Below are 72,089 nucleotides of genomic sequence, written 5' to 3'. Positions count from 1 at the left end.
TGAGGCCACACATTTCCTTCCCCCCCTCCCTTTTTTTAAACACCTCTGAATGCTGCTTACTTTAACTGGAAAGTTCTTTATACCGCTACATACACAGAAGAGTGAAAATTCTAGCAACCAGCTGCAGAAGGTTCCAAAGAAAATGACAGTTAACTTTACGTGGGCAGTTCTGTGACTCCCCCTTACTTTCCCTTTCCTCAAATTCAAACACTGTAATTAGAGAAAAATTCTAACCGCCCTTCCCCATGGAACGCTGTTGAGGGGAACCGCAGTCAGTAGAGAATACGTGATGTTCTGTGGTTCCTGTAGGAAAAGAACAGCCCAGGATAACAGAAAATGAGAAAAAAAACAGAGATCTACAAATGCCCCCTGCCACCTGGTGCACAGGGCGTTCTGATGTCACTGGGTCTCCTTTGCAGAAACACCCGGTCATTTGGTCTTAGGCTTCAAGTGGCCACATCCCTTCTGGTCAGTAGGATCTGAAGCTGCATGTCGGGGAGGGAGCTGGGGAAGGGAGGAAGGTTTACAGATTCCACGTTAATAAGGGTTCAGATGAGCAAGAGCATCCTCCTGTGTCAGACGTTCTCATCCCCGCCCCCGCCCCCCACCCCCGCCCTTGCCGCCCCTGACCCAGTCACCATGGAAAACACGAATCAGAAGCCGGCTGCTGGCTGGGCTGCGGGGTCATGAGTCACAGGCCTGGCTGTGTGGGAGCTGCTGCTCCAAGCCAGGTCCAGGGGATAATCCTTCACTGGACGTTCAGTTTCTTTGGTCCACTGGTCTCCTGGACGTCGCCCAGGTGTGTGCTCTCTGGCTGAAAGGACGGGTCTCCAGGCTCCAGTGATGAGCACGTCTTCAGAGACCAGCCTGCCTGCCTGTGGATTAACCCTGGAGTCCTCAGAGCAGCTCAGGAGGAGGCTGCCCCTCTACACATTTCACAGACCAGGGAAGCAAGGTTGAGGCTCATCAGCCTCAGGCTCAGACCCATTTCCGGGGCTTTTTCACTGGAGTCCATGCTCTTCATCCGTGTCATTCATTGCACCCCAAACGAACTGAGCACAACCTGGAAAGCACTTCTGACGTGACCCTGTGCTTCTCTGTGGCAATGGCCACAGAGATGTGCATGGGGGTCCCCCCTGCCCCCCACCCCGGGTGCACAGAGGAGCCCACTGCCCACCCAGCCTGGGGCTGCAGACAAAGGGTTCAACCTCGCACAGTCTCTCAGCTTCTCTGGACTCAGCCGCTTCTGCAGGGAGAAGAGGGTGCTGGTTCCCCTCTCCTCCTCGCCTGCCCTGCTCGGCCACTCAGCAGGTGGGAAAGGGAGCAGTGGAAGACCTGCCCCCCAGGCTGCAGTGAGGTGCCTGCGAGGTCCTGAGCCCCCCGCTCAGGACTTTATACACTTTGTCGCCGTTGGTTCAACAACAGCCCTCAACGCTGGGTGCTCACTGCCCCCATTTTACAGGCCAGGAAACTGAGGACCAGAGAGCTTCAGGGAGTTGTCTGTGGTCCCTCAGCCGTTAGGCAACAGGGCCAGGATTTGAACCATGCACTGCTGGCTTCAGAGTCTATAGTCTAATTTATTCTGACTTTACCTCCCTCCTCCAACCCTCCGTGGCTGGCTGTATGTGTGGCAGAGACCACTGAACAGTTTGCATATGGAATGAATAAAAGTGCTTCTATACTGCTGCTCTGCTATTTTGTGAGGTCCTTCTTGCTTGACTTGTCATACTATCCAGCAAGCTCCTCTGCCTCGAGGAGAAGTTGGTTGTGCTTCAGCAGAGTCTGGATTTTGATACTGCTCTTATCCAGGGACAGACAGACAGCGTGTCTCGACTACAGACAGAGCCAGTGGTCTATCTACTATGGCCAGTTCAGACAGGCTCTTACGTGCTGTGTTAAAACTCAGGAATTTCGTGAGGGGGTTGTTAAAACACAGCCATTGTTACAAATGAAATTGTACACGTTTACAATTAAATAAGTTATTATCAGCAAAGGTAATCAATTTCCCCAATTTACCACTTTTTCTTATTGTATTACAGTTCACTGTTACCTACTGTTTATTTAACTAAATCCGAACGCTCAAGTACTATATAGTGGTGTGATACTGTGTATCTCTTCCCAGCTCTGTGTTCAGTTACTTCATGTGGATAGCTTAAAATTGGCCACGGTGGAAGTATCCACACCCTGGAAACTGGCAAACACTACAAATCAGGAGGTTTTGGTTTTGGGTTTTCCTGGAGATTCGGTTATTAAACATCTATCTGCACCCCACTGGAGACAGCATATCTGCAGCATCTTTCGTATTCAAAGCAACATTTATTTACAATAGTTTTCATCTAAGTAAACGTGGATAGAAAGACAAAGCCTTTTGAAAGTCTAATGAAATATTACAGGATTCTCACTGAAGCCCGGGGAGACCATCCACACAGCATTGCTACAGTTAACGTGGAGAAGAGAGCTGCACACTCCATGGCCTTGGATGAGGCTCGGATCAGATGAGGCTACATCTCAGTGTTCTCGCAAAGGCCTGCCCTTACTCAGCACAGATGAATCAGACCAGTCCTTACATCGTGTTCCCCATGGAGACAGTGGACCTGGCTCCGGGGTTTTCTTTTTTAATTACTCCAAAGGAAATAACAAATTATTTCTCTGTGGGACTACCCAGAAAGGCTTCCTGCCCCACTCTGGACATCAGTAGGCCCTCATCATAAGACTTGGCCCGTTCGTGCAAACAGGGCATGTGGATGTACATGGCAGACGAAAATGCAGTGAGGATACTTTGTCTCTAATAGAAGAACAGAGTAATAAATGTGGATGGAGGGGCTTTGCAGCTGGGAGAGAGAACGGTGGGCCAGGCCTCCTGGGGCTTGTTAAACTGAGTACAAGAGGAATTTTTTAAAGGAAATGCTAGAAAATAGTATTAGAGTTCTCTTAGGAGGCCCTTCTTTAAAGTTTTGTTGTTTTGAGAAAAAGCCTAAATATAACACAGCCTCGTTTTGTATACCCAGTTAGTTTTTGTTTTTGTTTTTGTTTTTGTTTTGTGGTACGCGGGCCTCTCACTGTTGTGGCCTCTCCCGTTGCGGAGCACAGGCTCCGGACGCGCAGGCTCAGTGGCCACGGCTCACGGGCCCAGCCGCTCCGCGGCATGTGGGATCCTCCCAGACCGGGGCATGAACCCGTGTCCCCTGCATCGTCAAGCGGACTCTCAGCCACTGCGCCACCAGGGAAGCCCCCCAGTTAGTTTTTGATGACCTGTTTAAGAAGGTGACAGAGGAGAGTCCTTAGGGGTCTTCAGAGAGGAGTGAGGTGCACAGGAGGGGGGTGCCGAGGAGTGTGTTGGGGTCAGGCATAGATGCCTTCAACCGGAAGCTGATGTAAGTGGCCAGTCCTGGCCGCCCCGGACTTCCCGTGGGGTGCCTTTGGAGAGGCCAGACAGCTCCTTCGAGGTGAGAGAGAGTCCAGGTGTTTGAGCTCAATCCTGACTCTCAGCAGCAAGGGATGCGCTGGGGGCACAGCCCTCAGAGATCCTCCAAACCACTTCTATGGGGGGTCATCACAGTTCCCTAAATACATGGGCTGGAAGGAGATGGACAGACAAGGTTTCCGTAGAGGGAGACAAATGAAGAGCTTCCATGATGACCGGGGAATGGCCATCTTGATCGCTAAGCACATCAGGAGGCCCTGGGTCAAGCACTGGCCAGAACGAAAGGGAGGTATGGTGTCCTGACGGTGCCATGGGGCCAAGGCCAGCAGAGAAGCCCAGAGGCTGAGCCTGCAGCTATGATGAGGGGCTGAGGTTGCAGAGGACCCTGAAAAAATGGGGAGATGTTTTCTTACCCACAGCTGGTGGGATGGATCCCGGGCTGCCTGTCCTCAAAGGCACCGTGACTGTGTTTTTCAAAAGACATAAACACATATATCACCTTTGACCTTGTGAGTCCATCTCTAGGACTGATGATAAAATATGCTTTGTGGCATTATTTGTAACAGTAAAAAGTAGGAAACTGATGTCTCCAGTAGTCGAGGGTGTCCAAAGTACTAGTGTGCTAGCCAGTGTGAAAAATCAAATTTCTGAAAGTATTTGATGACATGGGACAATTTGAATAATATGACGGTCGTGAAAAAAGTGATCACAGAAGTTCATGTGTGACACACTCTTGTGAAAGGCATAGAAAAAGAGAACTGCTTCAGAACTCATCAAATGTTTGCCTTTGATTGTTTTGCATTAGGAGTGAGTCCTAGTTCCTTCTTTATATATTTTCTTCTATAAAACTGTTTTATTAACTATAAAAATGAGGATTGAGCAGAGTCATGTGTCAGGTGAAGAGAGAAGTTTGGAAGGAAGGACTTGGGTTCCCCAGGGAGGCTCCTGATCGAGACACTAATCAAAGCCACTTCTTTTCTAGATCTTCCCACACCCCCTTGGTGGGCCACCCCTACATTCCAAAAACTGGAAAAAGTCATATCCTAGAGCTACACCTTTGTAATTCAGAACCGTCCTATATAGCTTAGTATAGAAACTTGGATCAGGTAAAGAATAACTATTCAGTCAGCCTCACATGGAGGATCAGGAAATGCAGACTCTAAGTTCCACCCAAAGATTTAACCACAAGGTTTCCCATCATTTCCCTCTGGAACCTCTTTAGCCTGTCTGAGTGATGAAATGTATCTCCCCAAAGACTCAAAGCTAAAGGAGAGGCATCATGTGTCCAGGGTGAAGGGGACATTTAGCAGAACAAGAGCAGCCAAGTAGATCTTTAGACTAAAAAGCTGAACGAGTTTCCTTCCTCTGCCGGGGGGCTGGCTCTGGGAAGGGAACCCTGGGCGGGAGCTCCCTGGAGGTTCTTACTAAGCTGTGAAGGACTGGCTGGGGAGGCTGGTGAAGTTCTGTGATGTCTGTGACAATCTCCAGAGGAAGAGTGGTCAGGCCACGTCTCAGGGACAGCCCTTGGCTCAGGAGGCTTTCTCAAAGGGTCACCTGCCCTCCAAATGTCTCCTTAACTGGATTGCCCCAGGGTCCGAAATACCCACTGTTATTGAAGTCACTAGAGGCCCATCGACAGGTGACCATGCGACCTAGAAGGTCACCCATCACCATCTGGAGAGAGAGAATAGGCCTAGAGCTTCAGTGAGGACCGAGGGCAAGGGAGACAAGTGTATTAAGTGGGGCTGGGGGAGACCCGGGGCTGCCTGTTCAATGATGTCAGCCCAGTTAACCCCCAGCGCCAAAGACAGTATTTGTGGGTCTAACCATGTTTGAAAACTAGCTGCAAAATTTTACAAAATTACTTTCGCTTGATAGTTTCATTTTGTAGTACCTTCTCTTAATATTTGGGCATTTGAAAAGTTGAGAAGCAAGTATCTCACCTTGTTTTAATCAACATTAATTTGGATTTCCATTAATTACTAGTGAGATTGAATGTCTTTTCAAAAGTTTATTAGGCATTTGGGTATATTCTACTATCAGTTGACTACTTATGTCTTTTGTTCATTTTTCTGTCAGAGTGTTTATCTTCCAGTCCATGTGTTTGTTTGTTAGGTTTAAAGGATTTCTTTATCTAATCCCAATACTAATCTTTCATCAGATTATATAAATTGCATGTTGCTTCTCATAATCAGAGACTGCCTTAACTTTGGCATGTCTTTTGTTGCACAGAAGTTTTTAATTTCTAATTCATTAAATTTATCTTTTTCTTTCTTTCTTTCTTTCTTTCTTTTTTTTTTTTTTTTTGGTGTGTGTGTTTTCTTTAAGAAATGTTCCTTTACCCCAAAGTTATAATGATGTTTTCTTACAGTCTCTTCTAAAAGTTTCCAAGTTGTACTTGTCACATTTGTCTTTGATCCAATTGAATAGCCAATTGTCACTGCTCCATTTTTTAGATGGCCTGTTTCTTCTCCATTGATCTGCAAATACCATCATGGTTGTAGCGCAAGTTCCCAATATGTGTGTGGGTATCTTTCTTGGATCTTGGTTCTGTTCCACTTGTGTATTTGTATTTTCCTGAGCCAGTAACTCACTGTTGTAAATACTATAACAATATAATAGGTCTCTATATTTGGTTGTGTGAGTCCTTCCTTATTCTTATTTAAATAGTTTGGCAGTTTGGGGACAGTTAATCCTTCACACAAATTCTAGAATCAGTTTGTCACATTCATTAAAAACCATGTTAAGAGTTTTTTTGAACTGGCATTAAATTTACACATTAATTTGGGGAAAATTTGAGTCTTCCCATATGTAAATATAATCTTTCCCCCATCTTTTGTTTTTTTTCTTTCCATTTATTTAAGGCATATTTGATATTCTTCAAATAGAATTTTCTTATTTTCTCTCCAAATAGCCTGTTTTTAATTATTCCTATATGCTTCATAACTTTGTTACCATGAATGAGATCAGTATTTAATTTTATTAATTTTGTAATTTGTTTTTACTAGTATGTTGTAATGCTGTTGCTTTTAGTATATTGATTTTATATCCGAGAATCTTGCTGAATTCATTTTTAAAGAATGATAGTATGTAGATTCTTTCAATTTCACATGTCAAGAATCATATCCTCTGCTAATAATGACGATTTGGTTTCTGCTTTTCCAATTTTTTACCTCATTTAATTTTTCTTTTGCTATTTCAGTGTCTGGGACTTTCAGTAAAATGACAAATAGAAACTGTGACAGCTGGATAGTTTTTTTGGTCTGATGTTTAGGAGCATTCAAGAGAATATCCCCATGGTTTTAGCATTTAATGTGCGATTTACTGTGGTTTTGTGGTAAATACCCCCAATCAAATTAAGGAAGCTCTCTTCGTTTCCTGGTAATAAGTTTTACCAAATGTGTTTTCTACATTTATGTATATTGAGTTGACCATGTGATTCTCTCTTTTAATCTGATAATATAATGAATTATATTAACACTCTTCTAATGTTTAGCTCTTCTTATATTATTGGTCCAAATCTCACTTCATCGTACTTAAAAATAAATCTTTTAAATGCATTGCTGGACTCAGTTTGCTAATATTACATTTAGGATTTTTGTATTTATGTTCCTTTGATAATTTTTTGTATCATATTATCCTTGTCTCATTTCAGTGGCTTAACTTATAAAATGAGTTGGAAAATATTCCAGCTTTTTCTAGTCTCTGGAACAGTTTGGAACACCAGGATAAACTGTTCTCTTCAAGTCCGGTAAAACTTCCCTATAAAACTGCTAAAAGTGAGACTGGCCTATATATTTCTTTTCTCCTGCTGTATTTTAATGTTAAAAATCATTATGAGGTATGAGTCTCTTTTAAACGTGAATTTGATCCATTTTTAGGGATAATGCTCACATTTAATTCTATGATATTATTTTGTGTTTTTTATTGACTGTCATTTTGTTTACCCCTTTCCTACTCTAGTATTGATTGAGGTTTTTCTTTCCCTTTTCTCCATTGTCATACCCCTTTCCTCCTTCTCTGTCTGTCTGTCTCTTTCTGTGATAACTCTCTCTCCAGTCTTTATTTCTCTTAAATTTTTATACTTCTGTAACCTCCTTCTCATCATCTCTCTTGCTGAATTCCGATGTTCCTCGTCTTTCAGTTTGCTAATATTTTTTGTCACCTGTGTCTACTCTACTGCTGAATCTTCCCATTGAGTTTTCCCTTTAAATGACTATATTTTTGTCTCTAGTAGGCCTATTTGGTTCTTTTTGTAAACTACCAGCTTTTCCTTTATAGTTTCCATGTTTTTTTTTTATCTCTGTAATCATTTTAAAGATGCTTTTTTTTGAGTCATCTTTAACAGATTGTCCTATTTTTTTAAATTTCTTGGAGTAAAAATCATACCATTCACTGCACGTGCTGTCCTTTCTCATGGTGGCTACTTTCCCTATGTAGTTTGTAGCTTTTATAGTGAGTTCACTGTCAGTGGACATGGTTTCATGGTTAAGAAACTGTACCTCAGCTGGAAACTGTACCTCTGATACTGGTTGTGATTTGGTTTGGGGTCTTAGAGGATGCTCTGTACCCCAGACACATTCTGTTCATTTCTAGGCTCCAGATTCTCATAGTGCACAGGCCACTCCACTTCTTATCTGTTGCACGTGAGCTCCTGACTTGAGATTATTTCTCATAGGAATAGCTCTTCTCCAACCAAAGAAAAGCCTTCCTTGTCATGTTTCAGGTGAATGGCGAATTTTAGTCCCCTCCTCACACAAAGAACTTTATGCAGGCATCTCAGTTCTATCTCCCTAACTCAAATGTATCCAAAGTCCTCTCTCCTGCCTGATATGAACATGAAAACTCAAACACAGGGTCCCAGGCTGCCCTGGCACTGGTGGGAGAGTGCCATCTTAGCTTTGAGTTCTTTCTGTGTTTGGGGCATCTGATGATTCCCCTCCTTGCTTTGAGTGTGTCTATGCATTTACTAGGAGCATGTTCTTCTCCTGGTCCAAATTACTTGTGTGCGTTTGTAGGGTGGGAGGTGGGGGGAAAGGCATCAGCCTGGTCTACCTTGGTTCCAGAAGCCTTCCCTACTCACTCTTCAGTACCTGGAACCCTTGTGTACCACTCTACCCAGACACACCGATGACCCCCCTCCCACCGGATTCAGACTTCTGTCAACCCTCACGGCGGTCGAACTTTAACACAACTCCACGTGGTGGTTCCCACACTGTGGAGGATATTTTTCTCATGGCTTCCATGGCGTGGCTTCTGGTTTTCCTCCAGTCCTGCTGGTCAGTCTTCCTTTATTTCCTCCAAGAGCTCATTTGTTTCCACCAGTTCTCCAATACCTTACCTCTTGATGGTATCAGAGTCAGATATTTCCTTTTTCCTTCTGAATGGTGCAAAAATAATCCAAGAGCTACCTCAACAATTGGAAGCTACACTTCCAATAAGTGTAAGAAATATTTTATCTCTAGATCATCTGCAGACACATAATTAAACTCTGCAAGGGGATATGGGACGAGAATTACATCCTAACACAAATATAAGATGAAAGAAAGCAAAAAGATTAGGCTGTGTATGTGAGTCAAGGATTTTTCTTTTTTTTTTTTTTTCTTGCTAACAACTTTGTAAACCCACGTATTCAGAGAGTTGGATTTAATAGAGTGGAAACCAAGTACAATTTTACTCTTCATTCTGAGACCCCTGGAAGCCTGGTCTCTTGAATCTTTCTTTCCATCTCTGTATTAAATTCTGGGCAAAATTTCATTGCTTTTCAAAATCATTGAAGATAATGACAAAAGGATAGTCTCTTTTTTCCTGGCTTTGAAAAGTTAAGTGTAATGTCAAACCTCCAAACTCTTGTATGATTTAAAGTATCTTTCTCCCAGACCAGCCTAGGGTTTGGACGCCTGAAGAAGGAGGATTAGATTGTACTGATTTATTTTTTGTTTCTCCTCTTTGCATTTCAATTCATTCTCCCAGAGTCACAGTGTGCTTTTCTAGGTAAGAAGTCTCCCCTCTAGGGAGAACCCTAGGGTTCAGAAGAAAAGGCATCCATCCTTGGCCTCCCAACCCCCAAATGCCCCTGTATATAGTTAAGGCTGATTCTTAGCTCTGCCACCAGGCGAACCAGTGTGGTCACAGCCTTCCGATTTTCCTGCTTAAATCACAAAACATCAGTCTCAGCATCCCTCACACTTGAAGGTCTCTCATTTGACTTCAGGTGAAGGAGGATGAAGATGAAACATTCTTCCCACGGGGGAGGGTGGAAGGTCACAATTCCAGACAACGATCTCCAAAAAGCTTCTTTGGTGTATTTATCACCCTTTCCAACTATCTAATAAATTCTTAGCCTTCCTTTATGTAGCTGCAAAAGGATAATAGGCTAATGCTGGCAGAAGTGGCTTTGGACACTCTTGCTTCTGGTAGGTGGTTTAGCACCTTGGTCAGGTTAGAGGGTGCTTGGCAACTCTTGCATTACTCTCAGCCTTTGGTGCCTCTGAAGAAATGGAAAGATTAACATTCTGTTGCAAATGATTGATAGAAAGACTTCGCTTGGTACATTCCTTCCGCAAACGTGTTACTAATAACACGCCATTCCCAATTTTAAAAGTAAAAGCACACTTGAAAATTGAGCATTTTTATTTAGCAATTTTTCAGCATTTGAATAACATACTAAAATTCAACTTAGAAAAATTCCATGTCAGGGACTTCCGGGTAAGATGGCGGAAGAATAAGACGCGGAGATCACCTTCCTCCCCACGGATACAACAGAAATACAGCTACACGTGGAACAACTCCTACAGAACACCTACTGAACGCTGGCAGAAGACCCCAGACCTCCCAAAAGGCAAGAAACTCCCCACATACCTGGGTAGGGCAAAGCGGAGAGATCCGCACACAGAGGATCGGTGCCGAGCGGCACTCACTAGCCCGAGAGGCTTGTCTGCTTGCCCGCCGGGGCGCGCAGCGCTGGAAGCTGAGGCTCGGGCTTCGGTCAGAGCGCAGGGAGAGGACTGGGGCTGGCGGCGAGAACTCAGCCTGAAGGGGGCTAATGTGCCACAGCTAGCCGGCAGGGAGTCCGGGAAAACTCTGGAGCTGCCGAAGAGGCAAGAGAGTTTTTCTTCCCTCTTGGTTTCCTGGTGCGCGAGGAGAGGGGATTAAGAGCGCTGCTTAAAGGGGCTCCACAGACGGGCGCGAGTCACGACTGAAAGCGCGGAGCCCAGTGACGGGCGTGGGACGCTGGGGCTGCTGCTGCCGCCGCCAAGAAGCCTGTGTGCAAGCACAGGTCACTGTCCACACCGCCCTTCCGGGAGCCTGTGCAGCCCGCCACTGCCGGGGTCCCGGGATCCAGGGGCGGCTTCCCTGGGAGAACGCACGGCGCGCCTCGGGCTGGTGCAACGTCACGCCGACCTCTGCCACTGCAGGCTCGCCCCGCACTCCGTGCCCCTCCCTCCCGCCCGGCCTGAGTGAGCCAGAGTCCCCGAAGAGGCTGCTCCTTTAACCCTGTCCTGTCTGAGCGAAGAACAGACGCCCTCCGGTGACCTACACGCAGAGGCGGGGCCAAATCCAAAGCTGAGACCCAGGAGCTGTGAGAACAAAGAAGAGAAAGGGAAACCTCTCCCAGCAGCCTCAGAAGCAGCGGATTAAAGCTCCACAATCAACTTGATGTACCCTGCATCTGTGGAATACATGAATAGACAACAAATCATCCCAAATTGAGGAGCCAGGAGTCAGTGCTGTGCCTCTGAGGTGGGAGAGCCAACTTCAGGACACTGGTCCACAAGAGACCTCCCAGCTCCACATAATATCAAACGGCGAAAATCTTCCAGAGATCTCCATCTCAACACCAGCACCCAGCTTCACTCAACGACCAGCAAGCTACAGTGCTGGACACCCTATGCCAAACAACTAGCAAGACAGGAACACAACGCCACCCATTAGCAGAGAGGTGGCCTAAAATCATAAAAAGTCCTCAGACACCCCAAAACACACCACCAGACGTGGACCTGCCCACCAGAAAGACAAGATCCAGCCTCATCCACCAGAACACAGGCACTAGTCCCCTCCACCAGGAAGCCTACACAACCCACTGAACCAACCTTAGCCACTGCGGACAGACACCAAAAACAACGGGAACTACGAACCTGCAGCCTGCAAAAAGGAGACCCCAAACACAGTAACATAAGCAAAATGAGAAGACAGAAAAACACACAACAGGAGAAGGAGCAAGATAAAAACCCACCAGACCTAACAAATGAAGAGGTAATAGGCAGTCTACCTGAAAAAGAATTCAGAATAATGATGGTAAAGATGATCCAAGATTCTATTTCCCAGATCCAAAATCTTGGAAAGAGAATAGACAAAATGCAAGAAACAGTTAACAAGGACCTAGAAGAACTAAAGATGAATCAAGCATCGATTAAAAACACAATACATGAAATAAAAAATACTCTAGACGGGATCAATAGCAGAATAACTGAGGCAGAAGAACGGATAAGTGAGGTGGAAGATAAAATAGTGGAAATAACTGCTGCAGAACAAAATAAAGAAAAAAGAATGAAAAGAACAGAGGACAGTCTCAGAGACCTCTGGGACAACATTAAACGCACCAACATTCGAATTATAGGGGTTCCAGAAGAAGAAGAGAAAAAGAAAGGGACTGAGAAAATATTTGAAGAGATTCTAGTTGAAAACTTCCCTAATATGGGAAAGGAAATAGTTAATCAAGTCCAGGAGGCACAGAGAGTCCCATACAGAATAAATCCAAGGAGAAATACGCCAAGACACATATTAATCAAACTGTCAAAAATTAAACACAAAGAAATCCTATTAAAAGCAGCAAGGCAAAAACAACAAATAACACACAAGGGAATCCCCATCAGGATAACAGCTGATCTCTCAGCAGAAACTCTACAAGCCAGAAGGGAGTGGCAGGACATAATTAAAGTGATGAAAGAGAAAAACCTGCAACCAAGATTACTCTACCCAGCAAGGATCTCATTCAGATTTGATGGAGAAATTAAAACGTTTACAGAGAAGCAAAAGCTGAGAGAGTTCAGCACCACCAAACCAGCTTTACAACAAATGCTAAAGGAACTTCTCTAGGCAAGAAACACAACAGAAGGAAAAGACCTACAATAACGAACCCAAAACAATTAAGAAAATGGGAATAGGAACATACATATCGATAATTACCTTAAATGTAAATGGACTAAATGCTCCCACCAAAAGACACAGATTGGCTGAATGGATACAAAAACAAGACCCATATATATGCTGTCTACAAGAGACCCACTTCAGACCTAGAGACACATACAGACTGAAAGTAAGGGGATGGAAAAAGATATTCCATGCAAATGGAAACCAAAAGAAAGCTGGAGTAGCAATTCTCATATCAGACAAAATAGACTTTAAAATAAAGACTACTGGAAGAGACAAAGAAGGACACTACATAATGATCGGGGGATTGATCCAAGAAGAAGATATAACAATTGTAAATATTTATGCACCCAACATAGGAGCACCTCAATACATAAGGCAAATACTAACAGCCATAAAAGGAGAAATTGACAGTAACACAATCATAGTAGGGGACTTTAACACCCCACTTTCACCAATGGACAGATCATCCAAAATGAAAATAAATAAGGAAACACAAGCTTTAAATGATTCATTAAACACAATGGACTTAATTGATATTTATAGGACATTTCATCCAAAAACAACAGAATACACATTTTTCTCAAGTGCTCATGGAACATTCTCCAGGATAGATCATATCTTGGGTCACAAATCAAGCCTTGGTAAATTTAAGAAAATTGAAATTGTATCAAGTATCTTTTCCGACCACAATGCTATGAGACTAGATATCAATTACAGGAAAAGAGCTGTAAAAAATACAAACACATGGAGGCTAAACAATACACTACTTAATAACGAAGTGATCACTGAAGAAATCAAAGAGGAAATTAAAAAATACCTAGAAACAAATGACAATGGAGACACAACGACCCAAAACCTATGGGATGCAGCAAAAGCAGTTCTAAGAGGGAAGTTTATAGCAATACAATCCCACCTTAAGAAACAGGAAACATCTCGAATAAACAACCTAACCTTGCACCTAAAGCAATTAGAGAAAGAAGAACAAAAACATCCCAAAGTTAGCAGAAGGAAAGAAATCACAAAAATCAGGTCAGAAATAAATGAAAAAGAAATGAAGGAAACGACAGCAAAGATCAATAAAACTAAAAGCTGGTTCTTTGAGAAGATAAACAAAATTGATAAACCATTAGCCAGACTCATCAAGAAAAAAAGGGAGAAGACTCAAATCAATAGAATTAGAAATGAAAAAGGAGAAGTAACAACTGACACTGCAGAAATACAAAAGATCATGAGAGATTACTACAAGCAACTCTATGCCAATAAAATGGACAACCTGGAAGAAATGAACAAATTCTTAGAAATGCACAACCTGCCAAGACTGAATCAGGAAGAAATAGAAAATATGAACAGACCAATCACAAGCACTGAAATTGAAACTGTGATAAAAAATCTTCCAACAAACAAAAGCCCAGGACCAGATGGCTTCACAGGTGAATTCTATCAAGCATTTAGAGAAGAGCTAACACCTATCCTTCTCAAACTCTTCCAAAATATAGCAGAGGGGGGAACACTCCCAAACTCATTCTACGAGACCACCATCACCTTGATACCAAAACCAGACAAGGATGTCACAAAGAAAGAAAACTACAGGCCAATATCACTGATGAACATAGATGCAAAAATCCTCAACAAAATACTAGCAAACAGAATCCAACAGCACATTAAAAGGATCATACACCATGATCAAGTGGGGTTTATTCCAGGAATGCAAGGATTCTTCAACATACGCAAATCAATCAACGTGATACACCATATTAACAAACTGAAGGAGAAAAACCATATGATCATCTCAATAGAGGCAGAGAAAGCTTTTGACAAAATTCAACACCCATTTATGATAAAAACCCTGCAGAAAGTAGGCATAGAGGGAACTTTCCTCAGCATAATAAAGGCCATATATGACAAACCCACAGCCAGCATCGTCCTCAATGGTGAAAAACTGAAACCATTTCCACTAAGATCAGGAACAAGACAACGTTGCCCACTCTCACCAGTCTTATTCAACATAGTTTTGGAAGTTTTAGCCACAGCAATCAGAGAAGAAAAGGAAATAAAAGGAATCCAAATTGGAAAAGAAGAAGTAAAGCTGTCACTGTTTGCAGATGACATGATACTATACATAGAGAATCCTAAAGATGCTACCAGAAAACTAATAGAGCTAATCAATGAATTTGGTAAAGTTGCCGGATACAAAATTAATGCACAGAAATCTCTGGCATTCCTATATACTGATGATGAAAAATCTGAAAGTGAAATCATGGAAACACTCCCATTTATCATTGCAACAAAAAGAATAAAATATCTAGGAATAAACCTACCTAAGGAGACAAAAGACCTGTATGCAGAAAATTATAAGACACTGATGAAAGAAATTAAAGATGATACAAATAGATGGAGAGATGTACCATGTTCTTGGATTGGAAGAATCAACATTGTGAAAATGACTCTACTACCCAAAGCAATCTACAGATTCAATGCAATCCCTATCAAACTGCCACTGGCATTTTTCACAGAACTAGAGCAAAAAATTTCAGAATTTGTATGGAAACACAAAAGACCCCGAATAGCCAAAGCAATCTTGAGAACGAAAAATGGAGCTGGAGGAATCAGGCTCCCTGACTTCAGACTATACTACAAAGCTACAGTAATCAAGACAGTATGGTACTGGCACAAAAACAGAAAGATAGATCAATGGAACAGGATAGAAAGCCCAGAGATAAACCCACGGACATATGGTCACCTTATCTTTGATAAAGGAGGCAGGAATGTACAGTGGAGAAAGGACAGTCTCTTCAATAAGTGGTGCTGGGAAAACTGGATAGGGACATGTAAAAGTATGAGATTAGATCACTCCCTAACACCATACACAAAAATAAGCTCAAAATGGATTAAAGACCTAAATGTAAGGCCAGAAACTATCAAACTCTTAGAGGAAAACATAGGCAGAACACTCTATGACATAAATCACAGCAAGATCCTTTTTGACCCACCTCCTAGAGAAATGGAAATAAAAACAAAAATAAACACATGGGACCTAATGAAACTTAAAAGCTTTTGCACAGCAAAGGAAACCATGAACAAGACCAAAAGACAACACTCAGAAGGGGAGAAAATATTTGCAAATGAAGCAACTGACAAAGGATTAATCTCCAAAATTTATAAGCAGCTCAGGCAGCTCAATAACAGAAAAACAAACAACCCAATCCAAAAATGGGCAGAAGACCTAAATAGACATTTCTCCACAGAAGATATACAGACTGCCAACAAACACATGAAAGGATGCTCAACATCTTTACTCATTAGAGAAATGCAAATCAAAACTACAATGAGATATCATCTCACACCAGTCAGAATGGCCATCATCAAGAAATCTAGAAACAATAAATGCTGGAGAGGGTGTGGAAAAAAGGGAACACTCTTGCACTGCTGGTGGGAATGTGAATTGGTACAGCCACTATGGAGAACGGTATGGAGGTTCCTTAAAAAACTACAAATAGAACTACCATATGACCCAGCAATCCCACTACTGGGCATATACCCTGAGAAAACCATAATTCAAAAAGAGACATGTACCAAAATGTTCATAGCAGCCCTATTTACAATAGCCCGGAGATGGAAACAACCTAAGTGTCCATCATCGGATGAATGGGTAAAGAAGATGTGGCACATATATACAAAGGAATATTACTCAGCCATAAAAAGAAATGAAATTGAGCTATTTGTAATGAGGTGGATGGACCTAGAGTCTGTCATACAGAGTGAAGTAAGTCAGAAAGAGAAAGACAAATATTGTATGCTGACACATATATATGGAATTTAAGAAAAAAAAATGTCATGAAGAACCTAGGGGTAAGACAGGAATCAAGACACAGACCTACTAGAGAATGGACTTGAGGATATGGGGAGGGGGAAGGGTAAGCTGTGACAAAGTGAAAGAGCGGCATGGACATATATACACTACCAAACGTAAGGTAGATAGCTAGTGGGAAGCAGCCGCATAGCACAGGGAGATCAGCTCGGTGCTTTGTGACCGCCTGGAGGGGTGGGATAGGGAGGGTGGGAGGGAGACGCAAAAGAGAGGGGATATGGGAACATATGTATATGTATAACTGATTTAATTTGTTATAAAGCAAAAATAAAATAAAAAAAAAGAAAAAAGAAAAAAGAAAAATTCCGTGTCATGAAAAAGAACTAAGATGTAATCCAATTTGAGCAAAGTCTTGAGCTGGACAGGAGCACACTGAGGAGGATGACAAGGAAGCCACGTCTCCCTTTATCTGAAAGTAATTTTGACAGATAAAATTCCCTTTTCATCAAAGGGCATGAGCTTGACTCACTTCTGTAATGCTACTTACAGTTTTTGTTAAAAAACAAAACCAAAAAAGCAAGCCACCCCAAATAACCTTAAGTTTCAACTCAGCCTTAAAATCAAGACATTTCTGAATTGCAATGACAGCCACCTTCTAAAGTGCTACAAGAGGCACTGTGTCCCCTACACTGTGTTGTTTTTCTTCACAGCGATCCTATGACACAGGATGGTTCTCTCTTTCCGTGCAAAGGAAAATGGTGCTCAGAAGGGTTCATGCATTTGCTGCAGGTCACACAAGTTTACAATTGAAATTATACTGAACATAAAGCTTAATGATTGAATTTTATATTTTGCTGAACTCCCCAAAACATCACAAAAATGTTGCTAATAAAGCAAAACTACGATTATTGGGGCTTACTGCAGAAAGGGGGAACACACTTGGCCAGTGTCTCAGCAGTGATTGCGGGGAGTGAGAGCAGGACACCCACGGGCCAGTAGGGTCTGGGTGAGGCAGACTTTTTGAGGCAGGAAACTGACTGGGTCTAGACAAAGTCTGTGACACAGTGACTTCACGATGATGGACATGGTAGGCAAGACTCTTGAAGCAAGTCTTGAGAAGTAAACTGGTGTTTATAAGTGCGTTGTTTAAGTGAGCAGAGTGTTGTCTCAGATAAATTGATCTTCAGGATGTTTCTGAAGCAAAGAGCAAAGTTACTGGTGGGTGTATTTTATCTTTCATGGGCATAGGCAGAGCAAATCATGAGATCATGTTGACACAGGTGGTCGGTTCTCATCTTAAAAGCCTAATCTTCTAAAAACCATTTGAAGTAACAAGATGCGGCGTGAAAATGGTATTCTTTTTCTCCATCTTTCATTTTATGTTGTATTCAAACTATTGCAAGACGTTTCACTATTGAGGCTGGGTTTGGTTAGCAGAGGTCTCACTGATGCTAAAGAAGGTACAGGAGGTAATTTGAAGTAACATGAGCAGGAAAAATCTAACACAAGTCTCTCTCCGACCCTCCTTTTCCCTCCCACCGCCCTCCCAACACCTTTCTTCCCCATGATTTATCCTGCATCTCCTACTTCAGCTCTTGTCCCATTTTTGCTCCTATTTGGCAACAACCAGTTCTGGCTCAAGTTCCACCTAATAACTAAAGTGTCACTTGAGAGCTCACATGGTGGCCTTTCCTAGATGCCTGGGGTAAAGGAGATGGGATGGGGTGAAGGAGAGAAGTACCCCGAACTCACCATGGCACCTACCTTCAAAACTAATGATTAACATCACTGTTTTATTTTATTTTATTTTATTTTATTTTATTTATCTCTAATGTTTTTATTAGAAGTACTTCTCCAAAGGATAAACAATTATGAGTTACATGCATTTTCTTACCCACAGATTAATAATTCATTTTTTTCATTTAGGTACATTTAAGTTCCCACCAAGTTAAACTCCTAGGGACATCAATTCCTTTCTTCATATGCTTTCATAATTTCAGGGTTAAAATTAAAAGAAGTTTTCTGTGCTCTCTCAAGAGTGAAGTGATCTTAAGAATTTCTATAACCCAAGAAAACTGTACTATCTTAAAAACAGCCATAAAGATAGATGGCTATTTTCCCCTTAAAGGCAGAACATATTTTATGCCTATTTATTCATTGATACTATTTGTATATTTGTATTCACTTAAAAATAATTTATGTAAAGTTTATTTCTCATTCAAATGAGAAAATCTGTTTGGCTCCTGGAAATAAATGAACTCAACATTTTCATTAACTCCTCCAAAAAGATCTATTTTTTTTCCTGAAGTTTTCAAACCTAACTTTCTCAAGTGTCCCTCTCCCTGGCTTTCAAAAACTCAGAGATAACATATATGATACTCTAAAGGTTGCATTATGTGCACTTCACAATGAGCTCCTAGAGTTAAAGCTGAGCAGAGGTTCCCTGACCTTGTCTCAATGAGATGCCGGCAAAAGTCTGGTGGACGCCATTTCCACTTCCTTGCATTTCTTATCTCTCCATCTAGACATTTGAGGGTTAGTGTCACGATTGAACCATCTATGCCCTCCATCTGGGCAGCCTGGGGAAGTTGCCAACTATCTAGGGCTTCTCCCTCTATTCACACCCTGAGTTCTCTCCACTGAGGCACACACATTCTTGACATCTTACTCTTTTTTTTTTTTTTTAGATCCTCTTTACATGGTCACCTTTATTGTTTTTGTTTTTGTTTTTTTAACATCTTTATTGGAGTATAATTGCTTTACAATGGTGTGTTAGTTTCTGCTTTATAACAAAGTGAATCAGCTATACATATACATATATCCCCATATATCCTCCCTCTTGCGTCTCCCTATCCCACCCCTCTAGGTGGTCACAAAGCACTGAGCTGATCTCCCTGCGCTATACGGCTGCTTCCTACTGGCTATCTATTTTACATTTGGTAGTGTATATATAAGTCCATGCCACTCTCTCACTTCATCCCAGCTTACCCTTCCCTGTCCCGTGTCCTCAAGTCCATTCTCTACGTCTGCAACTTTATTCCTGTCCTGACCCTAGGTTCTTCATAACCTTTTTTTTTTCTTTTTTTTAGATTCCATATATATGTGTTAGCATACGGTATTTGTTTTTCTCTTTCTGACTTACTTCACTCTGTATGACAGACTCTAGGTCCATCCACCTCATTATAAATAACTCAATTTCATTTCTTTTTATGGCTGAGTAATATTCCATTGTATATATGTGCCACATCTTCTTTATCCATTCATCTTCGATGAACACTTAGGTTGCTTCCATTGACATCTTACTCTTACTCTCTTTAAAGGTCTCTGCATTTTGACTTGGATATATTTTTCCATTGCCACCTCCTAATTACAGTCTTGTATTTTAAATCCTGAAGTTCCCCAGGTTATTGTTCATGCTCTGGGCACCAGGATACAGATTCTAGAGATCTTATTTCCTGTTTCTTAGCTCTTTCTCATCTTTTTCTCTCCTGAATAACCATATGACTTTTGCCCTTCTGGTCCAACTTCCAAGGCTTCTGCTTGTATCAGAAACCCACTCTGGCACAAGAAAATGGTAACAGGGGGCTCTCAAGCTTGATAAAAGGCTGCAGAACCAGACCCAAGAGAAAATAAGAGAGGCACACAGCCAGCATTTTACCAGGAGCTGCCCGCTTGTATGAGGCTGGGGACAGTGGGTACCACCATGCTTGGTTTGGCGCTGCTGTGGTGGCCTTTCATTGCTGCAGCTAGGACAGCTCATTATGCAAAGCTCCAGGTGAAGTCACCTAGTTTGCTGTCTCTCACTGGCTGCCTGTAAAGTGTGAGGTGGGGTGCTGCTTCCCATCTATCTAAAACATCCCCCCAAATATTTGGTAATTAGATATTGAAGAGCCTCAGTAAGAAATCCTCACTATAACAACATGAAAATGGATGTGTACAGTTGTCTAAGCATTTCTGCCACATTCTTGCCTGAGGATGCTCCATATGTAATTAATACCATTTCTAACTGTAATGTTAATACTTTCAGCCCTTAACTGCTCCCTACATCCCATCAGGCCATGAGTTTGGGGTTCCTTTGCTGGTAATTCTAAATATGTTTAAAAAATACAGAATGCACATGTACTGTAGGATCTCATTTTAGTAGGGAAAATAAGTCTATGTGTGAGTAGAGAAGAGAGAAACATTGTTATTTAATATGAAAACCTGTTTATAGCTATGTATTCCTTCTAATAAAAGCAACTATAGCCACATCTGCAGGAACATAAATCTCTAATAGCACCCCTTCTACTTGCAGATATTGGGAGAGAGAGCAAAGGGACAGGGGACCTTCTGATACCTGCCACCACTTCTGCACTGAGACTGAGAGAGATCCAGGTGGGCTATTGTTTAGCAGAGCATTAATGAGACTGAATGTATATGATAATATATATATAGTCCATATGAGTCCAAGCCAAATAGAGAAATTTTTGAGGGGAACTCAAGGGGAAGGGACCCTAAAAGCAGAACAAGTTGAAGTCTTTAGGAGAGAGGAAGCTAAGCAACACAACAATGTATAAAATTCCTCAGTTGTTTGTTGATTAGTAAATCTGCTAGTCTCACAGATGCCTTGTGTAGGTGGAAAGAGTGAGTGAAAATGGAGGGGGAAAAGCTGTGAAACATTTAAAACTATACAGTTTACATAAATTAAAAATACATGTGCATGATTCAAAAGTACACGTTTTGTAATAACACATGCCACAAAAAAAGATCTGATTTAGAAGGAAGTACAATAGAATGATTTTACTAACAGGAAAGGGGAGCAGCAGAAACATTAGTAAGTAAAAAGAACGGATGGATAGAGAGGTAGACAGATAGATAGATAGATGATCGATAGATAGGCAGACAAAGGTAGATGCATGGATGGATGGATAGATGGATGGATGAATGATGATGATTGGATGAATGGCTGATGGATGGGTAGATGCAGAGATAGATAGGTAGATAGATAACGGATAGATGCATAGACGGAAAGACAGGCAGATGGGTGACTTAGCAGGGACCACAGATGATAATGATCCATGAACTAAAGAGTCCAATTAACTCAGCTTTTGCACCTGAGGCTTAAGGAAAAAAATTAGTATGTTTGGGATAACAAAGCAATCATCATTTTCTGAAGTAACTGGGAGAAAACTGAGCTAAAAAACAAAGGGAGGCTTCCCTGGTGGTGCAGTGGTCGAGAGTCCGCCTGCCGATGCAGGGGACGCGGGTTCGTGCCCCGGTCCAGGAAGATCCCACATGCCGCGGAGCGGCTGGGCCCGTGAGCCATGGCCGCTGAGCCTGCGCATCCGGAGCCTGTGCTCCGCAACGGGAGAGGCCACAACAGTGAGAGGCCCACGTACTGCAAAAAACAAACAAACAAACAAACAAAAACAAACAAAGGGGACAGGGGTGGGATAGGGAGGGTGGGAGGGAGATGCAAGAGGGAGGAGATATGGGAACATATGTATATGTATAGCTGATTCACTTCGTTATACAGCAGAAACTAACACACCATCGTAAAGCAATTAAACTCCACTAAAGATGTTTAAAAAAAAAAACAAAGGGGACTAAGAAAAAATGATACCCTATTTCCTTCCCTTATCAAATTCTCAGACTGGTTGGAAGGAATGTGGAATTCCCACCACATGTGGGATGAAGTCCCAGAAAATTTTATTTGAATCTTGAAAGACAAATTTCCTCATCTGACATCTGGTTTTCAGTCTGTATGTGTGTGTGAGTTTGGGTATGTAAGTATCTGCATATGCATTGAAGCAAAGCTTGAATGGAACATTTGAAACTGTTAGGAATGATTATTTCAGGAGGGGCAAGGTGTTGGGGGAAGGGTTCATTTTTATTTTATATCTGTTTTAAAATTCCTGAAGAACATGCATTACTTTTGTAGTAACTTCAAATCTACTCAGGGGATACATTCAGTTCTGGAAAGTATTTCTTCAATTTTGTGGCAGCGTTTGGATGTGGGTTTTATTGTATAATGATTTCTCATTGCCTTCACTCTCTGACCAGTAAAGAAAACGAAGAGCAGGGAAGAGACCAATTATTGGCATTTCAGCCGTCTGCCCATGGGTGGCTTTCTTTTACAAACCTAGACATTTTATCTTTAAAAAAATAGCCCTAAACTCCTAATTTATCCTTCCCCCCTTTCCCCTTTGGTAACCATAACTTTGTTTCCTATGTCGGTGGGTCTCTTTCTGTTTCATAAATGAGTTCATTTGTATTTTTTTTTTTTTAGATTCCACATATAAGTGATATCATATGATATTTGTCTTTCTCTGCCTGGCTTACTTCACTTAGTATGATAATTTCTAGGTCTAATCTTTGGGATTAACATATACACACTCCTATATATAAAATAGATAACCAACAAGGACCTACTATATAGCACAGGGAACTATACTCAATATTTTGTAATAACCTATAAGGGAAAATAATCTAAAAAAGAAATATATATATATATAAAACTGAATCACTGTGCCATACACCTGAAATTAACACATTGTAAATCAACTATACTTCAGTTTTAAAAAAAATAGCCCTGTGGTGTTAGATTCTAGCTGTTCAAGACATTTAATTATTCCCGAAATATACCATTTAATCAAACCACTCAAAATCATAGCACGATTTGAGCTGACACTATTGGGGTAATGAAAGTGAGGTTTTAAAGATCTCTCCCTTCAAAACTTCACAGACACAACCTTCTCCTTGAAAGGCACCAGGGTGAGGAAGCAGATTCTTGTACCCTCCAGGCATTTCTTCACACAGCGTGCTGATCCTATAAACTCAGTGGCTGGAATCTGTTTCCAATTTTCACTATTGCTTCCAACACTGAACTGAGAGCAGGAGGCCTCATGATCTCAGGATCCTGTGGGTTGGCCATTCAGGGTTAATACATGTCTCAATAAAGCAGTACCTCCCTCACTACAGACTAGTACAGACAGTCCTCTCAGACTGTTCCCATGCTCGCTTTCCAGACCACATCCAGGCTCGCACGGCAAAAGCAGCACGAGCCGTCTCCCTGGGCTTCTCCCTCCTACACATCAGCCAAGAGCCAACAATGCTCTGAACATCACAGACTTTGAGTCATAGAGCACAACCCTTACTAGCATACATCAGTGATGTTATGTACCACTACTTGGTGTCATTTGATAAATGAATTTTGTTAATGGAAATTTCAGATTTCTCTGAGCAAAATGTCATTGGCTTTGTGGCTTGTTGTGTAAGCATCTCAGGAATTGAGAAAGTCGCATCTGTCCAGCTAGGCGACTGCCTCCTGGAATAATGCCTCTCTGTTTTCAGTCTATTCTCTGTCTTTAGCTCCCCAAATTATCTATTTCATACCTAAAATACTGTCTTCATGCTTACTTATTAGAACACTCTCCCTCCTCAATAGTTATCAGTTAATTTATAGGAAAAGTCACTGTACTACATTGCTAACAAGTGATCTGAATTTTTTTTTTTAATTTATTTATTTTATTTATGGCTGTGTTGGGTCTTCGTTTCCGTGCGAGGGCTTTCTCTAGTTGTGGCAAGCGGGGGTCACTCTTCATCGCCATGTGCGGGCCTCTCACTATCGCGGCCTCTCTTGTTGCGGAGCACAGGCTCCAGACGCGCAGGCTCAGTAATTGTGGCTCACGGGCCCAGCCGCTCCACGGCATGCGGGATCCTCCCAGACCAGGGCTCGAACCCGTGTCCCCTGCACTGGCAGGCGGACTCTCAACCACTGCGCCACCATGGAAGCCCCGATCTGAAATTTTGATGGTTTCATGTCAGTGTTGAAAACATTTCATAACAGACCATAATGATAGAACACGAGAGGTCCAATACCCAGCATGGTCTTATGTATGTTGAACAACACGGCAAAGAAAGAGAATAGGGGTGAATTTTTGGCTTGGGGCATAATTTGGACATAGAATTCGTTACTATCTGTTTTAATTGTTTCAGAAGTTTCTGAAGGCAGAGGCAGAATTGGGTGCCAGGTGAGAGCAGAACATAATGTTGGGTCTTACTCCCAGGGAAGCTTGGGGACACAGCTGGTACCCTTGGGATCACTGGTGTTAAGCCCCTGAGTGTCAAGAGAGCAAACCCAGGGGAGTTTGAGGGTGTCAGTGTGGCTAATAATTTCCTTCTCCCCACCTTCCCACCTTGGTCCATGGGGGTGGTCATTTCCGGCTCTCTGTCCTCACTGGAAGTGCCAGAGTTGGGGAAGGGATGAAGATTTCCCAGGTGTCCTGGCTCTGTTCTGCTTACCAGCTGGTCAAGTGGACTTCAAGTCTGAACTACAGACCCAGGGGCACAAAGTGTGGTCCAAGAAGCTCCCCTCAGGGCCTCCTCACCCAAGGTTCATCCTCCCCCTCATTGTCAACCAGAGGAGACCTGTGTCCTCAGGGGGTAAAGAAGGAGGTCACCAGGCATTTGCTCACACTAATGACGAGAGCTGTATCCCACCTGGCTTGGGATCCTGGTGTGGATCACTCCTGGAGGGGGTCACTGGAGCAGAGAAGGAGTGAATGGTAGGATTCAGATGTCAGAGCTCATTTCACACAACTGCCTGTTCAAGCACGTGGTCCAGGACCTGGAGGTTTTGGATGTTGACCATCTGTCTATACATCCCCAACAGAGACATGACTAACATCCTACGTGATTCTACATCCTGAGGTCAAGAAATACAAGCACAGGAATGGAAAGTTTATTGGTTGACCCAGGAGCCTGAAACTTCACAACAGCTGCTCTACTTGCGAGTAAAACTTGGGGAGTGACATGTGAGCCACACATGTCCAGCATCTAGCTGACCAGCCCTGTCTTTTTCCCATGGCTTCTGGGTTCCAAAGGCAGCAAGAGAAGACAAACCATCATGGATATTTTTCAAGCTGCTACTTATGTCCTACTTGCTTGTGACCCATTGGCTAAAACAAGCTGCATGATTAAAGGGAGAGAGAAATAGACTCTACCTCTTAATGAGGAGGGGCTGCAAAGCTTTGCAACCATATTTTTTTCTTTTTTAATTGAAATATAGTTGACATACAATTTTATGTTAGTTTCAGGTGTACTACATAATGATTTGATATTTGCATACATTACGTTATGAAATGGTCACCACAAAAAGTCTAGTATCCATCTGTCCCCATACAAAGTTATTACAATATTATTATTGACCATATTTCTTATGCTGTATGTTACATCCCTGTGACTTATTTATTATATAACTGGGGGTTTCCACTTCTTAATCCCCTTCACCTATTTCACTCCTACCCCCAACCCTCCCTTCTGGCAACCACCTGTTTGTTCTATCTATGAGTCTGTTTTCATTTCATTTTGTTTTGTTTTTTAGATTCCACGTATAGATGAGATCATGCAGTATTTGCCTTTTTCTGACTTGTTTCACTTAGCATAATACCCTCTAGATCCATCCATGTTGTTGCAAATGGCAAAATTTCATTTTTTTCATGGCCAAGTAATATTTCATTGTATATATATCATGTCTTCTTTATCCATTCTTCTGTCAATAGACATTTAGGTTGCTTCCATATATTGGCTATTGTAAATAGTGGAAATAGACATTATAACTCAAATTAAAGTTTTATCTTCCAGTAAATACCCAGAAGTAAACTAGCTGGATCACACAGGAGTTCTATTTTTAGTTTTTGAGGAAATTCCATACTGTTTTCCATAGTGGCTGCATCAATTTACAAACCCACCAAGAGTGCACGAGGGTACCCTTTCCTCCACATTCTCATCAACATTTGTTATTTGTTGTCTTTGTGATAACAGCCATTTTGACAGGGGTGAGGTGGTATCTCATTGTGGTTTTGATTTGCATTTTCCTGATGACTAGTGATGTTGAACATCTTTTCATGTGTCTGTTGGCCATCTGCATGTCTTCTTTGGAAAAAATGTCTATTCAGATCCTCTGACTCTTTTTAAATCAGGTTGTTTGTTTTCTTGATGTTGAGTTATATGAGTTTGTTGTATATTTTGGATATCAACCTCTTATCAGATATTTCATTTGAAAATATCTTCTCTCATTCAGTAGGCTGCCTTTTCATTTTGTTGATAGTTTCTTTCACTGTGCAAAAGCTCTTTAGTTTGCTGTAGTTCCCTTTGTTTTTTGGGGTTTTTTAAAAATTTGTATTGGAGTATAGTTACCTTACAATGTTGTGTTAGTTTCTGCTGTACAGCAAAGTGAATATAGCTATATGTATACATATATCCCCTCTTTTTTGGATTTCCTTCCTATTTAGGTCACTGCAGAGCATTGAGTAGAGTTCCTTGTGCTATACAGTAGGTTCTCATTAGTTATCTATTTTATACATAGAATCAATAGTGTATATATGTCAGTCCCAATCTCCCAATTCATCCCATCCACCCCCCCTTTCTCCCTTTGGTATCCATACATTTGTTCTCTACATCTGTGTCTCTATTTCTGCTTTGCAAGTAAGTTCATCTGTACCATTTTTCTAGATTCCACATATAAGAGATATTATATGATATTTGTTTTTCTCTTTCTGACTTACGTCACTCTGTATGACATACTTTTGTTTTAGTTTCCCTTGTTTAAGGAGACAGATCAAAAAAGAAGTATTGCTTAGATCAAGGTAAAAGAGTACACTGCCTATGTTTTCTTCTAGGAGTTTTATGGTTTCAGGTCTTACATTTAGGTCTTTAATATATTTTGAGTTTATTTTTGTATATGGTGTGAGAAAGTAGTCCAGTTTGACTCTTTTACATGTAGCTGTCCAATTTTCCCAACACCATTTATTGAAGAGGCTGTCATTTCCCCATTGTATATTCTTGCCTTCTTTGTCATAGATTAATTGTCCACATAAGTATAGGTTCATTTCTGGGCTCTCTATTCGATTTCATTGATCTATATATTTGTTTTTGTGCCAGTGCCATACTGTTTTGATTACTATAGCTTTGCAGTATAGTTTGAAAACAAAGAGAGTGATACCTTCAGTTTTGTTCTTATTTCTCAAAATTGTTTTGGCTATTTGGGGTCCATTATGTTTCCATACAAATTTTATAATTTTTTCCCTAGCTCTGTGAAAAATGCCATTGGTATTTTGTTAGGTATTGCAGTGAATCTGAAGACTGTCATCGGTAGCATGGTCATTTTAACAATATTCATTCTTCCAATCCATAAGCACAATATATCTTTTCATTTGTTTGAGTCATCTTCAATTTCTTTTACCGGTATCTTTTAGTTTTCCAGGTACAAGTCTTTGACCTCCTTGGTTTGACTTATTCCTAGGTATTTTATTCTTTTTGATGCAATTATAAATAGGATTGCTTTCTTAATTTCTTTTTCTGATAGTTCATTGTTAGTGTATAAAAACATAACAGATTTCTGCATATTAATTTTGTATACTGCAACTTTACTGAATTCATTTATTAGTTCTAATTGATTTGGGTGGCATCTTTGGTGGATTTTTTATATATAGTATATCATGCTATCTGCAAACATAACATTTTAACTCTTCCTTTCCAATTTGGATTCCTTTTATTTCTTTTCCGTGTTGGACTGCTGTGGCTAGGACTTCCAATACTATGTTGAGTAAAATTGAAAAGAATGGACATCCTTATCTTGTTCCTGATCTTAAAGGAAATGCTTTCAGTTTTTCATAATTGAGTATGATGTTGGCTGTAGGTCTGCCATATATGGCTTTTATTATGTTGAGGTATATTCCCTCTATCCCCACTTTGTTGAAAGTTTTTGTCATAAATGGATGTTGAATTTTGTCAAAAGATTTTTCTGCATCTATTGAGATGATCATTTGATTTTTATTCTTCAGTTTGTTAATGTGGTGTATCACATTGATTGATTTGTGGATATTGAATCATTCTTGATCTCTAGGATAAATCCCAATTAATCATGTTGTATGATCCTTTTAATGTATTGTCAAATTCAGTTTGCTAATATTTTCTTGAGGATTTTCGCCTCTATGTTCATCAGTAATATTGGCCTGTCATTTTCTTTTTTAAAAAAAATAAATTTATTTATTTTATTTATTTTATTTTTGGCTGCATTGTGTCTTCATTGCTGCATGCGGGCTTTCTCTAGTTGTGGTGAGCAGCAGCTACTCTTCACTGCAGTGCGTGGGTTTCTCATTGCTGTGGCTTTTCTTCTTGTGGAGCATGGACTCTAGATGCACAGGCTTCAGTAGTTGTGACTTGTGGGTTCTAGAGCACAGGCTCAGTAGTTGTGGCTCATGGGCTTATTTGCTCTGCGGCATGTGGGATCTTCCTGGACCAGGGCTCAAACCTGTGTCCCCTGCATTGGCAGGTGGATTCTTAACCACTGTGCCACCAGGGAAGCCCCTGTCATTTTCTTTTTTTGTGGAGTCTCTGGTTTTTGTATCAGGGTGAGAGTAGCCTTGTAAAATGAGTTCAGAAGTGTTCCTTCCTCTGCAATTTTTTTGGAATAGTTTGAGGAGAGGTGTTAAGTCTCCTCTAAATATTTGGTAGAATTCACCCATGAAGACATCTGGTCCTGGATTTTTGTTTATTGGAAGTTTTAAAATCACTAGTACAATTTCATTACTGGTAATTGTTCTGTACATATATTCTATTTCTTCCTGGTTCAGTTTTGAGAGGTTGTATATTTCATACATTTCACATTTCTAGTTGTGGCCTTTTCTTTTTCACTTAGAGAAATCCCTTTAACATTTCTTGTAAAGCTGGTTTGGTGATGTTCAACTCTTTTACCTTTTGCTTGTCTGTAAAACTTTTGATCTCTCCATCAAATCTGAATGATAGTCTTTCCAAGTAGAACGTTCTTGTTTGTAGGGTTTTTTTCCTTTCATCACTTTGAATATCTCATGCCACTCCATTCTGGCCTGCAGAATTTCTGCTGAAAAGTCAGCTGATGGTCTTATGGGAGCTCCTTTGTCCTTAGCTAGTTGTTTTTCTCTTATTGCTTTCAAGATTCTCCCTTTATCTTTAATTCTTGACATTTTAATTATAATGTATTTTGGGGTGGGCCTCTTTGAGTTCATTTTGTTTGGAATTTTCTGTCTTTCCTAGAACTGGATGTCTGTTTCCTTCCCCAGGTTAGGGAGGTTTTCAGCCAGTATTTTTTCAAATAAGTTCTCTGCCCCCTTTTCTCTCTCTTCTCCTTCGGGAACCCCTATACTGTGAATGTTATTGTGTTTGCTATTGTCCCAAAGATCTCTTAAAATATCCTCATTTTTAAAAATTCTTTTTTCTTATTTCTATTCAGCTTGGGTGATTTCCCCTACTCTGTCTTCCAGTTCACTGATCTGTTCCTCTGTATCATTAATCTGCTCTTGATTGCTTCTAATGTATTTTTTAATTTCACTAATTGTATTCTTCAGCTCTGTTTTGTTCTTTTTTATATTTTACAACTCTGTTGAAATTCTCACTGTGTTCATCCATTCTTCTTCCAAGTTCTTTGAGCATCATTTTGATCATTATCTTGAATTCTTTATCAGGTAGATTGCCTACCTCCACTCTGTTCAGACCTTTTTCTAAGGTTTTGTCTTGTTCCTTCATTTGGAACATATTCCTCGGTCTCCTTATTTGCCTAATTCTCTTTGTTTATTTCTATGTATTAGGTAGGTTGGTTATGTTTCCCAAGCTTGGAAAAGTGACCTTATGTAGGACATGTCCTGTGGTGCCCAGCAGCACACTTCCTTCTGATCAGCAGAGCTCTATGCTCTAGGCGTGTCCCCTATGTGGGCTGCATGGGCCTTCTGTTGTGGAGAGTCCAACTACTGTGAGTGTTCTGGTACACTGGGCTGGCCCCTGGCCAGGTTGGCTGCCAAGCTCTGCCTCTGGCCCACTAGTGGGTGGAACCGGGTCCCAGCATGGCTGATTGTGCAGCCTGGGGGTGCTCAGGGCTGATGCCAGCCTGCTGGTGGGTGTCTGCTACATGGTCCAGGGGTTCCAGGACTGGTGCCAGCCCACTGATGGATAGGTAAGCCCCTGGTCCTAGTAGGCTAGAAAGAGGATTTCAAAATGGTGTTTGCCAGCACCAGTGTCATCACAGAGGAACAAGCACCCAAAAACGGTTGTTGCAGGCATCTATGTCCCCAGGAGGAGTCCGAGTTGCCCCCTGCCTCTCTGGGACACTCTCTAAGATCAGCAAGTGGGTCTGACCCAGGCTCCTTTCAAACTACTGCCTCTGCGCTGGGACTAGGAGCATGTGAGGTTTTGTGCATGCCCTTTAAGTATAGAGTCGCTATTTCCTATAGAATGAAGTCTCTATTTCCTACAGCCCTCCAGCTCTCCTGTTCTCAAGCTCTGCTGGCCTTCAAAGCCAGATGTTGTGAAAGCTCATCTTCCCAGTGCAGGATCCACAGGCTGGGGAGCCTGACGTGGGGCTCAACCCCTCAATCCTTGGGGAGAACCTCTGCAATTGTAACTATCCTCCTATTTGTGGTCGCCTACCTGGTGGTATGGATCTTGACTATACTGTGTCTCTTCCCCTCCTATTCATCTCACTGTGATTCCTTTTATAGATCTTTAGTTGTGGAAACTCTTTTCTGCTAGTCTTCAGGCTGTTCTCATAGATAGTGGCCCCATAAATAGTTGTAATTTTGGTGTACTCACAGGAGGTGAGCTCAGGGTCTCCCTACCCTGCCATCTTGGTCATACCTCCTCAACCATAGTTTTTTCAATCAACTAGAGTCGTAAAAGCAAAATATTCCAAAAAGACCTCCTAGAATATTTACAGAGCCCTGAAAACACTTTCTTGTACCCTTGTAATGAGTAGCCCATGTGAGGGTGAACTTCTTAGCTGAAAGAGAATAAGCACATTTTGTTGATGCTCCTGTGATGCTGGGATTTACAATCAAATAATAAGGATTAAATCGTATTTACACTCAGGTGTTCCAGTGTGGTTGTTTGCCAAGTGATATTAGGATATACAAAGCACGAGAAAAGGTCTTTCATTTCTGACCATTGCCAACGCGTTCTGGTCTCCACTGCTAGATGCTTGATGTCAGTACGGGACGGCATTCACCTGGGAAGATTACAGTGGTCCGAGCATCCCTGCCTGAGTTCAGGGTCACCAGGAATCTTCCAGGGACACATGGGGAGGAAGGTCCCCAAATATAGTAAGAGATCGGACAATTCAGATTGCGATGACTCACTGCTAAGTAATTTATAATATTAAAGGGAAAGACTTTGCAGTTCTAAGGAAGGCATGGGTGAGTCCTGGGAGCAAACTCCGGCTTTTGTGTCACACAGAAGGTTTGCAGCTTTCTCAAGGGCAGGTCAGGAGAGCAACAACTGGATCACTCCTCTGGCCAAAGAAGTAAAAAAAGGTCTACAATCATTTCTGAAGTTAATGGATATTTTTGTGTGTTTGTGTGGCTTAAACAACATTTATTTCTCACAGTTCTGAAGGCTGAGATGTGCAAGATCAAGGTGCCAACAGATTTAGTATCTGGTGAGGGTTCCCCTCCTGGTTCATAGATGGTTGGTTTTTGGTTTTTTTTTTGCGGTACACGGGCCTCTCACTGTTGTGGCCTCTCCCATTGCGGAGCACAGGCTCTGGACGCGCAGGCTCAGTGGCCATGGCTCACGGGCCCAGCCACTCCGCAGCATGTGGGATCTTCCCGGACCGGGGCACAAACCTGTGTCCCCTGCATCAGCAGGCGGACTCTCAACCACTGCACCACCAGGGAAGCCCGGTTGATAGATTTTTATTATGCTTTCTCCCATGGGAGAAAAAACCCAAACCTCAGTGCTCCTTACACAAGCAAACCATTGATGCTGGTCCAGGGTGGTGGTCTGGGCACCAACTTTGCCTGAAGCAAATGTTAAGGAAACGTTTCGTGTCCACCTGGGGCAACATCCAGCCACTGGTCTAGCTTAGATGGGGGTGGAGTCAGGAAGAACTGTGGAATGTGTTATTTGTTTAGTTAATAAGTTTACTGTAGAAGTTAATTTGAGTGATGTTAACAAGCCTCCTTGCCAGTTTCTGGGAAATAATCTGGAACCAGTACTTTGGGGAACAAACATGCAGATGCAAACTGGTAGATTTGGGGTTCAGAAGGAACATGTTCTGAGTCCATAGTCGGCTTGGTCCCCTCTGTGCAATAACCATGGCAACAGGTGGGCTGGGCAAGCAGGCTGGCTATTCAGAATGATCTGCATGAGAATGTCTGCCTTAACAAAGTCCTTCAAACCTGTCTACCAAGCAGGAAAGTCCAGCAGGGTAAGGAAGGGTTGCAATTAGGGGGACCTCATGATATGCTGAAGCACTGGAAAAAGAAGAAAGCAAACACAGGGCACATTAATAAGCAAGCTTCCACTGTGAGCAGTTGAGTCTCAGTCCCCCTGGGAAACTGCACCCAACTCACCTTCGAGGGCAAGGAGTCTGGCTATTGGACCACCACTTTCCACCCATCCTTGCTTTAGGGCCGTTTCAGGGTGTTAATCCCATGGCATTCTGGTCTGCCTTGTCCCCTGGCTGGACATGTTTCTGGCCAGTGAACAAGTAGCATGTTGTAGCAGTGTCCCATGTCACCTGATACTCAAGACATGCAACTACAAATCACACTGTTGATGAAACCCAAAGCCTTTTAGTGCATCATCTTTGACTATTAAGAAATGAGGACTGAAGATATTTATCTGTTGTTTCCCATGTTGAGATGCCTGAATGGCACAAAAGTGAGATAGTTCATGTCTCTCTCCTAGTTTTCCATTGCTGCTTCTCTCAGTTAATCCTCACCTTCTGCAGTGCACATCATTAGAGGCTTAAAAAAGGACACTTACCTTCCTATTTTCCCAAGATACATTGTTCTTTATTTAAAACACAATTATAAATAATATTGGGGCAAGGTGCTATGTATGTTGAGTAAATTTTAAAAGGAAAGGAATTATACTCATTTATGCATAAGATGTCTTGTGTATAATTGGAAGTTGAAAATATTTCTATGTGAATAAATTTAAAAATTAATCAGTCTTTAAGTGCACAAAATCTTTTTCTACTTACAAAATGGGTCCAATTTTACTTATAAAAATACACTTAAATAAGCAAGTTCTGTACTAGAGACAGCCCTTCATGCTTTTAAATAGAGCAATATTCTCAGCAGATGAAGTTTGTTTTTCTTTTTTTTAAAATTGAAGTAGAGTTGATTTACAATGTTTCACGTGTACAGCAAAGTAATTCATATATATATATATGTATATATATACATATATATTCTTTTTCAGATTCTTTTCCATTATAGGTTATTACAAGATATTGAGTATAGTTCCCTGTGCTATACAGTAGGTCCTTGCTTGTTATCTATGTTGTATATAGTAGTGTGTATCTGTTAATCCCAAATTCCCAATTTATCCCTCCCCAGTTTTCCCTTTTGGTAACCATATGTTTGTTCTCTATGTCTCTGAGTCCATTTCTGCTTTATAAGTAAGTTCATTTGTAGCATTTTTTTTAGATTCCACATATAAGTGATAGCATATGATATTTGTCTGTGTCTGACTTATCAGTGAAGTAAGATTTTATGGTATCACATGGATTCATTTTAATTTGTGCTTTTTTTAACAACAAAAAGAAAATGGTCCCATGGGCTTCAAGCCTGGAGATTATGTTTTCTTTCTCATTTTCTGTGTGATTCATCGTCTCATTCTAGGCAAGCTGCACTGTCTGGGTCTTCACTCTCTCACCTTTTTAGAGAAGCCAAATTGTACCTTTAAGGACCATCTCTCCACAGAGGGTGTAAATATCCAGAAGCCCATGTAGCCTGCTGTCTATAGATGATAAACATCAGGCCTGAGCTTCTCACCACATCGGGAATTTAGATTCTAAATGCCCAGGGGGCCGGAGTTGTGTCACAGAGTCCACTGTAACTTCCCCAGATGGCTGAGATAGTGTAGGAATTCCTCCTTCCCTGTTGGCTGAATACTAGACCCCAGTGGATGAACAGCGTCTCTGGGAGGAAGGTGGTGAGAATCATTTCTGAGGAAAGGGAGACCCCTTTGCTCCTCCATAGGTGCCCAGTGAAAATTGCTCTCTGGGCTGTACATTGAGTTTTATCCTCACTTATGTATGGGCGTGGACAGATAAAGGGAAGGGCGATGGAGAGAAGCCATGGGTAGTTCCTCCAGCTCGCCCTGGAGGTGAGAGGGGTAGGAGGGGTGAACTGACTAGTTGCTTGTCTGAAGCCACCTTTCTGGGATATACTGCAGGACTTGTGTCCTCATCCTGTCCTGGGCCTTCTCGGGGTTTACCTGGGTCTTCTTCCTCCAGACACAGAATCCCATGTTTTACTTTTCTCAAGATCAGAACAGAAAGATCCCAGATCTTGGTCCCCAGTTGTAGAAATGGCTAGGATGCAGGTCCTGTGGAAAACGTGACTTTCCTATCTGGGAGTCTCGTCGCTTAACTGGAGGGTCAGCTGGTGAGTCAGCCCGGGTGCTACTCTGGTTCTGGAATCCAGGATGATAGCACTGCTTCCTGGGAACTGAAGCGAATATTCTGGGCTGGAAGATGGGTGGGAGACGCAGACAAATTGCTGGCAGTAAGTTCTGATCCAAGCCCTCGGGCCCAACTGTGCAGGCATCTTCTCCAACCAACTTCCCTCTCTGCCCTCCTACAAGGCCAAGAAAGCAGCTCCCTGTAGCTCTGATTGCCTTGGGTTTGGCCTCTGTATCTAATTTCATTCTGTTTTTTCAAGGTTTCAGATAAGTTGGAAAAATTAATTTCATGTGTTTTGAGAATAAAATTTGTAATTATGACAGAATCCCAGAAAATAAAAAGTTTAGAGCTCAGGAAAGGCATCCATCTAGTTACAAACTTATATTGTTGACGAAAGTGAGGGAGAAGCTTCTGTGAATGTAGCCCAGAGGATTTCCTGGAAAGTCCAGCTGGCTGGACCTCGTCAATATCCATTCTTAGACATATAGCTTGGCTTGCAAATCAAGCTGTTTTCAGAGAAGTTCAGCTCATGGCTCATAAGTTCTTTATTTAACTAGAGGAAATGGTCTATTTTGAAGAACACTCATAACTAAAAATTCATGCGATGTGAATTTTTGGAGACAAAATCTGTTTTTCTGACTGTATAAAACTCAGGGGGAAGGCAGAGTGTTTGGTCTCAATCTTTGCTGATGGGCTGGATCCTCACTGTGACTCCATCTCCACTCAGGCTGGGCGTCCCATCCCACTCACAGGACTGCATGTTCTTCCTTTCAAGGATCTTTGATCTTCTCCATGATTCAGATCAGCCCCTGGGATAATTGGGAAGGAGAAACTCATCCTCACCATGTGATGCATCTCTTCTTTTTTATGACTCCACCACCCATGGCTTCACCCTCTAGTGATCAAATACAGGCTTGGCCATCAAACCTTCCTTTTTTATCTTCTTCCTTCTATGAAGCTGAAGGGGAACAAGATACAGGAAGTATCTTTAAGTTCTCTTTGTGATTTAACTCAAACAGAATCTGGGCTCCACCTGGTCCACACTCATCCTGGAGTCAATTCAAAGAAACAATCCCAAAGTGATCAAGACCTTCCCATGTCCATCACTGCAAGCAAGACTCAGGCATGTGCTGCCTTGTACAGAGTCTGAGCCCTTGATGGGGATGGCGCCCTGAAAACAGGGAAGGTCCAGTCTCAGGTGGGGCTGACATAAAGCACATCCTGTTGGCCGATGTGAAATATTGAATTCCATTTCAAGTAGCTTCATGTTCTCCAAAGAGAGGTTTGGGGAGGAGATTTAAGCAATCAAGTTATTCCTTTTATGCACCAAACATTTATTGAAAACCTAGTATGTACTAGCTCATGTCCTAGGTACTGGAAGTAGAATAGGTATAAAAACATCAATAATAAATAAAAACTCTCCCCTCAATGCAGCTTATATTTCAGTTGGAAAGATGAACAATAAATAAAGCTGGTGACAGGAGGGTCATAGAGACCATGGTGAGGCTTGGCCTTTGTCCTAAATGAGATCAGGTCTGCAGAGTTTTGAGCAGCACAGTGACATCGACTGACACGTGATTTAACAGGATCACAGCGCTTGCTGGGTTGAGGATAGACTCATGGGGCAAGGGCAGAAACAGGGAAGCCAGAGGAGATTACAGTGAGAATCCAGATGAGAGCTAAAGTTAATGGAGGCTTGGGTCAAGGTGGTGGCCATGGAGGGGGAGATACGGTCAAATTCTGGATTCGAGATGAGGGTAGAACTGATCAGTGGGAAATGGGTGCTTTCCAGCCTGATGGACTAGAAGAATGAATTTCCCCCCAGCAGATATGGGAAAGGCTGTGGGAAGAGTGAGTTTGGTCGGGGGAGGGGAGATAAGGAGCCTGGCTTGTGCATGTTAAGTTTGCTCTGTGTGTGTGTGTGTGTGTGTGTGTCCCATCCCAGAGGACATATAATGTAGGCAGTCGGGGATCCAGGCATAGATCTCAGGGGAGAGGGGTGGAATGGGGTGAGATTTTAGAACTATCAGCACTTGGTGTGAGGGCGGAGAGTGTCCCTCTTGTTCGTGCTGACTCCCGATACTTAGAAGAGGACCTAACTCCCAGCGGGCTTTCAACAAGGATTTGTTGGCTGTGACGGCTCCCTGGTGCTCCATCCAGCTTCCCTCCTCCAGACAGATGCACCCTCCTCAGCTGCAGGAAATAAGGGCTGCCGATGGCTCATGGCTGCTTCCCTTACTGGGAATTGCCCTCAGCCCCAGGGAACTCCTGACTCAGGGTTCTCCTGGTCCCAGAGGTGTGCCATGGCCAATGACCACCTGACTTGGGGACACAGAGACCCAACTCTCTCCCCTCTGTTGGGACGACTCTGCAGGAGCATCCCATCTGCAGAGTTACCTGCCGGTTGCCTGGGGATCTTATTTGCAGCCACGTTATAGGTCAGCTGTCCCCGTGTCCAGCCTCCTCCATGTCCCTGTGGAGTTCTCCTGGGAACACTGCCTGGTAACCCTTCTGCTGGTCTGTTTCCAGGGATCCCAATCTCACACATACTGAGAGAATCAGTACAAGGCTCTGTTGATTTCACTTTCTCAGGAGAATCTTCTCTGCTTCCTTGGAGTAAATCACGTCCCTGTTAGAGGCACTCATGGTTCTTTGTATTTTTCTTCCAGACACTGCTTGCTTGTTATTTCTCAGATTATTTGGTTCATGTTCCTCTCCCTGAGCCTTTGTGGCAAGGACTAGGGGGTGTTGCCCAATGCCTAGTAGATGTTTAGAAAATATTAATAGAATGAGTGAATCTGCCAGCTACAGCCCAGCTATAGCTGAGCCAGATTCACCCTGGGAGTATAACCCTTGGAAAGTGTGTCAGGACTCAGTGTAAAACTCTAGCAGGGTTTGGCCTCCATCCCCTGATGGGTCCCTGCTGTAGCCCTTGGTGTAGGCTTCACGGGTTCCAGGCTGTGGCTTTTTAGGGTCCCCAGCTGGCCCTCCCTCCCCCACCATGGGGGCCGACATTTCTCAGCCCGTCTCATCACTCCCCACCCCACACAAAGTCAAAACCTCCAGTGTGAAGACAAAGCAGCTGGCATGTGTCCGTGTTTTGCCTGAGGATAAATGTTGGGAAAATAAATAAATAGAGGAAAAAGACAATGATCCTTCTTCAAGGAAAGTGGAGAAACAAATGATTTGGAATCCTTTTCCAAAACAAGACATCAAGGCTTAGTGAGAGGCAGCCAGACTCTATCTCAACGGAAAAGTAGTTATTCTGCCTCGCCTAGTTCATGGAGAATCTCTAAGGCTTTCCCCCAGTTTCTGACAGCCTCCCACCAGACTATCTTTGAGATCAGCGCTGCTTTGTGTGGATGTCCTTACAATATCGTACTCCGCTGGTCTTCCAGGCCACGCAGCCTTGAGCCAAAAGTGAAGACCGCTCAGGAGGTGAGCTGACCAGCCTCATTCTACCTTTGACCAATGCAACCTAGAGAGGGCTTTCTAGAGGCACCAGTGTCCACCTGAGTCAGGTGGCCTTCAACCTTGGCCCTGACATACGGTGTGTGCCCTACCTCTTCCTGTGGCATTCAACTTCACGGGATTCGCCATGACTCTTCGTGCAGGACAACTGACACGCCGCATCACCTCATCTGACCTTCACAAACAGCTGTAAAGCAGGTGATCCATCATCATTCTACAGACTCAGAGACTGAGGCTCAGACAGGTGAAGCAACATTCCCAGGGACACGCACCAGGTAAGAGACAGATTCCTGACTCAATCCAGGTGGACGACACCAGCAAACAGGACTTGAACACCTGTGCTTTACAGCCTCTTGCAATGGCACCTTGTGTTGGCTGCTTTGCTACATTATCTCAAATCCCCACAACCACCCAGTGGGGGTGAGGTACGATTGTATTCATTAGAGATGAGCGAGTTGAGGTTCAGAGCAATTAAGTGCATGTCTAAGACACAGTGTTAAGTGGTAGAAACAGGGCTTGAGTCTTCCAGGCTCAAAGGCCTTGTGACGCTTGACACTATGACATCTGGGTCAAGTAGGCTCAACTCTCTGTGTTCCGATACAGTAATGTCTTCATTGCAACCGTGCACTCAACAGACTGCATCTCTTCCTGACTTTACACTTCCCCAAACGGTGGTTCAACCAAAGCTTCAGACGAAAGATTTCAATGCCTCCCCGTCAGGATGAATTGGAAGTTATGGGCTCTGATGCAACAGAAGCAAAGCCTCTGTCTTTGAACATATAACTGCCAAGGACCACAGAGCTCTCAGAGAGACCCTTCACCCTTGGGTCACCAGCAATTCTACAACTGTTTGTTGTTCCTTAAACAAGACAACCATCCTCACAAACCAGAGTTCACGTGCTCCCAGGTTAAAGCAGCTCATGTGTACAGCAGCTGACCACGAGCTGGTCCATTTCAAAAGCAGCTCTATTCCCAAACCACTCTGAATTAAACAGACATGTTCTAAGGGAATCACTGGGGAATGTTCTGTTTTCAAGATGGTGACATAAATTCTCTAAGAATTCTATTTTGCTGCCAGACTCATGTCAGATTATCAAAGATGTGTTTTGGATAAGATTTGTACTTGGGATGAGTTTAGGAGAAGAAAGAAAGAAAGAGAAGGAAGCAGTTATCTGTCCTGGTCTCTACAGCTCTTAGGAAGGAAAAGTAAAAGAACAACTTTAGCTATCAAGTCCCTCCACCAACACAGGGTCAGGCAGGCTGGTGGGGGGGATAGACACCAAACAAGTGTGCTAGTAGGGAAAGCTGTGGTCGCTGGAACCAGGCAGAGGGGCTCAGCCAGAGGAACGCCCCTTAGCCCTGCTGCAGGGGTGCATGCCACTGAAGTGCCCCAGGAAGTTACAAGAGGAGAGTTGTGTGTCAGTCCAGTCGATTCTTATTCCTGTGTTTGGACAACTAGACCAGGACAATGCTGATCTCACCACGGAACAGACACTTGGGTCTGTCGAACACACACACACAGCAGCCAGGGAGGTGGGAAGCAGTACAGTTTTACAGATGGCTTTGGGCAGTCTGATAGTTTGGGTGATTATCCACAAATACACACCTCCACTCCCAAGCAGCTCCATCACATTGGGACACACTCTGTCCAATGGAATGTAGGCAGATGGGGAAGGAGCACAAGCCTTTGATGTGCTTGGGCAGTTTGCCTTTCTCTTATGCACTGAGGTCTGCTATTAAAAGAGCTTCCTTTGTGTGGTTGCTGCCTCTTCAGCCTTGACCCCTGAACTAAACTTAGCAGCAGACCTGAGTTTATCCTAAAGCCCAGAGCCAAGCCCAGCTGACCCACAGTCTGAAACAGAGCTGCCCACCGAGCCCAGGGCTGACCAGCTCCATGACATCAACATGTAGGCCCATGAACATGAGGGTAAAAATTTGCAAAAAGCCATTGCATTTGGGAATGTTTGTTATGCAGCATTACTGTGGAAATAGCTAGCTGATACAGAAAGGTTGTATAATTAACCAAACTCAGGGAGAAGTTTGATTTTAAGCATTCATATTTTCCCACCTCTAAATCCAGTGTTCTTGTAATTATACCACATAGAGCAAACAGTGTGGAGGTGGGAAATCAAGACAAATTTGAGGAAGAGTCCCCACTACTGGCTACTGAAGCTTCCAGAAGACAGAAGAAGAACATTACACAGGAGCTTATTCAGGAGAAGGATTTACTGACAAATATCCCTAGTATCCCTAGATTTAGGTTTCCAGAAGATGTTCTACAGGAATTATTTGTCATTTTCATCCAATTGAAAAAATTACAGCCATGCTAATTCATGTGTTTATTTGTGAGCCAAAAATGTTTCAATATATAGTTCTCCCTGTATTTAAACTTGGCTGGAGTACCTGTTTTCAACATTGTAAATAAAGTGCTGAATCAGCAGAAACTATGTGATAGTCTTAAAATTTAGCATGGGAGAATTTTTTTTTTTGGAGGGAGGGAGTTTCAAATTTCCATTCTCACTTCAAGAATAAGAATTTATTATTACATGCAAAATTTTTAACATCTTTTTTCTAACATAAAGCTCTTGAATCATGGTAGATAAACAGATGCCCCTTAATTTTTACTTTTAAAAAAATTCCATTGGGAAATGCTATGCGTAAATATTTTTAAGCATCTTATGAGTATAAAAAAAGAGGTTTTCCCATCCAAAAAAAGAAATTTAAAAATCACCCCTGTGCTCTAAAATCCCTGGACTTCTACCATTAAGTTGCAGTTCTCTGAAGAGCCTGAACTGGGATCTGCATTTTTATTGGCTTTCCATACATGACAGGCACTGTGCTGAGTGCTTCATATACACACTTCTGAGTCATCAGAACAGCCTGGGTGGTCTGTCGTGGAATCTACACTTTGCAGACCAGGCTCAGAGAAGTTACTTTCCCAGAGACTTAACTAATAGGTGGTGGAGATCAGGACTGAACCCAGGTGTGTCTGGCTCCGAACTCCATGCATTTTACACCACTTCAGGATGCCTCCTCCCGGGCTATTTCTTCCTCATTGGGTCAAGGAGTCAGCAGGAGTGATGCTGACCCTTTCAGCAAGGACAGGGAGCATGGGGCTGGGTTGGGGCCGGTTTTTGATGCAGGAAGGACCTCAAGCTCAGAGCATCTCTGTCACTAATGCCGGACTTCACCCCGTTCATCTGGCCCCTCTCTTTCTGTTTTCAATTTGAGACTTTTTTTACTAGCTTGTCTAGTGGAGGGATGTGTGTGAGGCTCGGTCAATTTTCCTTTTACTTAGAAATTAAACTAAACACTTTGTGTTTAGAGAGGGGGAATGTATGGGTAAAGAAGTTAAACAACAATCATGGAAGGCTGGAGGCTTTACTTTTTCCTTTGTGCTTGCCTTTTGTTAAGAGAATTACTCATGATTTAGCTACATTATCATAGAGGCATAGTTTTAAAAATTAGTCTTGACTGTTTCAACTTTAGGGGGAAATATGATATCTTATAATGTATATTTTTCCCCACAGGATGCCAGCGTCAACAGCAGCTAGGTTGAATCATCAGTGACTTGGTGAAAATTAATGATCAAAGCTAAACATTGACATTTTCGCATTTTCTCTAACAATTGCTGACACCACATTTTTGTTATTCATATATGATCATTTACAATTGCTCAAGCCAAATATCCAGGGATATATTCTTGATTCTTCTTTTCCCTCCATCATTGACATCCAATACATTAGCACAGTGGTCCCCAACCTTTTTGGCACCAGGGACCAGTTTCATGGAAGATGATTTTTCCATGGACCAGGATGAGGGGGATGATTTCAGGATGATTCAAGCACATTACATTTATTGTGCACTTTATTTTGATTACTATTACATTGTAATATATAATGAAATAATTATACAACTCACCATAATGCAGAATCAGTGGGAGCCCTGAGCTTGTTTTCACTTACCACTCACTGATAGGGTTTTGATATGAGTCTGCAAGTAATTGATTTATTATGGTCTCTGTGCAGTCAAACCTCTCTGCTAATGATAATCTGTATTTGCAGCCGCTCCCCAGCGCTCGCATCACCGCCTCGGCTCCACCTCAGATCATCAGGCATTAGATTCTCATAAGGAGCGCTCAGCCTAGATCCCTTGCATGCGCGGTTCACAGTAGGGTTCACGCTCCTATGAGAATCTAATGCTGCCGCTGATCTGACAGGAGGCGGAGCTCAGGTGGTGATGTGAGCGATGGGGAGCGGCTGTAAATACAGATGAAGCTTCGCTTGCTTGCCGACCACTCACCTCCTGCTGTGTGGCCCGGTTCCTAACAGGCCACGAACCGGTACTGGGGTTTGGGGACCCCTGCATTAGCACATCCTATAGATTGGTCTCTGAAACCTCATCTCTCTTCACTTCTCTCCGTTGCTATGGCTATGTCTGGTCCTGGATGAACTCTCCCCTAGATAAACTGGAGCATTGGTAATAGTGAGGCCAGACAATAGGTTCTAGTAGGGACTTGCCCAAACCTGAATGTATGGTGACTCCCCCTAACATCCATCTTCTTCACTGGGGAGGCCCAAATCCAGGGTCAGGCCCAAATCCCACGTGTGATCTTTCAGGCTGGACCACAAGCAAATACAAGGCTTTGCCCAGCAGACCTCGTGGGGGAAAGCCTCCCCCTCACACCAGACTTGGGGCACAGTCTGCATGCTGCAATTTTCTGGAGGAAGCTGCAGTCAAGGACTCAGGTGCTGCCGGGGCAGCCGTGCTCTGCACATGTCTGCTTCCCCAGCCCAGGTGCCTCTATTTGGAGGTCTCTTAAATGGGAACATTGGCTGAGCACTTTGCCCTACTTTGGCCTTTCCTCTCCCTCTTACCTGGCCTACAGGTCCATAAAGAAGCAGAGGCTCCTCTGAGTGAGACGTTCCTCCCGTCAGGTCCACGTCCACCTGGCCCCTGCCCAGTGCCTTTCCCTGGGGAAATGGAAAACTGGGTGGGTGGGGGAAGTGCCTCTTCTTGCCTGTTGTTTGCACTGCTGCAGGCAGGGATAAAGGCTCATTGCCCTACAATCACTTCAATACCCAGCAGCTCGATCTACAGAGTAACAGAGAGTCACTTTTCTGCACCAAGAATAAAATCCACACTCTACATGGTCCAAAGGCCCAGCATCGTATCGTCTGGACTGTCCCAGAGTCTCCTGCCCGTCCTGCACCTCTCAGAGCAGCTGCACTTGAGCACACCAGCCAGCCCTTCTCTACAGGGTCACCACTTTAATTTCCTTTTAACAATGATCACAGTTTGTCACTATCTCATTTATTATCTGTCCCCCATACTGGAAGAGAAGCTCTACACACGCGGAGTACAGACACACTTTCACTGTGTTTGCCCAGCGCCTGGCACAAAGCACAGACTCAACAGGAAGTGATGAGTGACCATTGGGCTTGTGAGAGGTGCACCTGTGTCCTTTTCCCAACATGAGTTGGATTCAGACAAGGAATGAGTCCTAAATCAAATGCAGGGAATGGAAGGGACCCCATCCAATGACAACTTGTTTTATCTGCAAATGACATGAGGGAGGTCCAAAGGAGCTGTGTGATGTTTTACGCAGACAGGGGGACAGGGATGAAATTGACTTCTTCATCATGGTAATTTTTTTAATTGGTCTTTTTTTTTTTTTTACAACTTTATTGGAGTATAATTGCTTCACAATGGTGTGTTAGTTTCTGCTTTATAACAAAGTGAATCAGTTATACATATACATCTCTTCCCATATCCCTTCCCTCTTGCGTCTCCCTCCCTCCCACCCTCCCTATCCCACCCCTCCAGGCAGTCACAAGACACCGATCTGATCTCCTTGTGCTATGCAGCTGCTTCCTACCAAATGTAAGGTAGATAGCTAGTGGGAAGTAATTGGTCTTTTCTGACTACGATATAAGCTCTATAATGACAGGACTCTGGAGAATTTTTCGCTTGTTTTTTACTGTTTATTTTTGGTCTTTTTTTGCCGCTGTTTCCTCAGTGCCTAGAACCATACCTGGCAGGTAATAACAGGTACTCCACAAATATCTGGAGATATGGGAGTGATGTCAGAACTACTGTAGCCTCTGTCTTAAGTCTTTGAGGACACAGAGAAAAGTAAACGAGCGTTCATCAACAAAATACTGCAGAGGGCTTCCCTGGTGGCACAGTGGTTGAGAGTCCACCTGCCGATGCAGGGGACACGGGTTCGTGCCCCGGTCCGGGAGGATCCCGCATGCCACGGAGTGGCTGGGCCCGTGAGCCATGGCCGCTGAGCCTGCGCGTCCGGAGCCTGTGCTCCGCAACGGGAGAGCCCACAACAGTGAGAGGCCCGCGTATCACAAAGAGAAAAAAAACAATTACTGCTGATTGGGAGACTTGGGCTTCAGCGAGAGTCACACAGATCAGGGTGGCAAATACCAAACCCCCTCTACCCCTCCCCCTCCCGACCCACAGCAGAGGTGAGAGCTTTTTGCACCTGAGCCCAGAGTAGCTTCAGACTCTCCCGTCAGCGCTCTGCATGCCTCACCCAGATCCCCTCGGATCCTTTCACCACCTCAGTGTTTCCAGCTGCCCAGCGTGTCTCACCATTGAGCACCAGCTTCTGGCCAGCCTGGCGCTGGGAAACATTCTCTTCCACGTGGAGGTGACATGAGACCCAAGAAGAAGCGGAGGGGAGGAGAAGCAGAGATTGGATGAGTCCTTTTCCTAGTTAATCACTTTCCTTTTTCTCTTCTTTTCCACACATTTAGGAGTAAGACTCCGTGAGAGAAATCCAGAGAAATGAGCTGACTGCATTGAGGCCTGAGGAGCTCCGAGAGCCTCTTTATGGAGGCTTGGAGCGACCAGTGGTCTGGGATCCCAGTCTCCTTCCCTACACAGGACACTCACTGCCAGTGAGGTGGTGGGACCTGGGGACTCTAGGATGACTGGCCAGCCTGTTTCAGTGGAAGCATTGTTCTTCCTGCAGCATCAATGACCAAAACTTTCAAGTTCCTAGAAAATTCTATGGTCTGCTTCTCTGCATAGGCCTCTCAAAGCTGTTATACTCAAGGCTTACTTGACGTAGGGGAATAAAATTAACTTTTAAATGCAGTTACAACTTTTCCATTTCTTACTTATCTGGGTTACTTTGGCTAAGCCTGAGCTCACAACTTTCAAGCATTCAACATTTTTGGAATAAAAACAAAGTCATCAGAAAACACTCACCCATCTTGTCCTGCTCTGACTAATTCTGAAACCATGGGTACTTTCTTTGAGCTGTGGGAAATACAATTTGGTGGTCCCATCTTGTCTCTGTCCTGTGCGTGGGTGTCCGCATAGCCAGGAAGCAGTGGGAGGCCCTGAGGTTGAGTCACCCGATTCGATGCCTCTTGGCCACATACATTCAGCTGTTGTCACTGCCCCTAGAATGACTCAGACTCTGAATCCCATTGATGCCTTGGTCCCTGCAGAGCTCTGACAGTCCTCACATAGGATATTTCTTCTTAATTTTTCACCCCCCTCCACTCTGCCAGTGGCTAGATCTTCCCACTGGGGCTTGCAACCACAAGCTAAGGACTGCTGACCTAAGGAATAACTATTTTTGCTTTTGAAGGTTCTCAACCCAGGGAATGGAAGTATTTATATTGTTGGCCTTTGAATTAAGGGCTGAGTCATCTTCTGGGGACGGTATAGGTTATCCCATTAACTCTGGGAATCAGACATTTTCTCAGCTCCTTTGCTGAAGGCTCCCAAGAAACTCAGCGTTAGGGAACAAAGATGAGGTGTCTGAGGTTCAGGGAAGAGAGATCGTTAAGAGACAGCAGACTCAGACGTCGTTGCCCTGAAGCCAAGGAACAGCAATCTTCCGTGAATCTGCCGCGAATCTCTGGGGTTTGGTGCGATGCTCTTGGCTCACAGGACTCAGATGTGAAGCCCATACTACAGACCCAACAGCCCCATCCACAGTCCTGGACCCTGTCCAGTTCTGAGATATCCAAAGACCAGTGATGTCTTTTCCATGGGTTGCCTGAAATTCTCATCTGGGTCTTACCCCTCACATCCATCTTTTCTTGTCATGCCAACCATGCATGGTAAACTGTATCTTGCTGTATAAAGCCTGAGAGCTACAAAGAACATGCCTTACCTAACCCAGTTCCTCTTGTGGGCGGCATCCACCAGAGGCACATGTAATGGCCTAGTGAGAAATGCTAGCTCAGTTAGGAAGAAATAGGACCACAGAGGTCTTTTCAGGGTCACTTGATTCCACTTCCCAACTCCAAGGCAGAGGCTTGGGTTGGATTGGGATGGGTTGGGTGGGAGGATGGGTAGAATTTTTCTGTGCTGTAGGTGAAGTGGCATCGGTGATTCCTCTTCCGAAGGCCACTTCCCGGCCATCTCTCCTGCTCCTAAAGGTCAGGCCTTTAGCACTAATCACTTCATTGCAGCCCCACAGGATTGAGGAAGAGGTATTTTTCCTTAAATGCTTTTAGCCATTCACCTAGCTAATAATACAGACAGCTATTAGTATCAGCATCTTCATAGATGGGGGAGGATAGGCACCTCACCCAACACACACATCTGGGTTGAGATAGAGCCAGATGGTTCCAGATCCCATGTCACGAGGTTCCTGGGAGCATCAGGAGGGCAATCCCACAGTAGAGATGGCTGACCTGGGCTGGATCCTGTGGGCAAGGAGAGCTCAGTGTTACCCCCGCTTGTTGTCCATTATACTGACGTCTAGTTTTTGACGCTGACTTTCTATCCTCTGTCCACACCACCACCTCCTTGAATGCACGTGGTCTCCCAGACCCCAGCCTGGACCTGTCTCCTCTGCCCCCGGGGTTAGTAGTGTCCTGCACTGCTTTTGCTGCCGTGACAAATTACCACACACTTGGTGGCTTGGAATAATGCATTCATTCTCTTACAGGGCTGGAGACCAGAAGTCCAAAATCAGAGTCACTGGGCTGAGATCAGGGTGTTGGCAGATCTCACTCCCTCTGGGGGCTCAGGGGGAACCCATTCCTCGCATCTTCCAGAGTCTGGTGACTGCCGCAGTCCTTGGCTTGGGGCCACATCTCTCCAAACTCTGCCCCTGTGATCCAGTGCCTTCCCTTCAGTGTGTCAAATCTCCCTCTACCTCCCTCTTATAAGGATACATGTGATTGCAATGAGGGACCACCTACATAATCCAGGATAATCTCTCTACCTCAAGGTCCTTGATTTAATCACATCTGCAAAGACCCTGTTTTTTGTTGTTGTTGTTGTGTTGGTTTTTTGTACATAAACTAACATTCACAGGTCCCAGGGATTAGGACATGGTTATCTTTCGGGGAGCTATTTTCCAGCTTACCTCAAACTCAGAATCCATACCTTCACCCTTGGCCTTTGTATTGAGCTGCAGATCTAAATTTCTAACAGCCCACCAGGCACCCAAGGTCAGGGAGAGCAGGTTCTGGACTTGCTGCAGACCACTCCCTTCATACAGCTGCATTAGATGTATAATTAATTCTGAGCCCTGGCGCTGCAGTGACCCAGGAGGACCAGGCAAGGTCTTGCTTTGTCCCTGGGGCAGGTCAGGCTGCACTCAGTCAGTGAGGAGAAACTGACCGCAGCTGGAAATTTGGGGGCAATATCCCAGGTATTTGGGGAATTCGGTAAGCCCGCTGGATCCATTTCCTTGCTTTGTTTTTGCAATCATAGACCTGTCGCAGTGGTCCAGGTTCTGGAACTCTCTGCAGGCTCTGGTCTGTGCAGAGCATTCCGTGTGGATTCATTTCCTTGCTCTGATACATCTGGAGGGAGGGCCTCTCATCAGGAGGGCGACACACTTGATATAAGACACATGAAAGGCACTGGAGGAACAAAATGTCAGAGGCAGCAATAAAGCAGTAACTCCCTCCTAGTGCGGAGTCTCTGGGTCAGGAAGGAAACTCAAAGACACACAGGCTGTGGTCGGTCTCCAGCCACAGTGGTGTCACATGTACCTTGTGAAGACGCGTTTCCCCAGGTTGGGGGCCTGGCCAGGAGTGCTCAGCACAGGTGTTGTGAATTTTGAGTCCACTCTTGCAAGCTCTGGGTAACATCTGGACCTGTAGCTCTGCTGGCTCAGCCACTTGCCAGGAAATGAAGTATTCCACAAAGAAGGGGTTTGTGTATATAAATGAGGGCGTGGGAGAGGTCTCAGAACTGCAGAGAAAGTTCCGTGAAGCTGTACAGTTCTCTGGGACTTAGGGGAAGAAACAGCAGCTGTCCTGTGCAGCCCTTAGGAAACTGTCGGAATTTACATGACAAAAGGAAGCCCCCTATCACCATCTGGCATCATTAGACTAGCTTTCTCTTTTCTTTAGCAAGTATCTGAAGTTGCCTCCAAAGGCAGTGGAAAATTCTTATGAAAAGCCTCACTTCGATGGTTCCTGAAACCTTGCACTCACATATGACCAAACTATTTGCTGTCAAACTTCACCTCTCTCTGGTTCCTAAATCCTAATTCATTGCTAACAGAATCCACCACAAACTAGCTCTCCCACTGGAAAAATCACCAAACCCACAGTGCTGAAAAGTAATCATTATCACATATGCTTTCAATTCCGATGGAGCTTTGAGGGAAACAGGCCTGTTCTTCCACGGTTGGCCTGTCTGCTCCCACCTATCTGGGAGACCAGCATTAAAACCCTTGTAACACAAAGCTTTTCCTCTCTGCTTGCCTGTGGTCCCCTCCTCAGCCGTGTTGCTAAGACCCACAGATGGTCCCCAGAGATGGAAAACCCAGTCCTGCCTTCTACTCTAAAAGTCAAAAAGCATACCTAGGGGATTTTCATTCTTTCAAGAAGAATTCTATGTTATTTTGCTTCTTTTTCCCTCATTCAATTTTTAATGATCCTAAAACAAATCAAAGAGTTGAGTAACACATCTGATTTCTAGAGCACGGATCTTCTGCCAGCACCAAATTAGTGTTCTTACAGGCAATTATGACACAGTGGCAGGAGGGAGGGACTCGCCCCACAGACCTTGCCCAGACTGAAGGCTTCATCACTGTCCTCCCAGAAAGATCAAGAATGGCAGCCAAGCAAGCAGCTTCCAACCCAACGGGGATTGAAACAAATCAGCGGCTGTGTTGATAATTGGTTGTACCAAAGGGTTAGAAACCCATAAGTCTGGGTGGAGAGGGAGAAGTTTTCATGCTATTTTAAAGGGAAATCTATTTGAATTGTGGAGCTTTCTGAGTTTGGCTAGACGCTGCAACTCCAAAGCCCGGAATATGGATGTCTTCCTTGTTAAGAACCAGTGATTACACCTAGCCAAATCCTAAGCTTTACAACAAAACACAGGAGATTGTGGTCCACGCACATGACTATCCAAAGGAAAATCTTCGTTGGTCCCTCTTCTTCCCAGCCACAAAGCTGCTCCTTTGGTTTCCTTTTAAAAGGCTTTGGAAAGACTTAGAAAGGAATTATTCAGGCCTGGGTCTGTGACATTTGTGCCTTCTTGCCCCATCCTGGGACAGTGTCTCGTGGCTTGGCTTTGAGCACCATCTCCCCTGCTGCTGGAGGAGTCTCAGCTAGAGATGGTTCTCAACCTTGGTTTCCCACTGGAATCATCTGGGGAGTTTTAAACATGCTGAGGTGTGGGCTGCACCACCAGAGTTTCCGGTTCACTTGGTCTGGAGATGGCATTTTTGAAAGCTCCCCGGTGACCCTCAAGTGGAGTCAGGGTCAAGAACCACGGGTCCTGGACTCTCCCTCTATGGGTGCTGCTTGTCTCCTTGTATTTAAAGAGTATTTGACTAAAGATGTGGTCTTAGTCTGTTTCAGCTGCTGTAACAAAAATACCACCAAATGGATGGGGGGGCTTAAATAGCAAACATTTATCTCTCACAGTTTTGGAGGCTGGATGTCCAAGATTGAGGTGCAGGCAGATTTGGTGTCTGGTAAGGGTCTTTTTCTGGTTCATAGACGGCCATCTTTTAGCTGTTTCCTCACAGGGCAGAAGGAATGAGGAGTTCTGTGGGGTCCCTCTTATAAGGGCACTAATCCCATTCATGAGGGCTCCACCCTCATGACCTAATCACCCCAAAGTCCCCACCTCCCAAAACCATCACCTTGGGGGTTAGGATTTCAACATACGAATTTTGCGGGGGGACTCAAACACTCAGTCCATAGCAGATGGTATCTCAAAGTGTTCCTGTGATGACCTGTCAAGTTTGCCAGATGCTTGCTTCCTGAAGGAAGGGGAGCAAAAAAGGGTAAGGAATGAAAGGGAAGTAAAGGTACAGATAAATATAAGATGGCCCTAAAAACCCTTCTGCAAGACATGAAGTTCATGCATTTCAGGGAGCCCTATTTAAGAAAAGTAGTATAAAATTAGGAATACAGAACTAAGAACAGGGCTTTTGAAGACTGGTAGAGAGAGAGGTCTTGATCCTTCATCTCTGTGAGCTCTCTGCGAATCTATTTCAGCTTAAATAAATGAACGATGCAGCCACATGGTGGATTGAGGGTGGTCTTTGGACATGATGGAGTTGAAGCACACTTTTCACATGGAGAGATGTTTGTGAAATATTCATTTGAATTAAAAGGGTCACAAAACAGCATGTAAAATCTGCCCCATTTTTATAAAATGCTGTATGCACACTCATGAAACCGTGTCATTATAGTCCAATAGAAAAATGGAAGATGCACTACTATATGTAAGATAGATAACCAACAAGTACCTACTGTCTAGCACAGGGAACTCTACTCAATATTCTTTAATGAACTATATGAGAAGATCTGAAAAAGAAAGAATATATGTACATGTATAACTGAATCAGTTTGCTGTACACCTGAAACTAACACAGCATAGTAAATCAGCTATACTCCAAAAGAACTGAAAAAAGAAAAATGGATGATCGTTCCTGTGAGCTGTAGGACCTCAGGCTTTGGAATGAGGTCACTGAATGGGAATGTCACTGTCCATCATGACTTGGCATCAGTGCTACGATCATGGCACACCCAGACCCAGTACGTCCCACAAAGCTGAAGCTGGCACACTCAAGTCCAGATGAAACGCCTTGCAACTTGCCTGTGGAATTGCATTTCACGAGCCTTAAATAACCTCTTTCTCAAACTCATTTTTTGGGAGAAAAGGAGAGATATTTTAATTCATCCAATGACATACAATCAACATATATTGTACCACTAACATATTCTAACAATTTCTAGAATTTAACATTCTAACTAATGTGTGAAGGACCATAAACACGTATAACGAGACTCTTTGGGAGAAAGACATCTTTCCTAAATGAGAGGAAAGAGGAGGTGGGAAGGGGCAGAGATTCAGACGACAGGGCTTGCACACTGCACGTTTGCTGGGGAATATTTGGGTCAAGGGCGCATAGTGCATTTTGGATTTTCATGGTATTATGTAGAGCATGTCGCATCCTTAGAAGATTCTGGCAACATCTAACTAAATGCCCACATCATGGAATGGTCCACCTGGCATCAGGGGACTAGCTCTTCCTCACCACACAGACCATCCCTACTTCATCTGTGAGTGAGTTCAGTGAGGCTACAGACTTCTTTATGTTATTGAACCTTGTAGTAGAGTTCTTTCCAGGAGTGCTTGCAAAATAAAATCTGCAACTTGGAAAGAACCCCCTTCTTTGGTGTGATAAATGGCCTGTGAATACCACGGGCAACCTGAGGAAGGCAGTCAGAGCATCATACTATGCCCCTGGGTGCAGAGACAGTCAGCAGGGAGTTTACAGTGACCTGAACAGGAAGCACTTCTCTGCTCCCTGACACAGAATATGCTTCAATATAATGTTTGACTGTTGCCACCTTCAGAAAAATCTGAAGACTCTGGTCTAGAGGTTTTGGGCTTTATGCTTTGTCAGGATAGAGACAAGACCAAATCAGAGAAACATCAGAGGCAGTTCTTATAACGCTCCCCATCCAAGAGAAAGAGGAAATGTTCTCTGAAAATTGCAAATATATGCTGATGAGATCAATAAGATGCATGTGTGCTCACAGCTGGGCTGTCCCCACCACAAACTCTGAATGTCCCCTCAGCCATCTCAGTAGGATCTGCATAACTATGCATGTTGCCATGCATGCATCTTTGCAAACAAATTGGAAGCTGTTTTTTGGGGTTTTTTTTCAGTTGTAATCATGCTCCATATGCACATGGCTTTGATTAGTGGGCACATACAAGCTCCAAATCTAATGTCATCTGCGGCTTTTGATTGTATGGGACTGGAAAAATCTTAGTGTACACCCTGGAGATGGTTTGTCTTTGTTATTCTAGTGGCCCCATGGCAGAGCTGACAAAGAGATGGAAGAGAGCAGAGATTCTTCTGACTGCTCGTTCTCAGGACAGTAGGCTGGGTGCAGGCCCGGTCTCTCTCATGTCCCCATCTCCCCTTGGCAAAGGCTCTCACCTGCCTTCTTAACTGATCTCTGAACCCTCCATAGACATACCCCCATGTGAGCAGCTGAGGAATCAGTGTGTGCAAACGTTACACAACCCAGGAAGGACAGGGCACAGTGATAACGAGACTGTGCATTCCTAATTCCTAAACACAAATTGCAGACACTAGAATATCTGGCACCAAAGATGGTGTTGGCATGGAGGGAATTTCTCAGTACACTCCATGAAAACAAACACCTTGTGGTGATTGGGGGGGTGCCCTTTGATGGCACTTTCCCGAAAATATACCCCAGGAAAAAGCTTGCTGAGTTTTAGGATGACTCCTTCCAGAGAAGGGTGAACAATCCTCACCACCATTTTTGACCCTCTTTTCTCTGACTCAGACTAAATCATTAAATACAGTCCACTTTCTCTTAGAAAAACAATAAAATGATAACTTCGGGGGGGGGGGATATTTTTAGACTATAAGAAAAAGGCAGGCAGTCATGTATTGGGCAGAGCAGTGAAAACGGGTAGAAGAGTCTCTGCAGGAATGAGTGCCTCCTAAGACCAAGTTAAGGACACTGCTTCCGGGCCAACTGTGAGAGTTAATCAAGGATGTCTCTAAGGAATGAATCTTGTTCTGTAGGCACATAAGATGCAGATAATTTGAATCTTGTGCTGATTAAAATCTGTAGCGTGTCTGTGGAATTGGATCCAAATGCTGAGAAGTAGAGGAAATGCAAGGTTATTGTCATCCATGGTCAAACAATATAACGAATTGCACACCGAACCTTCTCAATCAGTCATTCTTCATTAGGAAGTAGTTCCGTGTACCTGGTATTGTATTGAGCACTGATGGGCATCCACACAGGGAGAGGAATGAAACTGGTGTAACCTGCCCCACTTTCTCAAGATACAGACATGGGCTTTTTCCTTTGTGTTTCCAATTACTGCTCAGATTGTCATCTTTCCTATTGCAAACAGTACACCCTTCCCACCTCCAATTTATCCCAAAATTCAGTCCAAAGAAGCTTCAAGCTTGAGTCCCAAAGCTCAGTGGAAAAATACACAGAGTCTATTATTTCACCTTCACACAAGCCTGATCTCTGTGAGCAGAAGCCACTCAGCTGACAGCTGAGATCACCCATCCACTGCCAACAGCATGACCCTCTCTCTGGTCCAGGCTTTGCCCATGGTTGGGCCCGAAAGTTGCGTTCATTCCTTCTACAAACATTAATGAGCATTGACTACGTGTCAGACATTACTCTTGGTTCTGGGGTTACAGCACTGAACAAAACAGAAATCCTTGCACCCTCTTTCTGGGGTAGAGATAGACAAAGAATAAAATTAGTCATTAAATTACTTCTGTTTAAATCACGAGTAGAAAATATTAAGGCGGAAAAAACTTCGGTTAGAAATGGAGATATAAAAGGTTGGAGGGGGAGGGTTAAATTATCTTAAGCAAGGGCATGAAGGATGTGAAGGGACTCGCCCTGCAAATATAGCGGAAGGAAGAGCACTCTGGGCAGGAAGAACAGCCCGTACAAAGGCCCTGAGGCAGCAGTGAGCCTGGCTTCATCTTCACTGAGGAAGAAGAGCAGGCTGGTGTGGCTGCAGGGGACTGATCAGCGAGGCAGAGAGGTCATGAGGATTGGGGTTTTTGTTGTTTTTCACACTCATGTTTTCAGCTTTGGGTATGAAAGCACAGGCACCAGGACAGAGCAGCAGCTTTGGCCAGCATCCCTTCCCATGGCAAATCCTTAGGTCTTTGTGCCTGGTGGGATCATCTCCCAATCCTCCACTTCCTTGATGGTAAGATTTAAAAATATTCTTCAAGGCATGTGTTATTATCCTTGTTTTATGAAAGACACATATGAAGCTCAGACATTAAATAATCTACATAGAAATAAGTAATAAAAGGGGGGTTTGAGTCTGGATCAGTTTATTGTCTTTCCAATCCACCAGTCTCCTTGTACTCTGAAAAAGATCTCAGTCCAAGTAGGGAAAGACACGTGGAAAAAATTCACTGTGAAAAAAAAAATAAAACCCACTGTACTCAGAGGCAGAGGTCTTCACTACCCTCTCTGGAAGCTGAGGCTAACCAAGGATGGATTCTATAGAAGGGGGTCAGGAAAAGCTTCAGAGAACGGGTGACAAACCAAAGAGGCCTTGAAGAGCAGGCAGAGAAGCCCACTTTCACCACTCCTATTGAGAATTGTATTGACGTTCTCGGCCATTGCAATAAGGCCAGAAAAAGAAATTAAAAGTTTAATGACCACAGAAGAAGAGGTAAATACATGCAAGTACAATGACCTCCTCAGAACTGTCCTAGCAGAGATTGAGGAGGAGAGGGCACTTATCACCCACCCCCATCCCCCATTTTTTCATGGCTATCCCTAGCGGACCCCTCCCCTGCCACCTTTCAGAGCTAGTTCTACACAAAGCCAAGCAAATCCCCAGAGCATGGGCGGAAGCCTCCAGAAGAGAAGTGGAACACAGGTGCTTTAGGTGGAAAGCTGTCAGCATGCAGAGAACCATTCAAAGCTGTAGGTGGGCTTACAAAAGAGAGGCCATCACTGCAGACTTTCTTACATTCAAGAATTAGTCAAAATTGCCACTTCTTACCACTACTTAATATCACACTGAGTGTTCTAGTCACGCACATTAAAAAGTGAAAATATTAGAAATATTAAAACTGAATATAAACAGTTCCATAATTTACAGATGTGGTTATTCCCACAAATTAAAAGAAGAATGAAAATTGAATTTGAATTGAGTAAGGTGTCAATTTAAAAAATAATAACCCCCAGTATCTTTTCCATATTTCATCATTGGCAATCTTAAAAATAAAAGGAGAAAGATTCTCCCTACAATATAAATGAAATATAAAAGAGCTGGATGTATACCCTCTTATCTATAGTCACTATCCTGGTTTTTATTTCTCCTGGTTTTTATTTCTCTTGGGTAAATACTGTTTTCTATATACATTTTCTATATACATTTCTATATACATTTTATATCTTGTCTGTACCATGTATTCATTTTGTATTCTAGCTTTGCTTCCCTGAAACAGAATTGTTCATGAAGGCTCCCAAAACTCAATGTCTCTAGTCAGACATCTCTTCTTTCTCTAGTAATAAAATTATTTACACTCACCCCCTCCTATTTAGGCCACAAATAGCAACTCTGTCCTGCTCTAATGTTTTTGAGGGAACTTGCCCCTATCTTTAATATCCAGGTTCAATTTCAATTGCTATGGAAAACTGGCTGAATCAGGAAATGCTTTCCTCAGCAGCACAAACCCCTTGGGATAAAAATTAGCTCCTGTGCAGCCAGTAGACATTATCCCCCTGTACTTTGAAGCCTTTCTCTACATTTTAATGAACCGATTTATTGAGATCTTTTAAAATATCAGATGCCCCATTTTTAAAATCTGATCTTTTTATTAGATATTTACAACAAGGTCATTATACGGTGAAAATACTTTTCTTAAATATGCACTTATTTGTGGCAAAATAAACAGAGACTTCCCATTACCTTAGTTGAGTCAAGGATGGCAGAGCTAAATCATATATGCATTTAAATTAAGCCATTGCGATTATATGAAAACAGGTAGATGACAAAAAGAATTCCACAGTGAGTCTGTCTGCCCTTCCATGTGACAGCATAATGGCATATGCTCTCCTGGGTGTGGAGTGGGATTCACCAGGCTGTTGTCCCCTCAGTTGGTCTCAATCCCCAGTATGACAAGTCATTCCTAAACTTAAACTGTTTACTTTAGTGACACTGCACTGAGTGGGACGTGCATGTTAATGTGAGATATTTTTCAAGCTGTATCCCCTTTATATCATCAACTGTTTCATCTGATGCTCAGCCTTAGAGAAATAAGTGATTATGTTGAATTAACCCACTGGGAAAAAAGTGTGTTGGACTTCAGTGAGGCACATAGATAGGATCTATTATATTTACGGATTTTTGCAAGATAATTAGAACCCAATCCTTACCAATGCAATGCCACGCGTAAGTCAAGGACTTAATACATGCCAAGATTTTGTTTTCCTTAGTGAGACTGAAAACATAGAGGATTTAGACCTAATGTTTAGAGGAAGAGTCTGGGACCAGATGCTCGGAGAATGTGTGCATGTGTGTGCATGTGTGCGTGCATGTGTGAGTGTGTGTGTGCATGCGTGTGTGCGTGTGTGAGCGTGTGCGTGTTTGAAGTAGGAGTAAGTAAAGGGAGAGTGTCACCCTTCAAGTAAGAGCAAAGATATTGCAGAGAAATGCTTGCTGATATTTTGTTCTAAGGGATGCAGTGCAACCGCCGCCTCTCTTCTACTTTCACAAACCATAAATGTCATCAGAAAGCTTTGCTACTGATTGCAGATCTGTGGGATCTGTTAGCCGTCGGGGCTGTGCTACAACAGAGTTAAAGCAGGAGGAACCAGGGGAGGTTTGGACGTAAGGGTTTTACAACATTAAGCTTTAATATCCAACGTTTGGATGTTTTCCTTGGATGAATCAACTGCTTTTCAGAAAGAAGAGAATTATGGAAATGGCGTACTTGGCAGACATAGAAAGCAGCTGCTTATCATCATTAATTTTCAATAAATATGTATTAAGCAACAGGATATATATTACTCTGTGGGGTTCGGGACCTTGGGAAACTATGGTATCCTAGAGACAGCATTAACACAAAGAATGCCTCGAGGCACATCTGTGTCATCTGCTCGCCTCCGTCCCCGTGCTGCTGGCTTGGAGCCTCCTGTCTGAAGACTAGGGAGAGGTACCACATACTCCTCAGGGTGACGGCAGTAGTCCTGCTGTATGCCTGGGACTCGTTAGAAAAATAATCAGGGAGAGATGATGTGGAAAGGGACCTTAATTCCTTTGAGATTATGGGGCGGGGACATTTCATTTGAGGACCTTCATTTCCCAGGGGGGAGGGAGGATTTGTAGTTGAGGCTCTAATTTCTCTAGGGAAATTTAATAAATGAAGAAGGCTCATATTATTAAAATTTGGGGCATTTTCTATTTCTGGCCTTATGATTTTCAGAGTCTACCATGTGGTGGTGCTCACTGCATGACCCTCTTGTAAGTAAGGCTGACCAACTCACCAGCGATGGAGTAAAGCTGGGAGTGAATTTCCAGCTGATCAGAGTAGACATGACAGTCAATTAAGGTTCTATTTTCTCCCATGCAAGGGCTTCTCAGGGGCAAAGCTGAACTACTCTGGATTGTTCTGGGCTGGCAGTACAAAAAAAAAAAAAAAATGGATGCTTCGGGAGGGATTGTTGAGGGGTAATTTGCTAACTTGATCAGTTAAATTCCAGACATAGTTTTGGAGCAGGCAGAGTCACTATGAATTAAGAGGTCAAATATATACATGAGAATCTTTTTCACCATACAGCAGAATCTCTAAATTGTTTATGACTCCCCTTAGGGCCTGATGATACCAATTCTCTCTCCATGCAAACATACATGCATAGACTGGTCACGCCTTTGGGTCTTCTACCATGTGAGTGGCAGGAAATGCTGAGATCCTGTGCTTCAGATTGAGATTTAAAGAAAGACATAAAAAATACTGACCAGATTCTCTGACTGTAATGCAGTGAAGTTAATGTAATACCTTAAGTAGAAAAAGTAAACAAAAGGAAAAAAGCAAAAACAGAAAGCCTTGCCACATGGAAAATTTTAAAATCTTCCTAATCAAATTTTGCTAAAACTAAAGAAAGAATAAAAATTAGTTAAGTATTAGACTCAATATTTAGCAAAATAACAACTAAATTATGCCAAAGAAAGCTGATAAAATCAATGATGATAAACATTGTACTGAATACATTACAGAGAAAATAATTTTTTAAATGAGGAGTAAAGCATAAACCATTAAGGAAAAAATAATAAATCAGGCTTTGTGAAAATGAAAAACATTGTGCAACAAGGGATACCAAAGCCAAGTGAAAAGATAAGTTGCAAATTGGAAAAAAAGATATTCAGAATGCAGAATAACTGACAGAGAACTGATAGGCAAAATGTATAAAGATGTCTTTCAAATCAATATGAAAAAGATACGAAACCTACAATGACCCAAAAATGACCTACAGAGCTGAACAGGAGATTCATGAGAAAAGAAAACCTCGATGGTCAGTAGGTATATGAAAATATTCCCAAGCTTCCTAACTATTAGAGGAAATGTTAATTAAGTCAATGAGACATTTCACCCCATCAGATGGCAAAAAGTTAATAACTCTGAGTTTTGGTGATGTATGCAGAATTCATGTATATTGTTGGCAGAAATATGAAAATTTTTATGTGCAATACAGGTCAAAGTTGAAGATATGCAGACTGTGACTCAGCAAGTCTACTCTGGGCCACCTGGAAGTCTGTTTTTGGGAAATCTTGAAAGTGCTGAAAGAAAGAGAAATAGCAATCTAGAATTCTATACGCAGTAAAAGTATTCTTCAACAGCGAAGAATAAATAAAGACCTTCTCAGACAAGCAAAAACTGAGGGCATTAATGCCCAGCAGACTTTCCTTGCAAGAAATGTTTAACCTTTGTCGGAAACTTGGAACCACAAAAATAAAGGAAGAGTGTTGGAGAAGGAATAAATGAAGGTAAAATAAAATCTTCACCTCTCCTATTCTTATTCTTAGTTGATAATTGTTTGTTTGGAGCAATAATAATAGCTATGCATTGGGTTTTTATAACATATGGGTAAGAGAAATAAATGACAGCAACAGGAGGAGGAATTGGGAATAATCCGTCATAAGGTTCCTGAACTACACATGAAGTGGTACAGTTATTTTTAAATGGGTATAGATTATTTAGAAATACACATTGTAAGCCATAAGTCAACCATTAAAACGTTTTAAAAGTATAAATGGAGCTTCCCTGGTGGCACAGTGGTTGAGAGTCTGCCTGCCGATGCAGGGGACACGGGTTTGTGCCCCGGTCCGGGAAGATCCCACATACTGCCACGGAGCAGCTGGGCCCGTGAGCCATGGCCGCTGAGCCTGTGTGTCCAGAGCCTGTGCTCCACAACGGGAGAGGCCACAACAGTGAGAGGCCCACGTACCGCAAAAAAAAAAAAAAAAAAAAGTATAAAAGATAAACTACAAGAGGAAATAAAATGGAATCAAATAAATTGCTCAACACTAGAGAAGAAGAGACTTCATTTCCAGGAAGACAGCGTAGATGTACTTCTCCCTATGCCTCTAAGTCCAACTAAAACCCCTGGATGTTATGTATAAATGAACACAGGAGACTCTGAAAGGTGGAAAGAGGAAGGCAGATTGGTTAGGGAACTGGAGACCCGAAGAATCACACAGCAGTGGGTTCTCTGGGTTTTCTTTATGCCTCACATATCTAGCTGGGTGCTGAAGAAGGTGGCAACCCAGAAACTCTAATGAGGGTAGGAAAAGCCTCCTCAGGAAAAGCCCTCCCCAAAAGCCAAAGGAATGGGGCAGCCTAGCAAGACAGAACAGTTTCAGACAATAACCACTCTGCCCCGGGCAACCGCCTCACACACACGTGCATGCACGCACAAGCACAGATACACAGCTGCGGCTCCAACACACACCAGCAAAGGCTGAGTGGGGAACCTGTACTTTGACTTCTCCTGGCTGTGATGAAGTTGCATCCCACCCCATCTCCCCACCTTACCCTGCCAGAATGCGTCAGAGGAAGCCAGCTAACACCTTAAGTTTAAATAACATCTAGATTTCATAAAATAATAGCCAAAATGTTCTGGTTTCTATAAAAAAAAATCACTATACAGAGAATCAGGAAGATCTCAAACTGAATAAAAGTAGATAACAACACCAAGGTGACAGAGATTATAATTATCTGACACAGATTCTAAAGCAACCATCAGTAAAATGTTTCAAGGAGCAATTACAAACATATGTGAAAAAAATGCAAAGGAATAGAAAGTCTCACAAAAGAAATAGAAGCTATAATGGTGACCCAAATGGAAATGTTAAAATTCTATTCTTGGAATAAATCCCACTTGGTCATGGTATACAATCCTTTCTATGTGTTGTTGGATTTGGGTTGAAAGTATTTTGTTGAGAATTTTCATGTCTATATTCATAAAAGATATTGATCTGGAGTTTTCTTTTCTTGTGATGCCTTTGATTTTAATACCAGAGTAATGCTGGTCTTATAGAATGAGTTGGGAAGTGATCCATTATATTCCTTTTCTTTTCTTTTCTTTTTTGAAGACTTTGTGAAAGATTGGTGTTAATTCTTTAAACATTTGATAGAAATGACCAATGAGGCCATCTTGTCCTGGAATTTTCTTTGTGAGGAAATTTTGGATTAATAATTCAATCCCTTTACTTGTTGTAGGTCTGTTCAGATTGATTCAATTTCAATAGTTTGTGTCTTTTCAGGAATTTGTTCATGTCATCAGGTCAAATGATTTCCATAAATTTTTTTTTAATTTTCCATAAGGTCTGTAGTAATGTTACCCATTTTGGTATTGATTTTAGTATTTTGAGTCTTCCCCCTTTTTTTCTTAGTCAGTCTAGCTAATTATTCCTTTTATTCCTAATTTTCTGAGTTTTTCTGTGTATGGTTTTTTTTTAAATCATAGATGGGTGTTGAATTTTGTTAAATGTTTTCTCTGCTTCTATTGGAATGTTCTCTCCTCATCTACCACAGTGGGAAGATGATAGATCTGGTAGTATGAATAGTACACATGTAAATACATAAAAGGACTGTTGTTTCCACTATAAATATTGTAGTGGCATTTCACCTTATGTGTATATGTGCTGTTTTAATTTTTAAAAGAAAAGTACAAAATAAGATGCATGCCATGTTTTTGTAGGGAAAAATCTATTGTGAATATTAATGATATCAAAATATATCCATAAATTCAAAGAAATGTAATAAAAAATCCAGTAGGAGTTTGGCATATTAGCATGACAAGGAGAACAAACATGGGAATAGAGCTCAGAAAATTCTGGGGAAGGGAGGAAGGAGAAGAATCAGACTTACTCTGTCAGATACTGAAATGCATTATAAAATGACAGTATAAAATATAGAAGTGACACTGGAAAAGATAGATAAATGGACTAGAAAGAGAGCCAACAAATAGAAATAAGTGTGTGAGAATGGAATTTACAATAAAAGTGTCATTTCAAAATCAGTAGGGAAAATGAATTATTCAATAAACATTTTTGGTACATTTGTAAAAAAAAATAAATAAACCTGGTTCTTTGGCCCATTCTCATTATTAAAATAAGTTCCAGATGGATAAACTATTTAAAAGCAAAATATAAAATCATAAAAGAATGGGGAATTATTCTTAGTGAAATCATTAATAATATTGAGATCAAGTGATTTCATAGCCAAAAATTATAAAGGAAAAGAAATAGATTCAAATATATAAAATTGCTTTTTAGCAAAAAAGAATTGTTAAAAGGAAACTCCACTTTAAAACTTCTATTCACCAATTATATATTAAGGAAAACTCTTTGCAGCATATAGTAGAAAATGGTTGATTTCCTTAATGTACAGAGTTTTTTCAAACAGTCAGAAAAAGATGAGCACACCAATTTAAAAAAAAAATAGATGAGGCTATGAGCAAACACTTAAAAGAAGAACAGACACTTGAAAAGTTTCAGCCTCATACCTCATCAAAGAACTGTAAATAAAATTAATAAGATATGAAACCAGTATCAGTTTCATAAGAATTTGAAAGATTGCCAAGAGACCTCAACCTTTTCTGTTAAATATTTCTCTTAAGTTTCTACTGGGTTAAATTTTTAAATTTAGGTTACAATAAATCTTTTCCTTTGTGATTTCTTCTTTTTCTTTTGTGAATCAAGTCCTTTCCTATTCTGAAATTAACATTTGCTTATAATTCATATTGTTTCTTAAGGGAATTTTTTTTACATGTAGTTCTTTAATACATTTAGAGGCTACTGTGGATATAAGGTATGAGCCTAATACAATTCATTTCCAAATAGTTTATCAGTTACCCCAGACTATATATTGTGCGATCCTTGCTTCCCAAATTGATAATAAAACCAACTTTATCACGCCCTTTAGATGAGTCTCAGAGTGTTAGACTGTCTCCACTTATATTTATATCTACACATGTTTTTGTCCACCAGACCTGTCTTTTCACAGGTAAAGAAAATGAAGACCAGAAAAGGTACGTGCTTTGCCCCAGGTCACACAGTTGATGTAGGGTGGAGTTTGGGTGGGGGCCCTCATTCATCCCCTGACGCCCAGCACAAAGTTCTTCTCCCTAAGCTACACTTCCTCTCAACCAGACTTTGATGAACCCACCCTTCCCCATCTGAATACTCCAACCTCTTCTCAGAAGAGATGACCTACCCTGTGGGCAATGGCCAGTCCTCCACCATGTCTGCAGGAGGGAAGAGTGTGACTTTGTTCTAATTCCCAGGCTCTGTGCTATGACATTGTGTCCTATGAGAGAAGGTCCACCTGGCTGGAGAATCCAGGCACTGCTTCCTTCTCCTGCCATAGGGGCCAGTACCCAGGCCTTGAGTAGGAACGTGAGCACTGGACTCAGCCTGCCTAAGTTCAAATCCCAGCTCTGCCACGTCCTACATGAGTGACTTGTCTTTGCCTCAATTCCTCATCTTGAAAATGAGGACAACAAGAGTGCCTAACTCAAAGGGATTTTGTAACAAATAAATGAGTTAACCCATATAACGGGCTTACCACAGGGCTTGTAAATATTAGCTATGACGATTAATTTTCCTGTTTTTATTCAGTTGGAGGGTATCTAGTCAAATTTATACTGTTTCTTTTAAAAGATACAGGTCTTTTTCTCTAGTATTGAAATTGGAGTCTTAGGGAGCTTGCTGTCATCTCCTAACAAAACAAACCCACTGAAAGCCAAACCTTCCCCCCGCACGTGTGGCAGGATCACAATAATCATGGTCTGTTGAGTCAAAGATGCAGGTGGTTTGCTGACCGAAGGGAGAAATAGCAACCACAGATGGTTGACTTCCTGTTTATAATGTTCATGGGGAAATGACCATTTTTCTCATGAAGAAAATATTTTTTTTATCTTATTGGGTAGAGAAAAACAACAAACGACAGAGACAGAATATTACTATCACAGCAGTTTTGTCTCATGAAAAATTGATTGGCTTCCCCAAATATGGATTAAACATTCTACATGCAGTTATTCTCTAGGCAATAAAAACCCTGGCATAAAATAAGGTTGCAGGCAAAGTTCATTTATGGTCAGGGAAGTTTCCCCAAAACAACAATGTTCCAATATTGTGGATCTCAAAACCAAAATGCCTGAAACCCTTCAGGGACAGAGATTTTTACTGGAGAAAAAAATTGCTCACAGAGCTACTATTTCGTATCCCTTCCTTGGTTTCCCTACAACTGAACAACATGAGAGGCAGGATGAAGACAGTTCAAGCTTCATTTACCCAGGTGTGTATGGTCCAGATGTGTGGAGTCTGCCCCCATCTTACCTAACAGAATGCAAAGCAGCTGCAAGGTGGATCTCTGTGTTTGAATGCAAACCACCTACAAGCTGATAACACCAACACACTCTGGAGAAATGCTTTCCTAGGCTCAGATAGCCAAGCAGAAAAATTCCTTGCCTTTCTCATGGCTCCCACCTGAAATGTCCCTCTTTCAAGATTACCTTACATCTAGGGAGTTCTGTTACGGTATTTATCCTCCTCGGTTCTATTTATCCTCTGGTTCTGCTGTTAGCCTTCATGGTCTTTTCTTGTAGGTCCAAAGTATACAACAATATAAAAACCAGTAATTGTGTTCTGCAGTGAGACACATGGCCACATCTCACCAGCCAGAATAGACCAGAAGAGCCCCCATACAGTTCTATGAACATTTTGAGTTGACCTAAAAGCCATCCCTTTGTGTGCTCTACACACTGTTCACATGTGCATCTGCATTCTGGGCACGCACACACACACGTGCTCACACTTATGCACGTGCACTTTTCCAGGATGACCTCAGGGTGGTGAGGGTCAGAAGGAACTTGTGGTCCCCAGGGTTGCTCTCATGACAAACTCCAAGATCCAACTCATTCTTGAATTGTTGCCAGGGCCTCAACTGGCCTTAACTGGAAGGGAAGCCTTCCAGGAAGAATGTGCATATTGATCTGGTGTGCCATCAGTCACCCCAGTCTTTCTGACATCTGGGACTGTGACCTTTGATTCAGAGCACACAGGGGCCACTGAAACCTTGCAGTGGACGCCCTCTGTACCCTGGCAGCATCTCTGATCTGGCGTGCTGGTCTCCAGCTGCTGTGAGCTTTGGCTGCTGAGGACTCAGCTGCCCTTTCCCAGAGAAGTACCCTTGGGACAATGACAACTTTCTAGCCCAGAAGTTCACATCCACACACAAGGCAGTCAGGGGCCAATTCCTGAGTAGTACAAAAGGCCAAACCCTTGTCCCAAATTGGGGCCAACTCTGTGGTGAGATTCACACTCCAGAGCTCCCCATGGGATCAGGCAAAGGCTAGGCTCCAGCCAAGGCCACATGCTTGCTCAGCAGCTTCCTCCACCCCTTGACTCTGCTGTCCTCACTCCATTTCTGATGAAAGTGCCCCCTCAATAAATCACTTTCACAAGACTCCCCATTTAGGCTTTGCTTAGGAAATCCCTCATCTTTCCACAGATCACTGAGTCCATATACAACAGTCTCCTATGTAGGCAATCAAAGTCCCCTTGGGTGGGTAAGGACGTGGGCAATATTCTCATCCCCAGGACTATTGGAACAGCTACTATCCCTTCACTCTGCCCTACAATGGAATTATTATCAGCATTCACTAAACCTAGGTAAAGAGACACAAACTTGGGGAGTATGAAAAGAAGATACTCCGTAGGCAAATTGTAGTTTTAAAAATTCAATCAGATATTAAAAATATGATATGCATTTGTTAGAAAACCATGGGAAATTAAGAACTTCAAAATAATTTCTACAAGTAAATGTGCCAATCAGCAAAGATTCAGGGCTCCAGGCTACCATTTGAGTTAATGACCATCATATAAAATTCTAATTTGTGCTTGAAAATTCAAATTTTATCATTGGCCACAAAGACTGCCAACTTTTTTTCCTTCAAGTGACAGGCTCACTTCATTCATTTTTGAGCAACAGTTTGCCAAATCCCTACATCTGAATAACTATAATTTGTCAGTTATTCTTTCAAGTAAAAATGGTGTTCCATGAAAAAAAGAGATTAGCTCAGGTCACACCTCAATCACACAAGAGCTCTTCTTCAATGTAACCTACCTTTATATTTTGGTGCTTTGTGTGTACTTCTCATTTTGTCACTCAGAATATTCAAAGGAAAAGTACTCCAGGGTCAGGATTTAATAAAATCACTAATTTGTACTGCTGTGGCAATGGAAAACACAAGGTCCACTGATAGAGTTTAATGTCACCACCTAGATTCCTGCCCAGATGTTGGCACCATTGTTTTTGCACATCAGGGAAAATGTCAGCACAGTGGAAAAAGCAAAAAATGTTTTGGTGGGTTATTTTAAATAAGATTTTTATTTTAGAATACTTTTAGATTTACAGGAACATTGCAGAGATAGTACAGAGTGTTCTCAAGAACCCCACCCCCATTTTCCTTTATTATTAACATCTTGCATTAGCATGGTACATTCGTGTCAACTGAAAACCAGTACTGAGATATTATTATCAACTACAGTCCAGTCTATATACAGATTTTCCTAGTTCTTACCTAATTTGTTTTGTTTTGTTTTGTTTTGTTTGTCCAGAAATACCTCATTACATTTAATTCTCATGCATCCTTAGGCTTGACAGTAACAGTTTCTCAGACTTCCCTTGGTTTTGATGACTTTAACAGTTTTGCAGAATATTGGTCAGATATTTTGTGGAATGTCCTTTAATTGGGATGGGTCTGATGTGTTCTCTTGATTAGAGTGGGTTCATGGATTTTGGGGGAGGAAGACCACATAAATAAAATATCGTTCTCATCGTATCTTATCAAGGGTACATATTATCAATATGACATCATCGTTGATGTTGAACTTGATCACCTGAGTGAAGTAATCTTTCTCAGATTTTTCCACTGTACGGTAACTCTTTTTTTTGTGTGTGTGTGGTATGTGGGCCTCTCACTGTTGTGGTCTCTCCCGTTGCGGAGCACAGGCTCCGGACGCGCAGGCTCAGTGGCCATGGCTCACGGACCCAGCCGCTCCGCGGCACGTGGGATCCCCCCGGACCGGGGCACGAACCCGTGTCCCCTGCATCGTCAGGCGGACTCTCAACCACTGCGCCACCAGGGAAGCCCTACAGTAACTCTTTTTCTCCCTTTCCACACTGCTCTCTTTGGAATGAGATCGCTTTGTGTATCCCACACTTAAGCAGCAGGGAGTCATGCTCCACCTCTTCGAGGGCAAAGTATCTACATGAGTTACTTGTAATCCTCTGACACAGGATACTTTCCCAGTGTTGTTTGGAAAATAGGTTTGACCTTACAGAATCCTGACAGGTTCTTGGGGGACCCCCCAGAGGTCGGCAAACCACACTTTGAGAATCACCGTTCTACACAATGGTGACAGGGAGCGGTGTTTGTGGACTGGAGGAGGTATGCTCAGGTGCTTCCAGGATTCCCTGGGGAAAACTGCAAGAGGAAACTGCAACCACTATCACTGGACAAGTGCAAGTCTGCTACTGGGGATGCAGGCCTAATTCCCCTGCACCAGGCAAGGAGCCCAGATCCACAGAGTGCTTCTGTAGGGGGAGGAAAATATAGACTGAGTGATGGAAAAAGTAGAGGTGAATATCAATTGTGGCTTCCCGATACACAGTTTCAGTAATTGTACATTGTTTCACTAACCTTCTATTTTAAATCTTCAGGGATTGGGTCTGACCACCACATTGAAGGAAACTCTTACAGATCCCACTAGATCTCCCCTTCTCCAAAAAGGAGTGAGAATATCTTGTTCTAATAATCAGCGAGATAGCATTTTTAGAATTGGAACCAGATATAATATACAGTATGGTTAGACATGAGAGACCCAAATGGGCTCTCAGATGTGATGTAGGCAACCTTCCTCTGCTCCAGGCACCTCAGTGACAACAACTCTGTGTGCACACACATAGGCCCTGATCAGTTTCCTCCAGGTACAGCCTGGCAGTGCCTTGCCCCGGGCCTACATCACACATGTCATGGCTTCTGATAAAACCAGGGCATGGGATGCCACAGAAAGCTGCTTGGTGCCAATGTATGCACAGCCCAGAAGTACAGGGTACTTGTCTTAGTCCATTCAGGCTGCTATCACAACATACCATGGACTGCGAGGCTTATAAAAAAACATTTATATCCCACTGTTCTGTAAGCTGGGAAGTCCAAGATCAAGGCACTGGTAGATTTGGCATCTGGAGAGAGCTTCCTGGTTCATAGATGGCTGTCTTTGTGCTGTGTCTTCACATGGTGGGAGGGGTGAGGGAACTCTCTGGCTTTCTTTTATAAGGACACTGATCCCATTCATGAGCACTCCACCCTCTCGGCATAATCACCCCCTGTAGGTCCCACCTCTTAATACCATCACCTTGGAGGTTAGGATTTAACGTGTGAATTTTGGAAGGGACACAAAAACTAAGTCTATAGGTAGTTAATGCCCCATTGGAAAAATCTGTGAACAGTGAGATGGGATCCAGTGAATAAATGCTTCCTTCCATCCTACTCCACACACTGATAGTGAGTCCTACTCAATTTTGTGTGGCTTCTCAGAAGGTTTCATGGCATTAAACACTAATCTCCCATAGCAGTGATCAACTGAACAACACGGCTTGCACTTTGCTGAAACACTTTCTCTATCCCTTAGTTTTGCTCTTAGGATCACTTCCCAATGAAAACACTACTACATAAATGTTTGTCTCAGGATCCCTTTCCTGAGGAACTCAGGCTAAGACAGATCAATGAAGTGTTGTGACCGTCAAGTGTTCATTCCTTCCACAAATATTTATTAAGCTCCTACTGTGTGCAAAGCACTGTGGTAGGTTTACAGACAACTGGGAACATCATCAAACACATTATTACATGTGTAACTGCAGCACAAGGAGAAGCATGGTGTGCTTTCAGATACTGTAACACCCTAATCTAGGGGAATAAGGAGGGATTCTCTAAGAAAAGGACTTCTCCACCAAGACCTGAAGGATGGATAGGACTGTTGCTGGGAGGAGGCAGGAGAAGAGGGAGTATGTGGAGCAGTGAGACATCAGGTTCAAAGGAATGGAGGCAATAGAGGGCATGGCATGGTTAAAGAGCTAAAGGCAGCCCAGTAGAGGTGAGTGAGTGGCCGAGTGGAGAAAGTGGAGAGGCTGGAGAACAGCGTGGAGAAAAACAGGTTGATGAAGGAAACCAGAACCCTTTCTGTGAAGAGCCTTGAGAATGTGTCCTATGAGCAATGGGAAACCATTGAAGGGTTTTGAGTAATAATTATCGTTATTCAAGAGTGCATGCAGGAAGACCAATTGGAAGGTGATTTAACTGATCTAAGCAGAAGATGAAAGTGGTGATACCCACTAGAATGGTAGCAGGTGGGGATGGAGAGAAGCTAAAAGATTTAAGAGGTGTTCAGATATACAAAAAATTCATTTTTATGGTTAAAATGGGAAAGGGTTTGGAGTTTTTCAATTGGTTGGAATAATATAAGAAGAATAAAATTTGTCAAAAGATTCCACATATCGTGTCCAGAATTTGTGTGAAAACTCTACTTTTTTGCCTAGTATGTTTTCTTATTTGTAAATTTCTTTAGATGAGAAGTTTTTGCTAATTTGAGAATATGTCAAGACAGTTCATTATATTATATAATTCTAAATTTTTCATCTTCACATAGGTAAAAATATAAGATCCTTTTACCAGCAAGATCAGAATTCAAACTATCTGCCACTTACTAGTAAGGTAACCTTGGGCAAGTCACTGAATATTTCCAGGTCCTTTTTAAAATAAACAAATCAGTAGATGGGGCTAACACCACCTATATCTTGTGCATCTGGTCTTTGTTATTTTTTGCAAGAATGAAGTAAGATAATGGATGTAACGTGCCAAATACAGTGCTTGGCACAAGTATATAATTGAAATTGGTATCTGTCATTTGTAGTATCCTTGGATACTAATCAGGAACCCCTCTCCAACTATGCCAAAATCACCATCCTAAAACTATCTACTCTTGAAAATTAGGTTTACTATTCCCTCTCACTCTTTTAGTCTGTTGGTCCTAAATGGCTCACCTGTTCTCATCTCATCCATCACTTGCATCAACAATTCCAGATCAGGCTCTCCACTCCCCTCCTTCCTCTAATTATGCACTGAGATGCTCTGTCATCTTAGCCTCAACATGCCTGAAATGTCTGCTCACCATCTGTCTCTGCCCAAGCCTCACCTCGACCGTTCCAGAACTAATGCTCACTTTTGTGCCTTTCTGCTGCAGCCACCATGACTAGAGCAGCTCACGCTCCTGCTGCCATTGGTGGGAGAATGGGCAGTTGGTACACCTGAGCTGTCCCGGGTCATGCACAGCACCCAGCAGCATTGGGGATGGGGCTCAAGCTTGTTCTGAGTGTCCTTCTAGAATGGATTCCTTTTCACTGGCACCATTGGCAATAGTCTTGCAGACTTCTTAACTCCATTAACTTTATCCATTAGTTGAGTCATGCTTAAACACATGGTGATAGAGTCAGTACAGCTGAGCTTTTAGCTCAGATTCTTTAGAAAATAGTTTCCATGTCTACATGCATTTTGCCAGTGGAGACTCATTGGCTGGGAGAGCCAGCGATCATGACAAAGTAGGATCAGATTTTCAGTGACTTTCCATCTTGGAAAACTCTCGAGAGTTGAGTCTATCAAAGCAGTGACCTTTAATCTTTATTTTTAGTAAGGAAATGCAATGTTTCAAATACATTTTATACAGAAAATATATGAAACAGATAAAGGAGGAGCAAGTCTGATTAAGTGGCAGAGAGGCATGGAACCCAGTCAGTCCCTCAGCTCCTCTCCCCAAATACCCCAGAGGTACCACCACTGAATTTAGAGCACCTAAACCACTGCTTTAAAGACCACAGCGTTCTCTAAAAAAGCCACCAAAGCATGAGTGAACTAGCAGCAGCAGACACCTGGGTGCAGCTTGGGATGGGACACATGGGAAGGCAGAGTGCAGCCAGACCAGATCTCCACCTCTAAGAGCATCTCCCAGGTGAAGAGCCTCTCTGAGGCACAGTCTCCCCTTCAAACTCATGACAGCTTGACACTTAAAATCACAGAGAATCAGAGGCAGATCTGTGTCACTTTGGATCCTTTGGCTCCAAGCAACAGAAACTGACTCTATCTCAATCCCAAAGAAATTTATTAGATGAATATGGGGTGGCTCACAGAATTAGAAAAAAAAAAAAAAAAACCCTGGAAAAGCAGGCTTAGAAGGGGAATCGGGAAGTTTTGAACATCCAGGGGGCAGGAGATCACTGACATTCTCGCCTGGGTGGGCACACTGAGATGAATGGAGTCTTATGTGGAAGAAGTGGTGCCCACAAAGGCAAGTCCCAAAGTAGATGGCCAAGCAATAGTTGCTGACCACAGGACCCCAGAGGACCTAGTGTCTGGGGGAGGGAAGTTGCTTGATTCATTACTAACAAGGTCACCACAAAACTCAAGCTTCTTGTCCCCCATTGGTTGCTCTGTCTGCTCCAGCAATGCTGCAGTCTCGTGGGTAACACCTAGATCATTTGACAATCAAGTATCATAAACTGTCCTGGCCAAGATCCACATCGCTTCCAGCTCTGACCTTGGCCATGACATCTGCTCTTGAGTCTCCTCAAGTCTTGACTCTTCTCAACTCTTCACTCATGATGTTGCCGTCTCCTCCTGGTTGCTCCTGTCCACCAGCCCTCAGCTTCCTACAGCTCTTCCTCTATACATGCTGTCTCAGCAAGGAAGATGCTTCTGCTCTCACTGGTGCCACCATTGATTTCCTATTTGGCCTCAAGGTTGTCTTTTCTGGCCCCATTGTAGGGTGGGCTTATCTGGGTTCTCATCCTATAAGCTGGGAAACTCAGGAGCAAGAACAGTGAGAAGGTTGTGTGGCCAGGCACTCAGGGAGCATGAGCAAAGGACCAAAGTCTCATCCAAATGAGGAGTATAGTCAGGACTCAGTGTGGCCAGAGTCTGGACACTAGGAGAGCCAACTAGATGCTAGAGCAAGAAGCTGGGCAGACTGCAGGATGGCCCAGGGTCCAAACCCTACAGAAGTGAACAGATCGAGTGAAAATCAAGATGTGAGTCTTCATACTGACTCCTTGACTGAGGGTTTTGACAGCCCAGAGCCATCACGATGAGGAAGCCTGCCTGCCTGACTGCCACAGGGAGACATCAGACAGATATTCTAGAAAGCCAGAGGACATCTTGCTCAGCTTTCCC

General features: G+C 42.8%; 1 long non-coding RNA gene across 1 annotated transcript; it reads right to left on the bottom strand.

Annotated features, from left to right (window-relative positions):
* Positions 1 to 16,750: 16,750 nt before the first annotated feature.
* On the bottom strand, positions 16,751 to 45,721 carry LOC309809611. The gene is made up of 3 exons (XR_014294885.1): positions 45,511 to 45,721; positions 43,161 to 43,256; positions 16,751 to 17,839 (listed from the first exon to the last, which is right to left on the bottom strand). It is a non-coding gene; the product is annotated as an uncharacterized lncRNA (long non-coding RNA).
* Between the last annotated feature and the right edge of the window lie 26,368 nt (positions 45,722 to 72,089).

Source organism: Mesoplodon mirus (genome assembly GCF_964341445.2).
Source record: "Mesoplodon mirus genome assembly, chromosome: 8".
In the NCBI taxonomy this organism is placed as follows: Eukaryota; Metazoa; Chordata; class Mammalia; order Artiodactyla; family Ziphiidae; genus Mesoplodon; species Mesoplodon mirus.
The sequence above is the reverse complement of the archived record's forward strand: the minus strand, read 5'-3'. Positions and strand labels throughout refer to the sequence as shown.